Source organism: Protopterus annectens, chromosome 7.part0 (genome assembly GCF_019279795.1).
Source record: "Protopterus annectens isolate FY-2018-M chromosome 7.part0, PAN1.0, whole genome shotgun sequence".
In the NCBI taxonomy this organism is placed as follows: Eukaryota; Metazoa; Chordata; order Ceratodontiformes; family Protopteridae; genus Protopterus; species Protopterus annectens.
In genome coordinates, this window is record NC_056739.1 from 323,613 (window position 1) to 395,701 (window position 72,089).

Consider the following 72,089-nt stretch of genomic DNA (forward strand, 5'->3'; position numbering starts at 1 on the left):
TGCCTGTCGGGCGCTAGAATCCGCCACATAACGCAAGCACTCAGGTCTCTCAACAGCAGGTACAAATATGACTCAGTCATTGTCCACGCTGGTGTAAACGACCTGAGATGTACCTCCTTGGACTACATGAAAAGAGACATTGAGGAGCTCTCTGATTATGTAGCCCAGGCAGGTATGACCCTGACCTTGAGCAGTATCCTACCTTCACCAAGAATGATGCCACAATACAGAGATAAGATGATCAGCTTTAACAATTAGCTTAAACTCTGGTGTCATTCAAAGGGGATCCAATGTCTGTCTGCCTGGGATGACATGCTGGACAAGCCACGCTGCTCAAGGGACGGCTTGCACCTGTCACCCTGGGATTCGGATATTGGCAAAGGCTCTTGCCACCCCATAGTGCCTTTTAGGCAAGGCTCAAATTCTAAACCTACCACCCTAGAACACAAAAAAGGAAAAAATCTAAGGGTAATGCTGCTCAATGCCAGAAGTCTAAATCTCAAAATGCATGCACTCAAGGCCCTTCTCAGTATGGAGAACATCGATGTCTGTGCAGTGACAGAAACCTGGTTCAAGGCTCCTGAGAGCACCCCAGCACTATCAGGTTTTACCTCTTATCATGCGTTCGCCCCAAAATCCGGACAATACCAAGAAAGGAGGGTATCCATATTCATCAAGGACACCCACACCTCAAGACTGGTGGCAACGCACGATGCATCGGAGACCATCCAGGTGCAATTAACCATAGGCAAGACTGCTCTGCAAATTGTAGCATGTTACAGGCCACCCTCACAAACTCAGGAACCTCACATGGCCTTCCTGAAAACACTAGAGGGATAAATGTATCACCAAACACCATCATACTAGGTGACTTCAATTACCCTAATATAGACTGGGAACACTACTCAAGCCCAAACACCCTAGCCCAAAAGTTCCTGGAATTCATAAACTCAAATGCCATGGAACAACTAGTCACCATCCCCACAAGAGGAGAAAACATACTTGATCTCATCATCATGAACATGGGAGCACAATGTTCAACACCGAAGTATACCCCTCACTGGTGAGATCAGATCACAAACTAATCTCGCTGGAGGTCCTCATCCCACCCCCACCTGAAATAAAAAAGACCACAGTAAAGAACTTCTCGAAAGCCGACTTCACACTTCTAAAGACTAGTGTGGTCTCCTTTAAGGCCCCCGAGCCGGCGAAAACAGTACTCAAGCCGCTGAATCACTTACAAATGCCTTCTACCAGCACCTGCAGGACTGCATGGATAAGGCAATCCCAAGCAAAACAAAGACTCTTTGTACCAAAGGCAAGCGTCCAGTCTGGTGGACCCCAGCCATAAACAAACTCTACAACAAAAGGAGGAAGCTACTACAAGATAGAGCAAAATCCTTAAAAGGTAAGACACCCTTGATCACTATAAGTAAAAAACTAAGAGCTCTCATAAAATCATCCAAAGCAAATTTTGAGAGAAAAATAGCTAAAGACTCAAAAGGCAATCATAAGGCCTTCTTTAGCTATGTTAGAAACCTGGGTGGAAACTCCCAGATATGCTCAGAACTAGTTCAAAATGATGTGAAATCTTGACCAATGGATGGGAGATCGCAGATATACCCCAGGGATTACCTCAGTGTCACTGCTCGACAGAGGCACAGCAAAATAATGGGTATAGTTCCCCATACTAAAGGGGTGGCGTAAGCCACAAAACTATGGGCTAGGCTTGTAAATGCCCTCGGGCAGATAGCCTAGTATGAACCTATGAACCTATGAACCTATAAGAAGATACAATAAAGAGGAAAAAGATACAACAGTGTAGTCTGTCACAGTGTTCCAAAATGTAGGGAATAAAGGGAAAAAGATACAACAGCGTACTGTGTCACAGTGTTGCAAAATGTAGGGAATAAAGGGGAAAAAGATACAACAGTGTACTGTGTCACAGTGTTGCAAAATGTAGGGAATAAAGGGGAAAAAGATACAACAGTGTACTGTGTCACAGTGTTGCAAAATGTAGGGAATAAAGGGGAAAAAGATAAAACAGCGTGCCTTGTCACAGTGTTCCAAAATGTAGGGAATAAAGGGGAAAAAGTAAAATAAAGTTTTGTACTCTAGACTTATGTTGCCTTAGGCTACAAAGTTAAAACATTTTTCTTTAAAATTCTAGCTGCCGTCTAATAATTACTTTTACATTAATTAATTATTTTTTCTTCTTTTTCATATTATAAGTCTTAATGTAAAACTGTTCATTTTAAATTTTAACTGCAAAAGACACATCCCAAAATCCAGGAATGTGTCTACTTAAGCAAGGCAAAAAAGAATTCAGCCGTTCTCTTTCTGCATGCAGAATTCTTTAGCAAAAGATGTTTTTTTCTTGGATATTAAGCCACATCAGTGTTCACTCAGATCATTATTATCCTGCAAGGAATTAAGCTATGTCTTCTGGTTTTTCTAGGTAGATTTACTTCTTGTGTGAACTTTCAAACTGTAGTAGCAAAGAAAGGCTCTTATTTCATTTGTGGGTAGGATTTCTGAAGCAGTCTTATTTCAAAGTAAACTCATCCTAGTTGAGGGTTGCAAGGAGGCAGCCTATAACTTATCTGCCAGCTTTGCTTGCACCATTCAACAGAGGGGTTTCTGTCATCACCAGTGAAGCAGGAAGCAACTAGACTGCAAGGTGAGTCACAAACTTTCATTCAGTTTTTAAGAGATGATAAATACGCTTTTCAGTGATATCATGCAGAATTGTTTAAATTAAATCACTAACTTGGTCTCTTCCTGTTTATCTAGCAAGGTTATGAGACAATACTTTATTTCTTGTTATACTAATGAAGAGCCAGATAGTAAGCACAACTTCTCTTTTCAAAAGATAGTAAGTCAAAAGACAGAACCATATATAATATTGTACTGCAGAAAGGGTGCTAATATAACTGATTACTGGGCTGACAATTGAGAAATTGTTGCTGGTTTTCCCTTTCTGGCCCAACATCTATTTACTTACTTCTTAGGGAAAAGTAACAATCTGATTGCCTTTTATGCATTATCCACAAAACAAAGGGATAGCAAGATACTGTATGAAAATCTTCCTTAATAACAATTTATTCTGAGAAAAGCAAATCTGAAAATTATAATTATTTAGGGATCAGATGCATTACAATGCATCAATACCTTGTGCATATAAAACTAAGCTATAACAAGACACAAAATATACTTTGGCACACTATCTGTGCAAGTGACATGTTTTGTTGTGTGTGACACATACACACACAGCCTATATGCACATTTTATTCTGCTTTTACCTCTTAATGTCATATCATCACTAGATATACTGAACCTGACATGTGGAAAGTGCAGCACATGATAATGATTTACATCATTTTCTTTAGGATACAACAGATATTGGAAAAGCTGCAAGCAATTCATAAGGGTATCATGACAAATTTTTTGCAACTCCAAAATGGCATTTCCTTATACTGTCAGCTTTTCTGTTTACTATGAAATATTTTCATAAGATTTAGTCAAAGCTCATAACATGTTTTAGCCAAACAAACGAGTGGATCATTAAGAACATGACTTTCTGAACACAATGATTTGTAGAAAAATAAATTAATACACATTCAACTTTGTAGACTGTTTGTTGAAAGCTAGCAGAATGAGGCTAGGGTTTCAGATCTTTATACCTAACTAAGCAAAAGTACAAACTCCAGGGTCATAGCAAGCCAATGATACATACCTTCCAAAAAAGATGATGGTTAGTGTATATCATTTTCTCATTCAAATAATCTTTTTTGTAAGATTATTTTGAGTTCTTCTGACCCATTTATAACTAGTGTTCTGATACAGCAATAGGAGATATCTGTATCCCATTTTATAATCTGAGTTCCAGTACAGCCCTGGAAGCTGCTTGCATCCTATTTTAGGTCTACAACTACTCTTATGTTATGGTTTTAGAACCTGTCTACATACCGTTATATAATTAATGTTCTGAAAGAGTTACTGGAACTTTCTGTATCCCAGTGCACACTTAAAGTTATACTACAACCATGGCAGTTGTGTGTACCCCAGTACATGGCTGGTGTTCTGATACAGCCATGCCCGTTGTGTGCACCCCAGTACATGGCTGGTGTTCTGATACAGCCATGACAGTTGTGTGCACCCCAGTACATGGCTGATGTTCTGATACTGCCATGCCCATTGTGTGCACCCCAGTACATGGCTGGTGTTCTGATATAGTCATGACAGGTGTGGGTACCCCAGTACATGGCTGGTGTTCTGATACAGCCATGGAAGCTTACACAACTCATGTATTAATGCAGCTATTGCAGTTGTATATACCCCAGTATGACTGGTGTTCTGATATAGCCAAAGGATTTCTCTGTAAGCATTTATGCAGCTGGTACACCCATAGCAGCTGTCTGATTCTCATATATATTCAGTGTTTGATGGATGGCACAACCTTATAGCATAAGGTTCCCTGGTTCAATTCTGGGCTAGGGTGCCTTCTGTGTGGAGTCTGCATGTCCTCCTTATGTCCATGTGGGTTTCTTCCAGGTGCTTTAATTTCCTCCCACATTTCAAAAACATGCAGTAGGTGAATTGGACACCCTCAATTGGCCATAGGTGTGAGTGTGTGTGCAAGTGTGTCTTATAGAAAAACAACTGCATCAGCGCTAGCCACCCAGGGATATGAACCTTGGCTCTAGATGATTGTCATTGTTCAAGTGACAACCCACCATCATGGGTGAAAATAGGAAAAAGAGGTTATGGATGAATGGAAGGATGGATTCAGTGTCCTGATGAACCCATGGCAGCTGTTTGTAGCCATTATACAATCAGCATTCTGATAAGCCCATGGCAGCTGTCAGTCTGTATCCATTACACAACTGGAGCTTGGTAAAACATGAAAGCTATCTTTGTATCCAGCTATACTATCATTGTTCTGCTACAGCTATAGAAACTTCCTGTACCCTGCTATACAACTTATGTTATGATACACTCTTGAGAACAAAGCTGTCTGTATCCCATTCCCATGGTCAAGTGGTACTGTGATACAACCAAATGAACTGGTCGTATGTTTTTGTTATTGATCTGCTACATCTATCTGTATATGCTGTCTCTGCATATAACTTATAGTGACAAATGTAGTTTTGTCAAGGTTTCACTGCAGAACATGTCTACAGAAGAAGCATCAACTGCATTTAGAAAACAGGTTGTTGGTATTAAAAAGATTAATAGAAAAGCCTGAGCCATGGATATCTTTTCAGAATATAGTCATACTTCAAAACATGGACTCAAGCAGAATTCTTACAAATTTAATGTATATCAGAGGCAATATAATTAGTAAGATAATAAGCAAATGATGTGTGTATGTAAATAAAAAATAAGGAAATAAATACAGAAATTGTACTTTCTGGAAACCAGGAACTGACAAGTAGCAGTCTAAACTTTTCAGTTTCATGAACATTCCTGTCATGTATTTCCATTTTACCAAACAAAGAAAAAAAGGATAGCAGAAGAGCTCAGTTAAATTCTCTTCACTTTATTTTCAATGACAGCAAAGCTTTCAGGTTTCTCCTTCTTCAGTGCTAACATAACAAATCAATTATCCATTCAAATAAAGTAGCAGCAATAAAATATGTGACACAGCCCATCCAATGTAAAATAAACTAAAAGCAATAATTAGTTAAAACACAATTAACACAATACAAGTATTTCAGTTATATAGTTAATGCAACTTTTGTTGCTTTTTGCATAGAACTGGTTTAATACTTGTTGCATTATTAATGCCAGGATATATGTCTGCTTGCAGCCTTGTAATCCAAGCATATTCTATATTTTCAAGCATGTTATTAACATCATCCCCTCTTATACTCTTATATACTAACTTAATCACCCTAAATTTAAAAAATATGGTCACTACCTTTCTCATTTACATGCTTAGCCAGGGCATTAGTGGGTATATTTCTTCCGATATCAGATCTATGCTCAATTATACGATCTTTAAACCTTTTAGTACTTTTTCCCACATAAAAACAGGAACATTTTTGGCACATGGCTAAGTATACAATCTGTGCTGTATTACAGTTTGCATAAAATTCAAATTTATAAATGTTTTTTGTGAGTGGATGCACAAATTTAGTTTCAGTAATAATATCAGCACAACAGCTGCAATTTGTACGGGGATAAGTACTTTGTCTATGTGACTCATTCCCAATTTTTCCTAAATGTAGGTCTTTATAGCACAGCCTCTGTTTCAAATTCCTTTCATTTTTATAGGCAAAAAAGGGGGATTCCCCAATAACATGCTTAATTTCTGGCATGGACATTAAAACATTCCAGTTTCTACGTATTATAGCTTCCACTTCCTTAGACTTAGTATTAAAATTCATTATATATCTAAATTTATTAGCACCTCTCCCACTGTCAGTCCTTACATTAGTCCTATTACTAAAATAGGGGGTCAGGCTGGTCTGCCTTTCATCCCTAACTTCATCCGCTATACTATTTAAATCAAAACCATCATAGCCTCTATTAGTAAATTCACTCATCATTACTTGCATCTGATGTTGGAAGGTTCATTCTGTTGTATTTAGTCTGCTGACTCTACTCAGCTGACTTTTGACAATCCACCTAAAAACATGGGGGGCATGCATACTACGCCGATGTGTGTATCTACCCTCCACAGTTATATATATATATATATATATATATATATATATATATATATATATATATATATATATATATATACTGCTCTTCCCACTGATTCAAGACAAGGTTAGCATAAGCATTGGCCATGGGCGTACCCATGGCCACCGCTGATACTTGCAAGTATGGTTTATTATTAGTAATTATACCATGACCCCCCCCCCATATAATATTCCAAAATGTGAACGCTGATTGGTCAGCGTGCATTTTGTAAATCGACTTATATTAATGGAAAAAGGTCCGGTCGCCCGGACTTTTTCCATTGGTATAAGTCTTTTTAAAACATTGTCTCACTATGTTAAAGGAGTTTAACATAGCGAGACAGGTTTAAAAAAAGCAAGGGAGATCACCTTTGTTTTTTTTAAAGCTGTCTCGCTATGTTAAACTCATTTAACATAGCGAGACAGTGTGTAAAAAGCAATGGAGATCTTGCTTTCTCCGTTGCTTTTTTCAAAACTGTCTCGCTATGTTAAATGGGTTTAACATAGCGAGACAGCTTTAAAATAAGCAATGGAGATTCTCCGTTGCTATTTTTAAAGCTGTCTCACTATGTTAAACCCATTTAACATAACGAAACAGTAAAAAGCAACAGAGATCTTGCTTTCTCCATTGCTTTTGCCCACAGCTCTGATGTGCTGCGTAGGCATACGCATGTGCAGTACATCAGAACTGCAGCAGAATACCAGACAGCTGCGGAAGGGCAGCAAGGAGGCTTTATACAATGCTATTATTTAGGAAAAGTAATTATTTTTTTTTCTTAAATGATGTCATTGTATAATAGCAATAACCCATGCCTGGGTGTGGGTAATGCTGGATTTACCCACGGTTGGCTTTGTTTGGCCACTTGGGCTTTGCCCTCGTGACCAAACCACGCCAACCATGGGTAAATACAGCATTACCCACACCCAGGCGTGGGTTATTGCTATAGTACAACATCAATAATTGCACATACATTTTCTATTTGTCTAGCATACATCTCAGTATTAAGATTTAAAAACTGTCTTATTGCTTCCAAACCATATTCGTTCAGTATCATGGTAAACAAGGAGTTTATGTTAAGAGTTACTAAGAGGAAATCAGTCCCATCATGTTGGTTAAACCACATATACAGTTTTTCCAGAAAGTCTCCTGAGTCTTTGATATAACTCTTACATAAATGCAGATATCCACTCAGTATTTCTTGTAAATACATAGACAACGGTTCAGTTATCCATCCCCTCCCTGAGACAATAGGTCTCGGGGGGGGTTCATAGAGTTATGTATTTTAGGCAAGCTGTATATTATAGGCAAGACCAGACAAGGTACAGTGAAAAAATTAAACTGTTCCAAGTTTATATCATTGTGTAACTGTAATCCATACACCATGATATTCACATTAGAAATACATTTCCTCACAGTGTCAAAATCTATCAGTTTAATAGCTTCTTCAGTCTCCAAGAAAGATTTCATTAAATACATATAGTTTGATTTATCAAACAGCACAATGGCACCCCCCTTGTCGTCTTGCTTAGTCACCAAATCCTGATTGTTCTCTAACCTTTTCAGGGCCTCATTTTGAGATCGAGACAAAGACCGGAGACTGTGAAGCGGAAAAACAACAGTCCGCTAATGAAAAACAAGATGGTACATCAGAAATGAGTACTTCTAACATTGTGACTCTATCTAGCTATATGCTAACAGATTTGGATGTTATAGTATTAAATAAAGGCTCGCAATTTATACCTAGTAGGGATGGGGACATTGTGGATGCTTTGACAGATTTAAGACTGTTTGTCCACAGACTGAGTCTGAAAGTTATTTTTAAAGATTCTCAGGTATGTAACAATGTTTCAAAATGCATGAGAAGTAGTACATTTGTTCCACACAATAATCCTGTGGTAACAGCTTTTCAGGAGCTGTGTGAGTGTGATATTCGCAAAGCTTTTTTCAATAAAAATGTACATAAATATTATAATTTAAGTAAAGAGGAAAATGAGGCCCTGAAAAGGTTAGAGAACAATCAGGATTTGGTTATTAAGCAAGCCGACAAGGGGGGTGCCATTGTGCTGTTTGATAAATCACATTATATGTATTTAATGAAATCTTTTTTGGAGACTGAAGAAGATTTTAAAACGGATAGATTTTGACACTGTGAGGAAATGTATTTCTAAAGTGAATATGATGGTGTATGAATTACAGTTAAACAATGATATAATCTTGGAACAGTTTAATTTTTTCACTGTGCCTTGTCCGGTCTTGCCTATAATATACAGCTTGCCAAAATACATAACTCTATGAATCTCCCCCCACCCCGAGACCTATTGTCTCAGGGAGGGGATGGATAACTGAACCATTGTCTATGTATTTACAGGAAATACTGAGTGGATATCTGCATTTATGTAAGAGTTATATTAAAGACTCAGGAGACTTTCTGGAAAAACTGTATGTGTGGTTTAACCAACATGATGGGACTGACTTCCTCTTAGTAACTCTTGACATAAACTCCTTGTTTACCATGATACTGAATGAATATGGTTTGGAAGCAATAAGACAGTTTTTAAATCTTAATACTGAGATGTATGCTAGACAAATAGAAAATGTATGTGCAATTATTGATGTTGTACTTACTAATAATATATTTCTTTTTGAGAATAAACCGTACTTGCAAGTATCAGTGGTGGCCATGGGTACGCCCATGGCCAAAACGTATGCTAACCTTGTCTTGAATCAGTGGGAAGAGCAGTATATATATTTAACTGTGGAGGGTTTATTAATTCTAAATTATGACTGCTTCCTGACTTGGAGAGGGAATGTTAATGAGTTGTTAGCATCCATTGCATATTTCGACAACACCACTAGTTTCTTGAAGTTTAATCTATCTTATTCAAACCAATCAATCACTTATCTAGATATCAACCTGATGAGAGATGAAAATGGCTTACATACAAGTGTCCATAGAAAGGAGGTGCATGCAAATAGATACACACATCGGCGTAGTATGCATTCCCCCCATGTTTTTAGGGGGATTGTGAAAAGTCAGCTGAGTAGAGTCAGCAGACTAAATACAACAGAATGTACCTTCCAACGTCAGATGGAAATAATGATGAGTGAATTTACTGATAGAGGCTATGATGGTTTTGATTTAAATAGTATAGCATATGAAGTTAGGGATGAAAGGCAGACCAGCTTGACCCCCTATTTTAGTAATAGGACTAATGTAAGGACTGACAGTGGAAGAGGTCCTAATAAATTTAGTGTCTATATTACATTATCGCATGATATAAATAGCGAACACTATTTCATTGTACTGATAATGTCTAAATCACAAAATATCGAATATACGGAACAGCAAAATTTTTTCCCAGGGGAAAAAATTTGCTGCTCTGCAAAAAAAAAAAAAAAAAAAAAAAAAAAACTTAAACACAAAGATACCGTCTACTTAAATATACCAACTCCGAGACCGTACCATAGTGGAGGAAATGGCAAAGTCCCAAAGACAGCCTACCGAATATTTTCTCTGGGAAAAATGTTGATGTTCCGTGTCTTCGCTATTTTGTCATTTCAACATTATCGGATCGACTAAATAGCTTTCGCTATTTAGTCCATTCGATACACTAATATAGACCCTACATTTAGATATATAATTAATTTTAATATTAAGTCTAAGGAAGTGGAAGTTATAATCAGTAGAAACTGGAATGTTTTAATGTCCATGCCAGAAATGAAGCATGTTATTGGTGAATCACCCTTTTTTGCCTATAAAAATGAAAGGAATTTGAAATGGAGGCTGTGCTATAAAGACCTACATTTAGGAAAAATCAAATGAGTCACATAGGCAAGGTACTTATCCTTGTACAAATTGCAGCTGTTGTGCTGATATTATTACTGAAGCTAAATTTGTGCATCTACTCACAAAAAACACTTATAAATTTGAATGTTATGCAAATTTGTAATACAGCACAGATTGTATACGTAGTTGTGTGCCAAAAATGTTCCTGTCTTTATGTGGGAAAAAGTACTAGAAGGTTTAAAGATCGTATAATTGAGCATAGATCTGATATCAGAAGAAATATACCCACTAATGCACTGGCTAAGCATGTAAATGAGAAAGGTAGTGACCATATTTTTAAATTTAGGGTGATTAAGTTAATATATAAGAGTATAAGAGGGGGTGATGTTAATAACATGCTTGAAAATATAGAATATGCTTGGATTACATGGCTGCAAGCAGACATATATCCTGGCATTAATAATGCAATAAGTATTAAAGCAGTTCTATGCAAAAAGCAACAAAAGTTGCATTAACTATATAACTGAAATACTGGCATTGTTTTGATTGTGTTTTAACTAATTATTGCTTTTAAGAAATAAATTAGCTTTTCCAACTAAGTGAATACCCCTCGGCTCAAAATTAGTATAAAAGCAATAAGTCCAATTAACACGGCAAAGAGGTAACCAAGGCTGGTCAATAAATCCAGCATAAATTATCCAAAATGCAGACTGAAACGTTTGTTTTCATAAAATAAAATCTGTTTTTTATTGTATACAAAAAGGTAAGCGCTTTCACATAAGCTTCATCAGACTGTTGAAATTTAGAAATCCTTATCCAGCCCTTATATATACATCACATGTCTAAGTCTATTAATCAATCTCATTTTTAAAGTGACATTCAACTCACTTTCCATAAAAATAAAAATAATGAAGCGTTACTTTGTTAAATAAAGAACTAGGAACAAGAACAAGGTATTATCATACTTGTAACTTCTTGTAACATCCTAAACAATTCATAAAAACAAATCTTATTTACTGACTGACTACTAATCCTGCTAGTTGCTAAACTTATTAAAAAACGGTCCTCCTATAAAAACTGAAGAATACATTCATTATAAATATATGTTATTAGATGTCAACAGTCATCTTTTTCAATTGCAAATTATATATCTTATGGCATTCTAATCGTGAGTGCCTAAAATCTATCACATTAGGTCAATAACATAAATATAAATAAAGTATGCTGCTTTCAAGTCTTTACCTGATGTTACCAAACAGGTAATATACATTGGTATCACTGTTATTCAGGGCATTACAGCCACATAAAAAAGATGGATATTTCCATACACTCAACTAGTTCATTTTACATAAAATGGAATGAAATTTACTTCAATCCTAAACTTACCACAGAGACTTTTCATTAACGTAAATTCGCTGTCAAAAGTTTTACATTATTCATTGTTAACGATCCATATTTGATAGACTGAATATATAAATGCACTAGTTATTAATTTTAGATGATTTAGGTGCAGTTTACATATAAACTTTTGAATAGAAACATATATATAAATAAGTAGATACATAGCAGCAATATCACTATTTGCGTATATTATAACAGTGAAGCACTGACAGAATGTAGGCTTAAAATAAGCCCCTTTCACCATTCAAATAATAAACGCAATTCAAGGACCAATATATCCATGCCGATGGGATGCAGCACTCCAAACCACTAAAAGTCACAGGTCCCCTGTGCATATCTTCAAAGCCAATGCACCATCCTATCAGACCACGGGCAACAAGACACTATATACTCCTCACCTTAAGCATATGCATTGACATAATTGTCAACCGCTCCAAACAAATGCACAACTGAGCGATATCAATTGTGGCTCAACCAGCAAACATAATCCTGGCCAACCGACCGTACACTACACTGCCACAGTGACGAGTACAAACTGACTGTACTCCGCAAACATCCTACAAAAGCAACTGTAAAACAGCGGATACAAACTAGGCACCCATCTTAAATATAAGGCTGCCATAAAGCCAGGAATTACCATGGATTATTGCTTCAGATCTGGGCAGAGCTAAATATCTCTGCCAAAGAGGAATTATCACTGTATATTCCTTAATTTCACACCAAGTAACGGCAATAATGCCAATTCAAATGAATACTAAGGAGTGAATGTCATATGAGCCTCGTCCAACTATAGCATATCAACTGGTACAAAAATAATAATATCATCTAATATACTTGGAGGCGAATATGTATAGATGCAAAATAAATCAGCTCTATTAATTACATGTATAGATGTAAAATAAATCAGCTCTATTAATTATATGTATAGATGCAAAATAAATCAGCTCTATTAATTATATGTATAGATGTAAAATAAATCAGCTCTATTAATTATATGTATAAATGTAAAATAAATCAGCTCTATTAATTATATGTATAGATGTAAAATAAATCAGCTCTATTAATTATATGTATAGATGTAAAATAAATCAGCTCTATTAATTATATGTATAGATGTAAAATAAATCAGCTCTATTAATTATATGTATAGATGTAAAATAAATCAGCTCTATTAATTATATGTATAGATGTAAAATAAATCAGCTCTATTAATTATATGTATAGATGTAAAATAAATCAGCTCTATTAATTATATGTATAAATGTAAAATAAATCAGCTCTATTAATTATATGTATAGATGTAAAATAAATCAGCTCTATTAATTATATGTATAGATGTAAAATAAATCAGCTCTATTAATTATATGTATAGATGTAAAATAAATCATCTCTATTAATTATATGTATAGATGTAAAATAAATCATCTCTATTAATTATATGTATAGATGTAAAATAAATCATCTCTATTAATTATATGTATAGATGTAAAATAAATCAGCTCTATTAATTATATGTATAGATGTAAAATAAATCAGCTCTTTTAATTATAGTATAGATGTAAAATAAATCAGCTCTATTAATTATATGTATAGATGTAAAATAAATCATCTCTATTAATTATATGTATAGATGTAAAATAAATCATCTCTATTAATTATATGTATAGATGTAAAATAAATCAGCTCTATTAATTATATGTATAGATGTAAAATAAATCAGCTCTATTAATTATATGTATAGATGTAAAATAAATCAGCTCTATTAATTATATGTATAGATGTAAAATAAATCATCTTTATTAATTATATGTATAGATGTAAAATAAATCATCTCTATTAATTATATGTATAGATGTAAAATAAATCAGCTCTTTTAATTATAGTATAGATGTAAAATAAATCAGCTCTATTAATTATATGTATAGATGTAAAATAAATCACCTCTATTAATTTAATATAAACTAGGCCTATGCTCTTACAAATTATATAACACATCAATTGTATTGACTGGTTGACCAAGTTTATTAACATTTATGTTAATATTTATATGGTGGTTCTCAAATAATTCTAAAGATGTTATAGGGTAATATACGGGGAGCAATAAACCTGTATTTATAAAATGCTTGGTACAGTTAGTCACAGTGTGGTCACTTAATAGCTGGACGTCTGGCTCTAAGTATGGGTTTAATAGAGGCTCTTTCATTCAAGCCCTTACCTTTATCAGCTCTTAATCTTATTATCCAATTGACTTCCTTTTTCTCAATATTGTTACGAATATTACCCTCTTTTATTGTAGGGACTATATAATTTATGACCATAAATTTAAAGATATGTTCTGGTCCTTGTGTTATAACATGTTTGGCAAGGGCATTGATGGTGTAACCTATCCTTATGGCATATAAATGTTCTCTTATTCTAGTCCGAAGCATCTTTTCAGTTTTGCCGACGTAAAATGATTGACATTTCTGCTTATCTGTCACATGTTTTATTGTTGCTACTATTTATTGGATGGATAATTGATGGATAATTGATTTGTTATGTTAGCACTGAAGAAGGGGAAACCTGAAAACTTTGCTGTCGTTGAAAATAAAGTGAAGAGAATTTAACTGAGCGCTTCTGCTATCCTTTTTTTTTCTTTGTTTGGTCTTGTGGTTCGTATCGGATGCAGTTTGCCACAGTGAAGGTATTTTTTGCTGCATGTATTTCCATTGTTCAATAGGATCATAGGAATACTTTATATGTTATTTTTTAAACAAAAATACATAACAGTAGGCAATGCATTTAATAGATTCTTTTTAAACATTACTCTTAAAACTCAATAAACAACGTACCAGTTTTTGAAATAAAATCTCAACTCATATATCTAGTTTTCAACAAAATGTGCTATATCATATTATTTTAATGGTACCAGCTTGAATTCAACATATTGCTTAAGCAAAACTCTTTATAAAGTATATTTAAATACGAGAGGAAAGTTTAAATATAAGCATTAAAAAATAGAACTATAAAATCATACTTAAGTTCTAAATAAAAAAATATAAAATGCATAACTAAGCTAGCTATCAACGGTACAAAGATGAATATTGACTATGAGGAAAGAGCACCTTGGAAATATCGATGGTCATCATACTGATCACTTCTGCAGTAGCCTTAGCTAAATACTTTATATCCTACAAAGGATATGGCAGCCTGACAACTTCCCAAGCTTCAGGGCTCCTGCCACATACCCATACCATTACTCAGCTTTAGCTGAGCTGACTAAAAAGTAAGGTTTGGGCGCTGAGCCCTCTTGAGCTTTCCTGACATCAAAGAATTTGAGGATCAATGGTCAGCTTGTGCTGTTCTTTCACTGAGAAGATAAGCTCCAGTTTGAAATATTTATTGCTTAACAGCACTTTCTTATTCCTAGAACTTATTTTAAAGCATGGACTTTGTGTTTTAATGGACTGTTACAGGTCTGCATTGTTCTTTTAGATAAGAACATTTTTTCCTGTCAGTTTAAAAATTGTTTAAATATTTAAAAACACATTTTCTCTTTGGAAAAATGTACTTTTTACATTTTGGGACTTGCAAATTGTTTTAAATTGATTTCCATTGTGTTTTTGTGCAAAAAAAAGTGACTTTTAAAGGCTTTAAGTTTGTACTAGCTTTTGCTGTTTGATTTCCCTGTGAAAAAGGTACCTACCATTCTTGACTTGACCAGGAACAATCTGATTATCCTTCTTCCAGCTACAAAAAGAAAAAGTTAAGCAAACAGACTTTGCCATCACAGCAGTCTAGCGATTTGTCCCAATCACAGGTGGGAGACTCTGCTGTGGCCATTTTTGTACCTCAGACCACTTATCTTTTACCCCGGGTACCTCTGGTGTAGCACCTACAGCCACTATGGACTGGAGGTGGGCCATATCTTCTTTGGCTTTTTTGGGGTCCCCTCAGTGGACAAGGGAGCGCCACTGTTGTTGATCCTGGGAGAGGGAACAGGGAAGCTTTCCTTGTTGTGTCAGAATGTTGGGCCTATCCCTTGTGAAGCTGCTACTGCCATTAGTAACATGGTTGGCTCCATTTTCTTCTGTCAAAAAGAAACAGAAAACTAAACATGTATCTACTCCTCTTCAAATGTCCTTAGACAGGAGTCATTTAGCGGGTCTGGCTAAGGATTTTATTTAGGCTTTTGATCCTTCTTTATTGCTTTCTTGTAAAAGAGAGGAGAATTTCTTTTTTCCTGAAGAGATTCAAAACTTTGAATCAGGAAAGGAAGATGAAGGGACAGATACAGTTTTTTTCCTCACTTTTCTGATTCTGACTCAGAGGAGAGCTCAGTTCTGACTCTCCCTTTGGAGTACCTCTTTCTTTGATACTATTTACAGAATGTGGCTGTGTTTACAGTGGGAGTACACTGAGATTTCTCAGTCCCTCAGAAAACTCTATGAGCTGCTACAGAAGGAATTTCCTGAACATTCACCAATTCCTCCAGTTGCAATCCAACCCAATTATGTCCATGTAGTATGGGTCCTTATTAGGAGGGTGTGTGTTATTTAGTAAGTTCCTAGTGGTTATGTGTGTGGGGGGGTATGTTAGTTTGGACATCACTGTCTGCCTCTGCCTATCACAGACAGGGTGGCTAAACAAGAAATAAATTTTTGATTTCCCATTCATGGGTCAAGGTTATACTTAAATAGGGTTAGAGATGGTCTCTGCTTCACAAAGATGGGGAGCCTGTTCCAAACCATGAGGATAATCTGAGAGACATCTGTTTCACCAACATGTCCTATTTCTGTGACAAGCAAAATTTAAATCCTTGTATCTAATTGTTCTGATGCTGTTCCTTTTGAGGATGTGGAAAACGTCCACCAGAGCTGGATCTGAGGATACCTTGTATACCAGGCATAGATTGTTTGTTAGTAACCTGTAGAAGACAGAGTATAGAGATAAGGCTTTAAGGTGAGCCATATATAGCTATATAGTTATACCCTGGATTCTACTGTTAAGCAGCCTTTGCAAGAATTCTAACTGTTGCTCGTGTCTGGTAATCTACATGCCGAACGGGACATTATACTCAATAATGGGTCTGATAAGGGCCAAATAAAGTGGCACTATGACTTCCTTGTACCTGGATGCCATGCCTTTACTAAAAAGATGGGCAATAAAGTGGCACTATGACTTCCCTGGACCTATGCGTGTATGTGTCTGCCTGTAATTTTCCCAATAGCCAGTTTGCTGACCCTAAAAGGCAGACAGAATATATAAAGTTCCTCTGTCTTTTTAAGTTTTTATACACTATTCCCAAACCTGACCCAGCAACTATAGCTTTAGTTGATCCCACTGCTGCTAAGCACTTAGTTAATTCCAATCTTAATTTTTCTGTAGGGAAAAAAAGCATATGCTTCTATAACTTTGATTTTCAGAATTTTTAATTGTCAGGCTCAGATGTTAATGTTTATTCTGACTAATTGTGAAAAAATGATGAATGTTTGCCCTGCAGTTTCTTCTTGTGAGAAAAAACTGCTTTAAATTATTTTGTTTCTTCTATTGTACTAATCACTGCTGTCTGTTGACAGTGTGCGTCTGACTCAGTTGATAATTCTTCCAGGCCTCTTTTCTCTGGTACTTGTGTTGAGGAGGTTCGTCTGGCTATATTCTCAGAACCTCCTAAAAGGATGTGAATAATAAGATTTTTCATTCCTTTGCTGAAGAGGTGATCAAGAAGTATGATGAAGGAGGTAAGTTAAATCAGGGAAAAATCACTATGATTTTTCTGCCTTGCTTTTTCAAATTTTCCAAGGGATTCTCTAACCCTTCATCCAATTTTGGCAAAATGGCAAGGGTGCTCCAAAAAGAATTCAGGAATACCCAAAACCAAGGACAATCAAAGTAGAAATGTTTGACTCTTTAAGGGATCTTGTTCCCTCTTCCCACACTGGCAGGGGTCTATAGTTAATGGTTAAATGGACTAACCATAGAATGGCAAATCATCGGACCCTAATCGTTGAATGTCCATCCACTGAGCCAGCATTTCATCAAACCTGTGAGACGGGGTAAGTAACTAGTTGGCCAGCACTTCCCCACCTCACAAATGGCACTATTTCAAACCCATCCATGTGGGGAGCTTTGCCCCCAAAACCTCCTAACTATATATACCAACTATGAGGTCACACTACAGTGGGGAAAAGTGAGACGGGGAAGTGTGGACCAACTAGTTACTTTCCCCATCTCACAGGTTTAATGAAGTGCTGATTTGATTCGATGGATGGATGTTCAATGATCAGGGTTTGATGTGCCATTTAATGGTTAGTCAGTTTGATGACTAACCATGCACCCCACAGGCAGTCCCTTTTCTCTTCCAGAAAGTACGAATCTGCACTTTTGTCTTTGGCAACAGATAGTTTCAAACAAATGGGTTCTGAAGATCATTCATCAAGGTTACAGATGTCAGAGAGGATTTTCCTCCTTGCGAGGGAGTTAAAGCCTCATCCACCAGACCAGACTCTTATGTCTACCTATCCTTCATTAAATACTATTTTAGGGAAAGATTTTTATTCAAGGATGTTTTCAGTACCAAAGCAAAAAGATGCTTAGAGACCTGTCTGGGATTTCGCTTTCTCAGATCTGTTGGTGATTGTGCCTAAGTTCAAAATGATGTCACTTTGCAATGTGTTACTTCTTCTTCCTTATTCAAGTTTCCTGGTAACATCATATTTAAATGATGCTCATCATCACATTAAGTTTCATCCAGATTTCAGGCATTTGTTAAGGTCATGTGTGTCTGGATCACATTATCAGTTTGCCTTTCCCTTTGGACTGTGCACTGCATCAAGAGTGTTGACAAAGTGTCTATTTCCAGTTATAGCTCATTGCAAGCTACAGATTATCCATTTTCTTTTTTCAAATTTAGATGACTAGCTTATCTTTGAGAGTCTTTTTCAAAGTGTTGGGAATCTTTCACTGGGGTTTCCAAGAAAACATTCAAAAGTCCTTTTTGACTCCTTCACACAAGATTATGTTCTTGTGGTGTCAGTAGGACTCCTTAGTTCAAAGACCTTTATTTCTAGATTTATTTCTAAAGTTTTCTCAAACTTTGCTCACTGTGAGGTAATACCTAAGGATTTTGGGTCTTATGGTATCTATGACTCTCATGATAACCCTGGCAAGACTCTACATGAGAAAGATACCATGGCATCTGAAATATTTTTGGTCCCAGGATCAACATCCATCATCATTTCAAATCTCAGTACCGGGGTTTGTCAGTAGAAAAATGTCATGACGGAGACAGCAAATATTGCAAAATTTGGGTCTCCCCTTTTCTTTCGCAGTTCCTAAGTACGGTCATCACAGGCTCCTTGGACTTTGCTTGGGGAGCAGTTTCAGAAGGGATAGATGCAAGCCAACTGATCAAGGCAGTCAACTCTCTGAATCATCTTTGATCCCCAGAACCTCTTCAAGTTGTTTCAGACAATACAACACTCATGTAGTACAGTTACAAGCATGGGGGGACTAGGTTGTACCCTCTTTGTAGTCTAGCCATGTTAGCTTGTGATACAGTTTCACAGCACAGTCTCACACTATGGGCTTCCATCATTCCTTCAGAGTAATATTGTATGGCAGACAAGCTGAGCAGGACAGGTCAGACCATCACATATGCAAACTAGATTAAGAGTTCTTCCAAGATTTGATCCCTCTGTGGGGAGTTACCCTAGTAGACATATTTGACTCCTCTCTAAATAATCACCTGGCAAGATTCTGCAACAGAACTCCATACAAGAAGGCTTGAGTTCAGATGCCTTTTCATTTCCTTGGACAGGAATGCTCCTGTAATCTTTTCCATCCTTTCCACTGATACCAGGGTACTTCTAAAGATTCAGAAGGAATCCCGCAAGATCATTGTGCTGACTCTCTCCTGGCCCAGACAACTGTGGTTCTCCTATCTTTTGGAAATAGCCAGAGGCAATTACCACAAGTTTCCTCACAAACTGGATCTACTCACACAAGATCAGGGGTGTTTGATCCACCCAACTCCAATCAGCTTTAGTTGACTGCCTTGGTGATAGGGTCTTAATTACGTTTAGGTACCTGTTTATTGAAGAAGTGCAGCAGGTACTAATGGAGGCAGGAAAGCTAGAAATCATATATTAGCAAATGGGAAGGTTTTCTAGATGGTGCCAGCAACATAACCAGCACCCACTCAGGGCTATATGGTCTCTGGTTTTACAATATTTGTGGTGAATTAACTTCCTATGGCCTTTCTTACTCCTCCATCAAGAATCTTTTATTGGCCATTTCAGCAAGTTTAACCATGTATCCTCCTCCTTCAAGGCATTGTTATGTCAAATGGTTTTCATAGGTTCATAGGTCTGTACTAGGCTAATGGCCCTGGAGCCTTTACAAACCTAAAATTTAAAATTAAACATCATCTTACAGTTTCTGACCCCACATCACAGTACTTATGTTTATTACCCAAAATACATAAAGATCCTAAGGAACCACCAGGTAGACCTATTTTCTCAGGTAAGGGGTCTCTAACGGAACCATTCTCAGCCTTCCTCACAAAATACTTACGACCATTACTATCACTGGTCAGGTCCAGACTTAAGGACACAAACCAATTCCTGCAAATCATTGGGGATACCCAACTTGAACCAAGTTGGCTACTTTGCACCTTGGATGTGACAGCCCTTTATACGAACATACCCCACTGGGCAGGTTTAGAAGCCATACAATTTTGGTTAGATAAAGCGAACCTCTATCCACCAGGTTTCAGTACTCTAATAACTTGTCTTACGGAACACGTTCTAACTGAAAATGTTTTCTATTTTCGGAACAAATGCTATTAACAAGTCAGAAGCACTGCAATGGGAGCATTTTTTGCCCCCGTTTATGCAGACCTGTTCATGGGATACATAGAGGAACAGCTAATTTATGATACTTCTTATAATTTATTTTTGGATAATATGGGCATCTGGCGTCGCTTTTTAGACAACTGCTGGATGGTGTGGAAAGGGGATGCTTCCTATGTACTAGAATTTGTTGATTACTTAAACGAAAATAAATGGGGCATTCATTTTACTTTGAATTGGGATATGAATAAGATCACATTTTTGGATGTGTTGATAAGTAGGGATTCGGATAATACATTACAGACAGAGACCTTCAGAAAATTTCCCCAATTCAACACTTTGTTCCATACTACTAGCCCCATATTATTTGCAACATACCAAAATCTCAATTTTTGCGTATCAAATACATCTGCTCCACTAATCAAGCTTACAATTCTGGGACAAATTATTTATTTAACAGATTCCTCAGCAGGGGATACCAGGTGGGAACCATACATGGTGCCAGTATGCATTGCAGCTAGATCTGATCATAAGAATATGCTACAATATCAACCAAAACTTGAGAAAAAGGATAAAAACATATCTCAGAATATCCACTTGGTTACTACCTATGGTCGTAACACAAACAGATTTTGAGATATTATAAATAATCATTGGGACATTTTGTTGGCCAATGAGCAATTGGCCAATACCCCCCCCCCCCCATGTTTCTATTCATATCGCAGAGGAAGGAAAATCAACTCATATCTCACTCATTATAAGAAGGGCTCCACCACAAACATCCGTCAGACTACATTATTTGGAGATAGGTTGACAGGCAGCATCCCCTGTGGACATTGTAGTGCATGTGCACACATGGTTAAAACTAAAGAATTTACCAGCAGCAACACATCAAAAATATATACAATTAACATAATGGGCAATTGCAGTAGTGATTTGGTTATTTATCTAGCCAGTTGCTTTTGTTAAGTTTTTTATGTCGGACAAACCTCATGTCCATTAAGATTTAGGATCAATGAGCATTTAAGTGACATGAAGAATAAAAGGCTTACAAATGCTCTTTACAAACATACACTAACCCATCACACTGCCAAATTTCAATTTACCATTATAGATAAAATTTAGGGGAATAGAATGTGCAAGACTGGGTGACATACCAAACTCAATGAAAAAGAATCAGGCTGGATAGCAAGGTTGGGAGCTCTTTTCAAACCTGGCCTGAATGAGCAGAGTTAATGTGGCATGCACCAATAGGATGACACAGGCACTATAAGATGCATTATTTAAACAATGTGTGTGATTATATGGATTAGCACTGAGGAAGGCTATTTTGAGCCAAAAACAGTCTGTTTGTTTTGGGTTAGCCACTTTTTATGAAATAAAAGTCATTTTCTAACCCACTCTATTTGTGCTGGACTTTTTTAGTTGGTCCCTTTACAAACCTAGCCCATAGGATTACCCTCACATTGTGCCACCTGACCTTAGTTCCCAGTGCCTCTGTCGAGTAAAGCCATTAGAGTGATCCCTGGAATGAATTTTCTATTTCCCATCCAGTCATCAAGGTTTCTCTTGAAGAGGGCCAGTGAGGTGCTCTGTTTGACATGTATAGGAAGCCTATTCCATAGCAAGGGCAGCCTCTGGGTTATGAACCTGTCCCTCCAGCATGCTCTGTTGATTGTGGTAATGAGGTAGAGGTCACTGGAGCATGCAGTGCGGAGGGATTGGGATTTCTTTAGCTGTAGCATTTCTAACAGAGCTAGATCAGACATGGCTTTGTATGTCAAGCAGAGATCGCCTCTAAGTAGGTGATATGAGACAGAGAATAGTAGGAGTTTTTTGAGTCTGTCCATATAGGGCAAGTGTTTAAGGCCTAGGATCCTCTTTGTGAGGTACTTTTGTGGCCTTTCCAGCTGTTGCAGGTGTCTAGTGAGGTACATGCCAAATGGGGCATTGTACTTGATGATTGGCCTAATGAGGGAAGAGTAGAGGGAGACAATGACCTCTTTCTTCCGGGATGCAAAACCCTTAGTAATGAGATGTGCACATAAAAGGACTTTCTGACCACAGTATCAATGTGGTGGTCAAAACAGAGGCTGCTGTCAACCTGTGTTCCCAGATCTCTTATAACACTTTCTGTGTTCAGTGGACTACCATCAATGTGGTAATTCATGGGAACCAGGTTTTTCCCAAAGGAGATGGCACATATTTTGGCATTGAGCTTAAGGCCATTGTTCTGACACCAGTCGTTGGTCTCAGTGAGGCCTTTCTGTAGGATGTCAACATCACTTGGGGAGTTAATAATAGCTCCCAACTTGCAATCATCTGCGAACTTTGTCAGCCATAGACCCTTTGGGTTGGCCTGGACTTCAGAAAAGTAGTTATCAAACAGGAGACAACCCAGGACCGAACCTTGGGGGACTCCACTCATGACTGGTTGGCAATCTGACTTGGAGTTCACTACTTTCACACTGTGGGTTCTATCTGTGAGCCAGTTTGCAACCCACCTAATGATATAGGGGTTGAAGCCTATCTTAGTGAGTTTTTCTATGATTCCTGAATGGGGAATGGTATCAAACACCTTAGCCAGATCAAGATAGGCTGTATGAACCACCTTGCCTTCATCCACAGCTCTGGTGACTGACTCAAAGAAGTCAAGCAAGTTGAGCAGGCATAATCTACCCTTCTCAAAACTAAACTGTGTGGGATCCAGAGTATGGAGATTCCTTATATCCTTGCTTATTAGGTCCATGATGATGCGTTCCATAGCTTTGTATATCAGACTCATCAGGCTAATGTGGTGATAGTTCCCAGGGTCTGTAGTCACTCCTCCTTTGTGGAGATGGATGATCATAGCAGTTCACCATTCAGTAGGGACAAAGCCTGAGGTGAGGCTGTGATTGAACAGGGCACACAGGTGAGGTGCCAGTTCACTCTATAGTTCATGTAGAATACAGCCAAGGATATTGTCAGGTCCCATGGAAGCTGTATTTTTGGCCTTGGACAGTGCTGTTTTAACCTGTGCAGCAGTAATACTGGGTGCCTGGCAATCTACTGGTATTGTGATTGGTCCTTTGGGGGGGGGGGTAAAGTTGACACTGAATCTTTTGGTCAGTATATTGGAAATATATGTTAGCTCGGTATAGGAGGTACCATTGTGCAGTAGCTCAGAGCAAGTCTAGGTATTGCCATGGAGATTCTTTACATAACTATAGAAGGCCTTGTGGTTGTCTTTACTATCTGCTGTAATTCTGTTTTCATAGCTAGCTTTAGAGGATTTGATGAGGGATCTCAACTTTTTGTTGAGGCTGATAAGGGAGTTTTTCCAGTCTTGGGACTTCACCTTATTCCGCATCAGTTTCCTCCTTCTATTGTAGAGTTTGTTTATGGCAGGGGACCACCAGATTGGCTTCCTTTTCTTGAAGGAGAGCATCTTGGTTCTATTGGGTATGGTGAGATCCATGCATTTGTGTACGTGTTTGTATAGTGCATTGGTGTATGATTCAGCTGTCATGCAACTATTCTCCATTTGCATGGGTGCCATGAAGTTAGCCACCTCTGTTTTTAGGAGCCCAAAGTTAGCTTTGGAGAAGTTTTTCATGGTGGTTACTTTTGCAGGGGGTGGGGGGTGGGAAGGATGTGCATTTCTAGGGTGATTAGTTTGTGGTCGGATCTAATCACGGAGGAGTTAACTATTGGTATAGAGCAATGGTCGCCCATAATAGTAATGACCAGGTCAAGGATGTTGCTACCTCTAGTGGGGGTAAGAATGAGCTGGTCAAGGTTTTGAAAGGGGTTTTACTTAAGAGGCCTCAAAGAAAGCTGGTGGCTCCTTCTTGGGATCTTAATTTTGTGTTAGAAAAGCTAACACTTGCTCCATTTGGACCAGCTAACCTGACTGACTTGAAGTTTTTAACTTGGAAAACCGTTTTACTGATTTCTCTGACATCTGCAAGAAGAGTACCTGAGTTACAAGCTCTTATGGTGAGTCAACTCTGTCTCATTTTCCACAGAAAGAAGGTTTCTTTGAGAACTGTTGTGGTATCACAGTTTACTTTAAGCCAAATGATCCATTCACCCATTTTCTTTACTGATCCTAAAAATGAGGAGAAAGGATGCTCCATAACCTGGATGTGCACAGACAACTCAAATATTATCTTGACAGACCTAACTTGTCCACATCTTTGGATCAGTTGTTCATTTATTATGAAGGTAAGAAGAAAGGACAGCCTATGTCAATACAGTCTGTTTCTAAATGGTTGTCTAAAGCTATTGCCTTTTGTTATTCTCACATCAACAAAATTATTCCAGGGAGGGTCAAAGCCTACTACACCAGGGTATTGGCTTCATCTATGGCTTTTTGAAAAGGGTTGGATTCTAGACATTTTCTAGAAGCAGCAACTTGGTCTTCTATATATACTTTATAAGCTTTAGTCCTGTTGATCTAAATCAGGATTTGCTAGGACCATTTTCCAGGGACTCATGGACTTCTCCTTCCACCTCCCAAATATAGTTAGCTGTGGTAATCTACCCATAACTTAGGCTGCTGCAGCAGTGATCAATATGATGAACATAGTACATCTGTATAAGTCGAACTAACCATAATAGTAGATGTTGAAATGGTCACTGCTGCAGTAGCTACTCCATTATTCCATTTCCCTTCTTTCTTGGTGTGTTGTTTATGCCAGAATGTGGTTATTTATTTTTTTATTGTTTCTAATATTGTCCTTTCATGGCTCAGACTGCCACTCTCTACTGGCAAGAAAAGTGTGAAAAGCTTGACACCCAAACCTCTGTCTAATGGTTTTGGCATGTGGAAGGTGCCCTGAAGCTTTGGAGGGTGCCTGTCTTGTAAATCTTTGGCAGGATATAACACATACAGCTAAGGCTACTACAGCGTTGACCATTCTAACATCTATTATTGTAACTTTACTACACAGCGCTAGTGTTTGTTTTCTGCATTTTTGAAGATTTCAATTTCCCTTTTAATACGAAATACAACTAATTTTAGCACTTTACTTTGTTACATCAAAATGTTACTGACCAATACTATTACCCCTTATATATTTCAGGGGCTGTGATGTGTATATTTTTTATTTTTTATTTTTATTTATTTTACATTTGTTAACTGGGTTAGTCTGGCTGAGCTTTTGGCTCATTTTCAGCAGAGACCCGGGGAGAAAAGCTCCTCAGGACTAGAAAACAATTTATTAAATTTTAGTAACATAGTAGTAACAATCAGCTATAGGATCTTACAAGCAGAGACCTGGAGAGAAAAAAGCTCCTCAGGCAATTCAATTATACAGAGTATTAACAATTGGCAGACAAGTATATGAGTTGTTACAAACAAGGTTTTAAACAATTAGCAGAAGAAAATGTGACTAGTTACAATATTATTTAAGCTGCTTAGAGCAAAATGAGTTAATAGTTAGGCAGGTGCTTATTTAAAGTGGGTAGGATCTAGTTGTATAGGAGTTTGGAAACAAGAAAGGAAAGTAGGAATGGCTAGTAGGAGATGTAGGGGAGGTAGAGTATAGGAGACAGACTAGACAGGTAGGATGTTTTGAGACTGTAAGAATTAAGAGTGGTTGGAGATAGAGGAAGGGAAGAGGTAGAAGAGGCAGGGGGATAGTGTTAGAGATACATTAAGAGTGAGGTAGTGAAATAGGTGAAAGGATGGTGGTTTCAGGGTGGTTGGCTACAGTGGCAAGACCACTTTGTTTTTAGGCATTTCCTTGTGGCTAATTTGAAACTTTTGCTATGCTGGAGGGATTTTATTTCCAAGGGGAGTTGGTTCCAGGATGTAGCTGGGTTATAGTTATAGAGAAGGCAGCCTATTTTGGTTTTGGGTTTGTAGATGTCTAATAATTCTTGATTTGAGCTGTGTAGTGTCCTAGCAGGGGAATATTTGGATATGATAGTGGAGAAGCTGGGGCAGAAGGAGGGTAGATAGAGGATAAAGTGTATGATTTGTAGTTGGTACAGTTGGAGCAGCTGAGGGAATTCTAGTCAGTCTAGCTGCTGTAGTGCTAAGCAGTGGTGTGACTTGTAGGTTTGGTTAGCTGCAAATCTGGCGATCTTATTATGAGTAGTTTCAAGCTTGGAAATAAGTGTAGAATTTAGGTCTGTGAATATGTGTCAGCTGTACAGGAGTGTTGGGAGTAATAAAGCCTGGGAGAGAGTTATTCGGGCAGTGTTAGTTAAGTATTTCTTGCTACGGAAAAGGTGTTCAAGTTTCTGATGAGTTCTTTTTACTGAGTTAGTAATATGGAGATCAAACTTAAGATGATCATCTATTGTAACACCTAGCAATTTAGTACTAGATTCAGCTGAGATGATAGTGTTGTTGCAGGATAAGAAGGTAAATGTACTTTTGAGTGCGATGATGTTTTTAGGGAGGAAGAGTAGGAGGAAGAGTGGTAAAAAGCATAACATGACATTTTTCATACAAATTAAGACTGCTAACCCAAGCAGTATATATTTAAATTTAAAATTACATATCACACTTTGCTTCAGAGTTGTATATCAAAGATAACATGACAGCAACTGTGTACTATGGATTTACATAAGGCAGGACTATTCTCAGGTGCCACATAGAAAACATATTCAAATGGCCAGTATTATACCAAAAATAATACATGTTCATAAAAACTACCAAGACATCTGTTTCATTACTGTATAAGGAAGTGAAGAGGGTAACAGGAGCACAATAAAAAAAAACTGCCAAGCATTCAAGAGATTTAGTCAAACTTTAAGAACAAATCATCACTGAGAATAATTAAAAAAAACATACATCAGAACAGGGTCACAGTTTAGTGAAAGAAAGGCAAGAGGTCAGGAGGAATTATGAGAACATTTTTTCCTTGCAAGAATATAGATTTTCCATGTGAGACTATATTTTTCCATAGAGATTGATGTTCGCAGGAAAAGACTCGCTGAAATAATTTTGAGATCAGCAGCACTGGAAGAAAAGACAAATACAGAGTTTGTATCTTACTTGGCACAGATGTTTGCAAATGGAAGAACACGGAGTGCAATTTGTCAAATTCTGGCAGCTTAATCAACAGGTACAAAAGGAAAGAGGTACATGGGCCTTGTAGCTCTTAGCAATAGCCTTTCAAAATATCAGAACACAGAATGCTGAGTCCGGTAATATGGAGGCTTAATGACCAAAAATACAGACTCATATATATACTAAGTCCAATATTGCCATTTCTTAGAATATTCCCTTGTCTCTTAGGCATGATGATTTCAGAGTTGGTTCTACATACTGTACATACATACATACATACACACATATATTTATATTTAGATACATATGTGTGTGTCAGTGTCAGTGTGTATATACACACATATATATATATATATATATATATATATATATATATGTGTGTGTGTGTGTGTGTGTGTGTGTATCTATGTATATATACACGGGTCTACTTCTATTCACTGACTCCCATTTCGTCAAACTTTCATTTCACTGAAAGTTCATTACATCGACAAGCATTTGCCCCCTTCCCTAATGTTGTGCGACCCTGGAGTTGATATATATTGTAGGTGTGGGGCACAGCCCCCATTGGTGTGGGGGGTGAAGCCCCCCACCTAAAATGCTTGTCGATTTAATGAACTTTCAGTGAAATGAAAGTTTGACGAAATGGGAGTCAGTGAATAGAAGTAGACCCATATATATATATATATATATATATATATATATATATATATATATATATATATATATATATATATCTATATGTGTATACATACATATACATATATCCATACATACACACACACAAAGTCATGGGAGTGTGGGAGACTTACCCCTTCAACTATGGGGGGCTGCTACTAATTTGATATTGTTGGACTCCTTATCTGCTGCAAATGTAATTACAATTGTAGATACTGTGAAAATTTGGCATCTGAAAAACTCTCTTAAAGCATTTCTTTTACTATCTATATTGATATGTGTACACAGATGTGACTGGAGGAAGTGAGCTGTTTGCAGGGCTTTGGTATTATCATGTTTAAGGAGATGAAGCACTTTTCATCCACTGCTGTTATCCCTGTGACAGAATGACTGGACTTCATTACTTCACAATTAAAGTTCTGTCACAGAAATTCATATTATGACGTATTCATTTTTATATATGTAAATACTTTACAGTCTAATCACTGGTAGAGAGAAATATACAAATAATATTACTGCCAGAGAAAAGTATTGCTAATTACTGACATTATCTTAGACACGTGACACTCTTTAAAACTGCAACCCTGCAGATTTAATAATGTTAATAAGAACTGCAAGGAACTCCAAAACCAAAGTATTCAAAAACATATTATATGTGGGAAAGCTGTAGACAAATATTGTAGCTGACATGAAGTCTTGTGTAAGAGATACAATAATAATGTGTCCTTTCCTGCCCGACTTTGTTATATCCTGGATAAAACGTATTCAAAGGCCTGATTCCAAAAGACTCAGTATAAACAACCTCTTACACTGACAGCAGGCTGAGAGGAGGTTTTTTGGAACTTGCCTTTTTATATACGGGCCTTAAATTAAAGTATGCCATTTACACTGACAGCAAGTCTCAATCTGGAGGAATTAAAGCGAGCAAATCTTTTAGAATCAAAGCAGACATCCACAGAAAGCAACTCTTTTGGACTTCTAGGCCTGTCCTCATGCCATTCATTTCATTTCTCCAATATGCTGATTTATACAAACACATTCCATGTATTTCCTGGCTCCTCCCATGCTTTCCTGTCCATTATCTCCTTCTGTGGCTGTATCAGGGAACAATCCTTCGAAGCCACACCGGCAAAGGTGTACAAATAGATCACATCTCTCCAAGAATTTTGTTTTAATTCTACTACGTTTGCTTATACCACATTTCTCCTTCTCTCTCTCCCCCTCTTTCTGTCATGCAAAAGAAATGCATGTGACCCCACCCCCCCTCTTCCTTTTTCTTTTTCTCTATTTGCTTCTGAGGGTCTATCATGAAAATACCTCACAACTATAGACATAACCAAACTCTTGCCCCAAAGGGTCACACAGTTTCAAGACTGTGAGTTTAGACTTTTTCATTATTAATTCAATTTACTCTCCTGTCCTTTTCACATCTAGCCTGACTTTGCACAAGGAATTCTGCACTAGCATGCCTTCATCTCCTGCTGCCCATCTGGGTGGGATCAGTTTCATGAATAATCCCGCCTTTGCATTTAACCCCTCCCATTCACTTCTTCTACCACTAAACTACATCTCTCATTCCCCTGTCATTTCCCTTGATCATATTCCTGCCATCATCTTTCTTTGGCTTTACGGTTGGTAACCAAGTTTGAAATGGAGTGCATTAGTGATCTAAATCTGCCAAATATTGATAAAAAAGTGCACAGCTGGTGTGATCCAACCCAAAATCCTTCTCAGCTCTGTACAGCATAATATTCCTCCACTTTTCCAATTCTAAAAACTATACTGCTTACTGCTCCACCAACTTCACTTCCGCTGTGCATTATCACACTGGGTTTTCATTCACTCTACATTTCAACGCCTCATCACCTTCTCATTTCATCTACAGAACATCCTTTCATCCAGTTTTACTCCCTTGTAGTAGTGCATCTCACATCTTTCTGACCTCCTTGCAGTGCACTGTTCTCACATCCTTCTCACTTCTTTTGGTTACTACCCTACCTCTTTCTTAGTAATCTGCACTGTACTACCCCATCTTTTTCACCCCACTACAGTGCAATAATGTGTTTCCTTTTTAATTGCTGCACTTCACTAACCTACCTCTTTTCCACACCCCCTGCTGTGTACCCCGTTCTTCTCAATGCCTGCGGTACACAGCTCTACCTCTTTACTATTTATCTGCAGTGCAGTGTTATGTGCGTTTCCCTCCTTTCCAGTACACATTCACACTTCTTTCTGATGTCTCTTCAGTACACTGCCTTATCTTTTTCTTAGTCCCCCACCTCTTTCTTCTAGAGTACCCCTTCCTTCCTCTTCTTATTCTCTTTGCTGTTCTGCTTCACTTTCTTGTTACTGCACTGCAGTGCAATTCCTGCATCCTTCTCACTTCAGTTAAAATTTGTTTTTCTACCTCCTTCTCATTCCCCTACAGTATATTATCTCATCTTCCTCTTAGTCACCTGAAGCACTCTTATCTACTGCTTCCTCATTTCCATAAATGTAGTACCCCACCTCTTTTTCAGCCATCTATATGCAGTACCCCACCTCTTTTTGACACCACTTAGTGCACTGCTGCTTCATCTTCTCAAGACCTTCATTGAACTGATCCATTTCCTTTTCACTCTATTTCAGTGAAATGACCCTCTGCCTTTTCTCTCCCCCCTGGACTGCATTGCTGCACCACCTTCTCAGTACCCTGTATCCCACATCCTTCATACTCCAACTACACTTTGTGGAGTCAACCCACATCCTTCGCACTCCTGTTGCACTTCACTGTTTCACCATCCTTCTCACTCCTATTGCACTTCACTGTTTCACCATCCTTCTCACTCCTATTACACTTCACTGTTTCACCATCCTTCTCACTCCTGTTGCACTTCACTGTTTCACCATCCTTCTCACTCCTATTACACTTCACTGTTTCAGCATCCTCACTTGCATTGCACTTCATTGTTTCACAATCCTTCTCACTTTTGCTACACTTCACTGTTTCACCATCCTTCTCACTCTCATTGCACTTCACTGTTTCACCATCCTTCTCACTCCTTGCTGCACTTTCACCACTCTTCTCACTTGCATTGCACTTCACTGTTTCACTATCCTCATTTGCATTGCACTTTACTGTTTCACAATCCTTCTCACTTTTGCTACACTTCACTGTTTCACCATCCTTCTCACTTCTGCTGCACTTCACTGTTTAATTTTTTTCACATCCCCCATGTAGTCCACTGCCATAGATCCATCAATTTCCTGTGTATCTGTATTAGGTGATGATATCCTCTGTATCAGTATGCATGCACTGTCTGTACATGTCTCTGTAATCCTGATGAATACAAATGTGTGCATACATGCTTACGTTTGTGTGCTTGTGTGTGTTCTCCTACACAGAATTTTTCATCTTCACTTTCTCTAGTTTGTTTATCAGATATGTGTGTGTGTGCATGCATGACTGTACATTTATGCACGCAACTACATCAATTACACTCATTTCCTTGTAGTGTATGTGGCTCTATATGCGCATGCATGTGCATATTTTGCATTTCTGTGTCTCTGTGTACAACAAATCTGTATCATATATATGTAAGATACACTGGCACATCTGTGTATGCTAGTGATATAAAAATACACATATAAACACACACACTGTATATATATATATATATATATATATATATATATATATATATATATATATATATATATGGGTCTACTGTATAAGTTCAAAAATACACTTCTTCAAACTCACACAGTAGACCCTGGGTTACGCAAAAGTGCACTTAATCAAAAGTGCACTTTCGCGAAACCCGCTTCAGTGAATGGGCTACTACTAATGTTTAGTGCAGTAGTTATGGACCTTAGGGTTAAGGCGTGGGTCATGGTAAGGGGATAGGTAGTAGGGCTATCCCTTTACCATGACCTGCACCCTAATCCTAAGGTCCATGACTAGCACACCACAGTGGAGGATAGCCTGTCCTCCACTGTGGTGCGGTAGTCACGGACCTTAGGCTTAGGACACTGGTCATGGTAAGGGGATAACTAGTAGGACTATCCCCTTACCATGATCCGTGCCCTAACCCTAAGGTCTGTAACTACCGCACCACAGTGGAGGACATAGCATGTTTTCCTGATGTCCTCCACTGTGATGCGATCCGTTCATAGAAGCTGAGTTCGTGAAAGTGCACTTTTGAATAAGTGCATTTTCGCATAACTGAGCGGTCTACTGCTCTTTTTTGAATATGTGGTATTCGATGAAAAGCAATAGACCCATATATATATATATATATATATATATATATATATATATATATATATATATATACAGACACACACACACACACACACACACACACACACACACACACACACACACACACGCACACACACACAATGTGCTGGTAGGCATGAACATGTGTATCAGTATGCATGCATCTGTCTGTACATATCTCTGTCAGTAGGCATGCACATGTGCATGGTGGCATGCATGTATATGCATTTTAGTCTGCATGTGTGTGGGTGTGGATGCTTGTACATTGAAGTTGATATGCATGTCTATGTGCATTTAAGTGAGTGTATATAACTGTGTTACTGTGTGTTCTTATGTTTGTGTGACACACACATCTGAAGATCGCACTTTGCAGTGATGAGAGTACATGGCATGTTGCTGTGATGATGATTATGATGATGATAATGTGCAGTGCATATACTCACTGTTGATCACCACTGCTACTTTATAGTTCCACTGATTTGCTGAACAGTTGGCGATTGGTCAGATGAGGCCATATGGTACAGCTTACTCTTAACTTTGCAAAAAACCCTCAAAAAAAACAAAAGCACTCTTCTGTCAGTTGATGAGACAGTGTGTTTGGATAAAAAAATCACACATTATTTTCTTTCTCCCAGAATCATGCTTTTTTCCTTGTCTTTTTACAATGTTTTGCTCTGTTTCTTGGTTTCAGTAAAAGAAAGGTTTGTTACAAAAAACTATCATGAGGACATTCAATTTAAATAGAAGAGATTGCGTCACATAGACAGGCCTGTACTATTTACCATTTTTAACAGTAGCAGTCAGTGCTATTGCTTTCTCTGTGTTTTTACCATTTTAATAGGCTTATATGTTTATTTGTGCCAAACACAATGATGTTGCATGCATTTTCTCTCTATTTAGTATCCTCAGTGTTAGGTATGCAAGTTTTACTAGTTGCTGAGACCTACATATGCTCTGTTATACTCTAATGGAGCAAGAGTGATGTATCAATACTATTAAGAATGAATGAGTGAATGAATAAATAAAAATGCAATGGATTGTTACTGGGCTGTCTTTTAAAACTGCCCCACAAATATTATGATTCCCCTACTGACATTTAAGCTACCATGCTTGATTTTACCACCCCCTCCAATGTAACTAAATATATAAAAGGGACACTGTTAAAGGGACAGGTATGATGGCAAGGTGCAACATCTGTAAAAGAAAGAAGGGCTGGCTAGCATGGTTTCCAAGTTAAACCTCTCCCCAGCCCCTCTTGCTGCCCAGATCTTGGCTAATGGTTTAGTACACTGACCGAAGGTGACTAGTCACAGGAAGGATCACAGCTTCATGTGGCATGCAGTTTGAAAACTGGAAGTATTTGAGGCATGTAAAGGATAGTTGAGGAGGTTTATGTCAGCAGGGTATCTGCATCATACAAGCACAGTCTGAAACTTGTGGGCACCTGAAAAATACTATGTTAGACTAATTAAATCTATTTTAACTTGAGTTTAAAGTGAGAATTACTGTAGTAATTACCTTAGTTTATCTGGTAACTGGCTACAGCAATACAGCCTAGGATGCTAAGAAACTGGTGGGACCCAGTCTGTCTCCTGTGGTGGAAAGAACACTGTGGTGCTCTTAAACGACTGAAGATGTCTAACAGATGCAGATGGTGTACAGGAGTTTTGCTTGAATCTGCGAAAATAAAAGGCACCAATAGAATAAATTAATAACTAAAAAGCATGCTCAAGTAGGACTGGTGACTTTGTAGTAAATAAATTAAGCTGGCTAGATAGACCTACTTATCCAGGAGGCAGTGCTATGTAATACTTAAAACATGGGAATAAGGTTTGAATCCAACAGCCACCATTTCATAATGTGCAAACATTATAAAGTTCACTTTAATTATAATATTTAATTAATTTTGGTAAGTCCACTAGAAGTAACTTGTCATTTTAAGGGGTGACCTAGCAGCACTGTCTACTTATTTGCTCAAAGTCACCACTTGCATTAGAAATTGAGAGGGTCAAATCCAGTATTAGAGGAAGATGCATATTAGCAACCTAAAACCTTAACCCTATAATTATGCTACCAGCCATAAATTATAACAAAAATGTAAAGTAGTATGTTCAAGGTAAGTAATGCTGGTTACACATCTGTCAGCTGTACTACAGTATGAGGAATGCTCCTGATTCTGTCTCTGAAATATTCCATATTGCATCCTGTTCCATACACTGAAGGCATCTGTAACACTTTTATTGCTAAGAATTATTAACACTTATACATTATAAATAATACTGAATCATAGTAATTCTTCCAAAGAACTTACTATAAATACAAAAAAAAAAATCATGTTGTGAGCTTCTTAGTTGAATTTGTTAGAAGGCATTCCATATTTAGCCCATTTTCTCATTTCTTCAAAATTCTGACATATGTGATGTCCAGATAATATTCCACTGAACTGCTGCCAAATAAAGTGATGTCTCACACTATACTGGTTCAGTAACTAAGGAGCTTCAATCTTCACTATTGACTCCAATGTGAGAGCATCACTTAAACAAGAGTAATATTCCACAATTTTTCCCTAAGAGCTCAACAGGAAAACACTCTATAGCATGGGTCTGGACTGTATTCTTCTGTCTACCCCAAATATAACTCCCTATTACACAGTTCAGAGCAATGTGTCCCAGCTTAAGACCTCTGACATCATCATCATCATCATCATCTTCTTTCGGCTGTTCCCATTAGGGGTCACTACAGTGGATCACCTGTTTCCATTTCTTCCTGTCCTCTGCATCTTGCTCTGTCACACCAACCACCTGCATGTCCTCTCTCACCACATCCATAAACCTTATATTAGGCCTTCCTCTTTTCCTGTTACCTCGTAGCTTCATCCTTAGCATCTTTTCCCCAATATACTCAGCATCCCTCCTCAGCACATGTCCAAACCAATGTAATCTTGCCTCTCTGGCTTTGTCTCCAAACTTTCCAACCTGGGCTGACCATCTAATATACTTATTCCTAATCCTGTCCATCCTCATCACACCCAGTGCAAATCTTAACATCTTTAACTCTGCCACATCCAGCTCAAACTCCTGCCTTTTTGTCAATGCCACTGTCTCCAACCCATATAACATAGCTGGTATCACTACCCTCTTGTAGGCCTTCCCTTTCACTCTTACAGGTAGTTGTCTGTCACAAATCACTCCTGACACTCTTCTCCACCCACTCCATCCTGCCTGAACTCTCTTCTTCACCTCTCTTCCACAGTCACTGTTACTCTGAACTATTGACCCCAAGTATTTAAACTCATCCACCTTCACCACTTCTACTCCTTTCATCCTCATCATTCCTCTGTCCTCCCTCTCATTCACACACATATATTCTATCTTAGTCCTGCTGACCTTCATTCCTCTTCTCTCTAGAGCATATCTCCATCTCTCCAGGGTCTCCTCCACCTGTTCCCTACTCTCACTACAGATCACAATGTCATCTGCAAACATCATAGTCCACGGGGACTCCTGTCTGATCTCATCTGTCAACCTGTCCATCACCATTGCAAATAAGAAAGGGCTCAGAGCTTAAACGCATCCATCACTCCCACCGCAGACCTCACCACTGTCACACTACCCTCGAACATATCCTTTACCACTCTTACATACTTCTCGGACACTCCTGACTTTCTCATACAATACCACAACTGCTCTCTAGGCACCCTGTCATATGCTTTCTCTAAGTCTACAAAAACACAATACAACTCCTTCTGACATTCTCTTTACTTCTCCATCAACACTCTCAGAGCAAACATTACCTCTGACATACTCACACTTTAATAGATTAAATCTCACACATCCAAACACTTCTGGGAAAGACTGACACAGATTTCCATCTGTTTCCCTTCCCCAAAATAATACTGAGATGCTGCCACCAATCAGGGTGCCTTCATGTTCTTTAATGGTGCATCCAATTATGAAAATGAAATACTAAAACAACTAGTAGAAAATTACCAAAGCAGCCAGACTTTCAAAGTGGCCTGGTTATCAAGGCAAGTATAAGCACTCTCAAATCATTAAAGAAAATGCTGATTGACCAGCCAGAATGTAAGTTAATAAAAATGCTTACTAATGAGCAAAATGATTAAAAATATAAAACAGTAATTCCCAATAAGCAAACATGTCTCAATCATTAGGAAAATGAAATAAATACTGTAGGATAGAAATCCAACATTCAGAAAAACTCTAACTGATTAGTTATAATTTTCCTTTCTGACTAAAAAATACTGTCCCTGATCTAATTCAAATTACTACAACAGAGCAAAGGCAGGCTTACAGTTCTTGGTGAGTCTTTTAGGGTATCCACTGCACTATACATCTGTTAACAACTTGCAGCTGGCTGTTAACTACCAACTGACTTCTGTAACAGAAAACTGCAACTATAACTTAGTTCAGCTGTCTTCAGCAGATTCTTTTATAGACTAGACTGTCATAACTGTTCCAGTTCTAATTTTCAAACAGCTGTTTACTAAAGTTCCTTCCTGCCTTTCAGCTTCTGACAGTATCACACTACAACTGTCAACATTCCAATGATGTTATCTGCAGATCAGCTGAATCTGAGAAAGTTTGCCTTTAGAATCTTTCTTCAAAAACATGCACAGTTAGAAATGTAAAAGGATACTATTCATGTCTTTAAAACATTCTCTACAAACAGATTATAAATCAACATGTAAGATCGTATTTACAATATCATAGCTAGTCACGCTGGCATATAATACACAGGTCTATCTGAAATTCTATACAAAGCATCAGCCAGACATGCTAGCACAGATGACAGTGTCTATTTTTTTCACAACAGACACTGTTTCTCTTTTTGGAAATTGAAAGTTAAGAGCTATGAATGAACACAATTCTAATTAGAAAATAGTTATAATTTTGGATCATACTGATAAGTTTGTTTAATTGTTTTCTATCTGTAATTCAAATTATTTACTTCAATAGTCTCCAAGTTTGCATACAGTTCTGTCTGAAAAAGGCATCTTTCTTGTGTTGCATTAGGAAATCATAGATTTTTGTACTGAGACACTTACAAATAGGTTGTCTCAGAAATAATATATGGTAGAAAGAGCATTTGGTCCAAACTGATGGACTGAATAACACTTTGGCCAAACTTGAGACATACTTACTTTATTGCATTTTTCTATAAGGCTTTGCAACCCTGTATTTAGAAATAAAAATAATGAGGGGGGCTTCATGGCCCCCTGCATGGGGATGAGAGGAGGGTTTGTAAACTCTAAACGAAGCAGAAGATTTAAAATCTGTACAGCCTCTGCTATGCATGTTTAATTTTACATTGTATCAACATGATTGAGTTAACTTGTTATATAGTTTCATAATTACCATCATCATAAAAAAATAATAAATATAAACAAAAAAGGGGTCTATATTACATAGTCAAAGCTTTAGGTAATTGAATACCTAAAGCGTGACACCAAAACAGTGAAAGCTGTAAACATCGAACGGCCACTTCCATGAATTCTTTCGTAGGGAAAGAATTTGCTTGGCCAAAGAAAAAAAATTTTCAAACCCTAATTGAGTGGGGGACTTTGCCTCCCACACCCCCCAATGTGGGGGGCTGTGCCCCCCACACCCTCTAACTAAATATACCAACTCTAAGATAGCTCTACAGTGGAGATAAGGGCAGATTCCTGATAACGGACAAGCAAGTTCTTTCCCTACGAAAGAATTTGCAGACGTACCCATTCGATGTTTACAGCTTTCACTGTTTAGGTGTCGACCTTTAGGTATTTGATTACCTAAAGTTTCGGTCACCTAATATAGACCAACAAAAAAGTGTTTACACCCATTGGATAGCAAGGGATGTGCTTCATTTGTCTGTTGCTGATGAAGACTAGCCAAAATAACTTCTTATAGACTGTACCTCTGGCATTTGGTCAGTGAACACCCACTTATCAGCAGTGCAGTTGTAATTTATAGATTTATATTTTTTGTTGCTCCTTTGTATTATTTTTTGGGGAAAAGCACCGATATAACACTACAAGCAGTATTTCTAGCATTTTGGTGCACAGCAGATATCTGCTATGCAAAGTGCCTCTGTATTTATTGCGGGTTGGGGATTTCTGACATTGTGTATTATTGCTGGAAGAAGCTGAAATACATAGCTCTATAAAATAAAACTTAGCATACTGACAGTAAGATATGTCTACTTTCTCCACAGCAATTATATTGCATTTTTGTAAATGTGGGGTTATCACTGCTTTCATGTCGTACTAAAAGATAAAGATCAAATGCATTAATATGGACAGTGATTCTTGCACATGGTCAGTCAGACATACCACTCTCTCTCTCTCTGTCGCTCTTTCTCTCTCAGTGCAGGCTTTAAGTATTATTGCTGGAAACAAGAAGAAATATATTGCCATGGGCAATGCATTTCTGGTTACTATAGGGGCTTTTGCCATAGTGTACTCTTAGAAATAAGCTGAATTATATTACTATGGGAATTGTTTCTTGAATTTGGTTAGCCAGCCACTATCAGTGTAGCTTTTGTAGGAGTTGTTGCTGCCTTCATGTGCTATTTTTGGAAAAAAAGAAACAATAAAACAAGTTACTACAGACTACTGTCTTTTTGTGCCACAGGTACACATAGTTTCTATTAGGGCCTGCACTGTAGTCATGCAGACTGTGGTGGATAGAACAGACTCAGTATGATGACTCTGGAGCCAGAAGAGGCTAGAATACTGGGGGTCATGTAGCTAAATGCCTCCCCCCAGCAGAGATCAGGGATACAGAGTGTTTACCTCAGGCAGTAAGACTAATCCTACGAGAGAGCATGTATAAAGGGCTATCAGCAGTTCCTTATTATTGCAGGAGGAATCTCGGTTGATCCTGCCTTGCTGTAGCCCTCACCTCACCCCACTCTGCTTAGTCCTGCCCACTCAGTGGCTACCTGCTGTCCTACCTTGCTTGGAAGTTACAACCTCTTGGTGGTCAAGTAACATCAGGTAAGATTCATTCATGTTTGAGCAAATTAAAAAATAAATAAATAAATAAGTTCATACAATGGGCTGACTGGATGGATAAAGTCCAGTAAAACCAAAAGACAGACTGTACTTGACTGCACCTTTTTCAGCCTTGTATTAAAACAGTACATTATCTCATCTGTTTCATTGCTGTCTCTTTACTTTCTTTCCTCTTACTACACCCTAATGTCAATACAATTTCCGATTAAGACCTTGAGTTTTTTTATTTGCTTTTCATTCTGTTGTATCAGACAGTATATGCAATGCACCTTTCTTCTTTCAGCATCCATTTCTCTAGTAGCTGGCTGAGTCCATCCTCCGGGCCTGAACATCTTCTGACTTTTCTTCCTGCGTATTTCTGTTTGCTTCTCATCTGTCAGTTTATGGATAAACCTATCCCACAGATCTCTTAATAATTATTTACACTTTGTTGAACAATGTTAGTCCCACATGGCTGATCACCTTTTTTCAGGGGAGAGTAGAGGTGATATTCATAGTGACTAAAGAAAATGTGGCTAGGGCACTGATATACTTCCCCTACTTTTTTTTGATAAATGCCATGGGATCTTTTACATCCAACTGATTTAACCCCAGCTCAGGTAGATAGGTTCTCGGTTTAATGTCTCATCCAAAGGATTGCAAACTCTGAAGTGCAGCACTCCCCCTCCCCCCTTATGATGTACTGATGCACTGCAGTGTCAGCACTGGAAAATCCTACTGTCTGGTGTGGGAATAGAACCCACAGTTTTCTGCTCCAAAGGTAAGTGTGCTAATGGCAGCACTTACAGTGAATTATTGGTGGCATGTTTCTAGACCACATTTTTTTTTCTTGTTCATTCCCTTGTTAAAAGCGAAAGTGAGATGACTTAAAACAGGCAATTCTCACCCCACAACCCAATACTTCAAAAATATAAAATATGAATAGGGTAATACAAAAGTATGGTAAGTAACTTATACAATAAGTAACGGAATCTGCACATTTTAGACAACATATAGTAGAATGAAAATACTGCATTCTACAAATACATCTTAATACAGTGGAAAGAACCAACTTATGTTATTGTACAATGATGGGAAAAAGCATACAAGTCTATACAAAGATGATATATACACACACAAAGTACTGGTTCTCATGTAGGCCCTTGTGGAAGTGGCAAAGACTCAGAACAGTGCTTATGGTTACACAGAACAAGACATTCCATGACAACAGTAGGATCCAGTGATGGACAAAGGCCTTACTGCAATGGAAGAGCTAGTGAAGAGAGGTCTGGCAGTGACAGGACAGAGATGATGAGCAGTAGTGCAAAACACCAACATTATTGTAGAATGACAAAAGAACAGTTATTGTTTCTCGCAGGATTTGCATCAGAGATTAAGTTAGACACTATGATTTGTCTTTAATTGGTGACCCTCTGTCTCTACATAGAGACAGATAATGGTGTTCCCACAGTGGGAAAAGTAAAATGAATCTGCAGCTTTTTATTAACTATGTTTGTATCCTGTGCTGTGTTATGGACAAAAGTACTGGTTAAGTATGGCAAACGGAACATTTAATAGTGGAAATAAAACTTTGTCTATAGAGCAGACCTGGTTGCTGTGGTGTGCAAGAAAGTGCTGTAAATGCTTTTAAAATGAGCTTCACATGAGCTTTCTTAGAGTGAGACTGAGAGTGAGTGCAAGCTGCAGTTTGAAGCACCTGAGTAGGGAACTTTCAGTTATCTCCTTAATATGGAGACTTGACCTTGCCTATAGAAAGAGTGAGCAGCAAATAGGCAGAAGTACCAAAGATCATCACTGAAGTGAAGGAATCTATGCTATGAAACATTGCTTAACTTTTGCATATCACCCCAGTTATGCAGTTTTGAACTGATTTATTTATCAAACCTCACTGAATGTGAAATTCAAAGTTCTTCAGTAAATGGATTCCTAGATGATTATACTGAAAAAGGCATTAGTGATGACACACTGTCCTGGTTCAAAAAATCTCTCTCTGGTTGCTGTTTCTCATACTTTTGAATAAAACATTGTATTAAAGTGTACCACCAATTTCTCCAATTGCAAAATTCAGGTTTCTTATTAAACGTGTTATTGCTCAGGTGGTGGTTGACTGTAGGCTTCATATATATCAGCCAAGTGTTTGGTAGGAAACAAAGGGAAAACGTAAGCAATGTTCCTTTCTTTTGCAATGTATACGTTGTTCTGGGTCAGTCCTCCTGTTACGTGACATTCATCCAAATACCTGCCAACAGGTTGTTAACACTACAGTCCTCCTCTTACATGACATTCATCCAAATCCATGCCCATGGGTTATTAACACTACAATCCTCCTCTTAAGTGACATTCACCCCAAATCCATGCCCACAGGTTGTTAACATTACAGTCTTCCTCTTATGTGACACACATCCAAATACCTGCCCACAGATTGTTAACATTACAGTCCTCCTCTTACATGACATTCATCCAAATCCATGCCCACAGGTTGTTAACATTACAGTGTTCCTCTTACCTGACATTCATCCAAATCCATGCCCATGGGTTATTAACATTACAGTCCTCCTCTTATATGACATTCAACCAAATCCATGACTGTGGGTTATTAACATTACAGTCCTTCTCTTATGTGACATTCACCCAAATCCATGCCCACAGGTTAACATTACAGTCCTCCTCTTATGTGACATTTATCCAAATCTCTGCCCACAGGGTGTTAACATTACAGTCCTCCTCTTGCATGACATTCATCCAAATCCATGCCCACAGGTTGTTAACATTACAATCCTCTTCTTGCATGACATTCATCCAAATCCATGCCCACAGGGTGTTAACATTACAGTCCTCGTCTTACGTGACATTCATCCAAATCCATGCCCACAGGTTGTTAACATTACAATGTTCCTCTTACATGACATTCACCCAAATCCATGCCCACAGGTTAACATTACAGTCCTCCTGTTACATGACATTCATCCAAATCCATGCCCATGAGATATTAACATTACAGCCTTCCCCATATGTGACATTCATCCAAATCCATACCTGTGGGTTATTAACATTACAATCCTCCTCTTATATGACATTCATCCAAATCCATGCCCATGGATTATTAACACTACTATCCTCCTCTTACATGACATTCAACCAAATCCATGCACACAGGTTGTTAACATTACAGTCCTCCTCTTACATGGCATTCATCCAAATCCCTGCCTACAGGGTGTTAACATTACAGTCCTCCTATTACATGACATTCATCCAAGTCCCTGCCCATAGGGTGTTAACATTACAGTCCTACTCTTACGTGACATTCATCCAAATCTATGTCTACAGGTAGTTAACATTACAGTCCCCCTCTTATGTGACATTCATCCAAATCTATGTCCACAGCTTGTTAATATTATAGTCCTCCTCTTATGTGACATTCATCCAAATCTATGTCCACAGCTTGTTAATATTATAGTCCTCCTCTTATGTGACATTCATCCAAATCTATGTCCACAGGTTGTTAACATTACAGTCCTCATCTTACGTGACATTCATCCAAATCACTGCCTACAGGGTGTTAACATTACAGTCCTCCTCTTACATGACATTTATCTAAATCCATGCCCGTGGGTTATTAACTCTACAACCCTCCTCTTATGTGACATTCATCTAAATCTATGCCCATGGGATGTTAACATTACAGTCTTCCTCTTACGTGACATTCATCCAAATACCTGCCCACAGATTGTTAACATTACAGTCCTCCTCTTACATGACATTCATCCAAATCCATGCCCATGGGTTATTAACATTACAATCCTCCTCTTACGTGACATTCATCCAAATCCCTGCCCACAGGGTGTTAACATTACAGTCCTCCTCTTACGTGACATTCATCCAAATCAATGCCCACAGGTTGTTAACATTACAGTGTTCCTCTTACATGACATACATCCAAATCCATGCCCATGGGTTATTAACATTACAGTCCTCCTCTTATATGACATTCATCCAAATCCATGCCTGTGGATTATTAACACTACAATCCTCCTCTTACCTGACATTCATCCAAATCCATGCCCACAGGTCGTTAACATTATAGTCCTCCTCTTATGTGACATTCATCCAAATCCATGCCCACAGGTTGTTAACATTACAGTGTTCCTCTTACGTGACATTCATTCAAATCCATGCCCATGGGTTATTAACATTACAGTCCTCCTCTTATATGACATTCAACCAAATCCTGCCTGTGGGTTATTAACATTAATTCTCTTATGTGACATTCAACCAAATCCTGCCTGTGTGTTATTAACATTACAGTCCTTCTCTTATGTGACATTCATCCAAATCTATGTCTACAGGATGTTAACATTACAGTCCTCCTCTTACATGACATTCATCTAAATACCTGCCCACAGATTATTAACATTACAGTCCTCCTCTTACATGACATTCATCCAAATCAATGCCCACAGGTTGTTAACATTACAGTGTTCCTCTTACATGACATACATCCAAATCCATGCCCATGGGTTATTAACATTACAGTCCTCCTCTTATATGACATTCAACCAAATCCATGCCTTTGGGTTATTAACATTACAGTCCATCTCTTACGTGACATTCATCTAAATCCATGCCCACAGGTTAACATTACAGTCCTCCTCTTATGTGACATTCATCCAAATCCCTGCCCAGAGGGTGTTAACATTACAGTCCTCCTCTTACATGACATTCATCCAAATCCATGCCCACAGGTTGTTAACATTACAGTGTTCCTCTTACATGACTTTCATCCAAATCCATGCCCACAGGTGGTTAACATTACAGTGTTCCTCTTACGTAACATTCATCCAAATCCATGCCCATGTTAATAACATTACAGTCCTCCTCTTATATGACATTCAACCAAATCCTGCCTGTGAGTTATTAACATTAATTCTCTTATGTGACATTCAACCAAATTCTGCCTGTGTGTTATTAACATTACAGTCCTTCTCTTATGTGACATTCATCCAAATCTATGTCTACAGGATGTTAACATTACAGTCCTCCTCTTACGTGACATTCATCCAAATTTATGTCTACAGGTTGTTAACATTACAATCTTCCTCTTCTATGAACTTCATCCAAATACCTGCCCACAGGTTGTTAACATTACAGTCCTCGTCTTACATGAAATTCATCCAAATCCATGACCGTGGGTTATTAACATTACAGTCCTCCTCTTATATGACATTCATCCAAATCCCTGCCTACAGGGTGTTAACATTACAGTCCTACTCTTACATGACATTCATCCAAATCCATGACCGTGGTTTATTAACATTACAGTCCTCCTCTTACATGACAGACATCAAAATCCCTGCCTACAGGGTGTTACCATTACAGTCCTCCTCTTACGTGACATTCCTCCAAATCCATGTCTACAGGTTGTTAACATTACAGTCCTCCTCTTACGTGATATTCATCCAAATCCCTGCCCACAGGTTGTTAACATTACAGTCTTCCTCTTACGTGACATTCATCCAAATCCCTGTCCACAGGTTGTTAACATTATTTTCCTCCTCTTACATGACATTCATCCAAATCCCTGCCCACAGGTTGTTAACATTACAGTCCTCTTCTTACGTGACATTCATCCAAATCCATGGCCATGGGTTATTAACATTACAGTCCTCCTCTTACGTGACATTCATCTAAATCCATGCCCAAGGGTTATTAACATTACAGTCCTCCTCTTACGTGACATTCATCCAAATCCCTGCCCACAGGTTGTTAACATTACAGTCCTCCCCTTACATGACATTCATCCAAATCCATGCCCGTGGGTTATTAACACTACAATCCTCCTCTTACGTGACATTCATCCAAATCCATGCCCACAGGTTGTTAACATTACAGTGTTCCTCTTACGTGACATTCATCCAAATCAATGCCCATGGGTTATTAACATTGCAGTCCTCCTCTTATATGACATTCAACCAAATCTTGCCTGTGGGTTATTAACATTAATTCTCTTATGTGACATTCAACCAAATCCTGCCTGTGGCTTATTAACATTACAGTCCTTCTCTTACGTGACATTCATCCAAATCTATGTCTATAGGTTGTTAACATTACAGTCCTCCTCTTACGTGACATTCATCCAAATCCATGCCTGCAGTTTAACATTACAGTCCTCCTCTTACGTGGCATTCATCCAAATCCATGCCCATGGGTTATTAACATTACAGTCCTCCTCTTACATGACATTCATCCAAATCCCTGCCTACAGGGTGTTAACATTACAGTTCTCCTCTTACATGACATTCATCCAAATACCTGCCCCCAGGTTGTTAACATTACAGTCCTCCTCTTACATGACATTCATCCAAATCCATGACCATGGGTTATTAACCTTACAGTCCTCCTCTTACGTGACATTCATCCAAATCCCTGTCCATAGGGTGTTAACATTACAGTCCTCCTCTTACATGACATTCACCCCAAATCCATGCCCACAAGTTGTTAACATTACAGTCCCCCTCTTACGTGACATTCATCCAAATCTATGTTCACAGGTTGTTAACATTACAGTCCTCCTCTTACATGACATTCATCCAAATCCCTGCCCACATGTTGCTAACATTACGGACATCCTCTTATGTGACATTCATCCAAATCCCTGCCCACAGGTTGTTAACATTACAGTCCTCCTCTTACGTGACATTCATCTAAAGCCATGCCCATGGGTTATTAACATTACTCTTGATGCTACTAAAGAGGACTTGATCACAGGCTTATGGACTGAGGATCGCTTATATCAATGTTAAAAGTACTAGAAGTAAAATTTATTGCAGTCACAACTGTCTTTACTGATGCTAGGCGTATATTCTGCTAGACTCAGAATCTTGGCTGAAGCCTACTGACAACGATTCCAAATGAAACCACTCCTACTGGCTATGTGACACGATATGATGTGCTGCATGTATCACACGAGTAATGCCCCATCCAATGTCACCCATGTACGTCTTGTGGTTCAGTTGACCCTGTGAGCTCTAATGCCTAGCCCAGCAATTAGGCCTCATTTTATCTCTTGGTCCCACTTTATTTCCTTCTATGTTTGAGTTCACCTTCATTCTAAACAAACCCCATTCTGCGTGAATCCAATGAATGTGGGTTAATTAGTGGGCAGCTTTTACAAACCTCCATCTTTTTCCAAGAGCTATTTTTACTTTGACGATGAGCTGTATTAAGGGGGGATAAGAGAAGCCTTCTTAATGATGCAAGGACGAGTACAGATTCCTCCACCTATAAAATCCTTTGCAAGAATATAATATTTTAATAGATTTGTTACTGTGAAGTGACATTTGTTTTATTACTACAGATTCATTCAGAAGTATACATAGCAAAATGTGTGTTCTCAAATGAAAACATCATAAATTTAAATGTAACTTTTTTACAGAAGTATTTCCGTACCAAATTTTTGAAATGAATGCTTTTTAATGCAATACGAGAGCTGGGCAAAAAACAATACCACAATCATTTCTCCTTGTCCTAGTTCATGCATTGCTAGAGATGGAGAAATAACCCAGCACTGGCATTATGAGCTGTAGTAAAAAGGATCTGTTTACATTCTGCAGAAATTTGCAATACAAAGATGTTAGCCGCAATGAGGAAAGACCTCATTATTAGCTAATGCGCATGCCTCATAATCTCCCTTAACTACCACAAGTGCAAACCAGCAACTTTCCTGCAGCAAACACTGAAGGCCCATGCCTGGCATTGGAACCCCTCCCTTCATTCTCTTACACACACATACCCACAGCAAGAGAAACCTCTTACCTGTACATGAGTTGACAGAACATCCCTGATGTCTCTTAATTTTGTTTTATCCCTGGCCTCATAAATCACGTAAATAATGCCAGATGTTAGAGTTTCATTCATCTTAATGTGTGTACAACCCACAGCTATGTTAGTTTCATTCATCTTAGTGTGTGTACAACACACAGCTATATTAGACCACTTGTTCTATTAATATAATTAAGTAAAAGTAATAGTTTGAATATTCTCCATCTATTGTTGCTCCTGGCTTTGTACTGAGCCGTACCCTCACATGGCACACTCCTGCTGTTGTCTATTATATGTACCTTTTATCTCATAACTCAGGTAATGTTGCAATCACTGAATTATACCAGACATTAGTGTTTCATGCTTATAATGTAAAGTAGCCCTGACCACACTGACTAGTTAGTTGTCACTGTGAGGTAATCATGTAAAGTAACCCTGACCACACTGACTAGTTAGTTATCACTGTGAGGTAATCATGTAAAGTAACCCTGACCACACTGACTAGTTAGTTATCACTGTGAGGTAATCATGTAAAGTAACCCTGACCACACTGACTAGTTAGTTTTCACTGTGAGTTAATCATGTAAATTAACCCTGACCACACTGGCTAGTTAGTTATCACTGTGAGGTAATCATGAAAAGTAACCCTGACCACACTGACTAGTTATAGTTAGTTATCACTGTGATGTAATCATGTAAAGTAACCCTGACCACACTGACTAGTTAGTTGTCACTATTAGATAATCATGTACAGTAACCCTGACCACACTGACTAGTTAGTTTTCACTGTGAGTTTATCATGTAAAGTAACCCTTACCACACTGACTAGTTAGTTTTCACTGTGAGTTTATCTTGTAAAGTAACCCTGACCACACTGACTAGTTAGTTATCACTGTGAGGTAATGCTGCTGCTTGCTCTATAATAGATGTAGGATTCAAAACATTTTCTCCTTTTTACTTTACATGTTTTTTCATGTGTCTCTGGTATCTAGTGTCCTCCAAACCTAATATTACAGGATTTGCTTGTTAGTCTAGGGGCATGTGGAGGTATCACAACCCCAAAATATATACATATTCAACACACACACGCACAGACACGCACACACGCGCACACACGCGCACACACACACACACACACACACACACACACACACGCACACACGCACACCCACATGCATGCATACCCACACACACCCACACACAACCACACACACCCACACACACACACACACACACACGCATGCACACACAAGCACACACACGCACACACACATGCACACGCATGCACACCGACACACACCCACATGCGCGCACACACACACACACACACACACACACACACACACACACACACACACACACACACACACACACACACGCACACACACGCACGCACACACACACACACACACACACACACACACACACACACACACACACACACACACACACACACACACACACACACACACACACACATGCACACACACACACACACACACACACACACACACACACACACACACACACACACACACACACACATACACACTCACACACACACACACACAAACACACACACACACACACACACACACACACACACACACACACACACACATATACACACGCACATGCACATGCACATGCAGACATGCACACCCCATGCAGACAGCTTCAGCACTACCTGTCCTCTATACTCCCTGGCACTGAACTTCTACCAGGATGGGTAAACACAAGTTTTGGCCATATTCATTAACACAAGTATCAATGAATGGCCATGTTACTTTACCCAGATGAGAAATGCATGAACACCCTCTATGCCTCTCCTCAGGAATGCATTATAAGCATTTAGCATTGCCACAGAGGCAACTCATCCCATTGTGACATATCCCCATGCTAAAAAAACATGGTAGGGATGTTTCTGAACTGGAAATGGGTATAACAAGGCCTAAACCCTTATGGTAACCTTTCTGAATCAGCCTCAATATGCAGTGAACCTTTTTATATATTTCCCCTATTACACTGTACAAAACTAGAGAACCAAACAGCATGTCTACATGTGCATTCATAAGTGTGTGTATATTTATATATATATATATATATATATATATATATATATATATATATATATATATCTATATATATATATATATATATATATATATATATATATATGTGTATACATATATATATATATATATATATATATATATATATATGTATATATATATGTGTGTGACTGTGTGTGTATATGGGTCTACTTTCATTAATTGAATTTACACTTACCTGAACCACTAAAAACATACCTCTCAAGTGTACCTAATTATGAGGAACATACCTCATTTGGGGTCCTAAAAAGTTCATGTCCCTTGAAGTTCCACATTGAAAGAGTCTGTCACACATTCAGTGTTAGGAATTTTTTTAAGTGAAATCAATGGTAAATAGAAATTAATCATGTTAATTCGTTAAATGATATTTTTTATAAGTAAAACCAGCAGATTTTAACCACCCTATGACTTTCCTAGTTGAAGTTGTTAGTAAGCTATTAGTATGTGTTCCACATTTTGCCCATTTGTTCCACATTATGAAGGCGAGTGTTCCTCATTTTGGCGATGGAAGGTAGAGAGCTATGACTAAAAATTGGTCTGATTTCACCGAAGCCTTAGTATTGAAAAGCAATGTATCACTGATATTTTTTCTAAGGGAAACAAACCACTTGGCCACCGGGGGAAAAAAAAAAAAAACATGGAAACCAATTAAACCCACTAAAGTGGGGAAGTGGGGGGCTTTACCCCCACAACCCCCAAACTAAATAAACCAACTCTGAGATCGTACTACAATGGTAAAAAGAGCAAAGTTCAGCCTGGTGGCCAAGTGGTTCATTTCCCTTAGAAAAAATACTGGTGATCAGTTGATTCGCAATAGGAAGGTTTTGGCGAAGTTGTCTTGTGTTTTTCAAATTCGGGTAAGCATAATTTGGAGTAAGCAAGGTAGATCCATAGATATATATATATATATATATATATATATATATGTATATCTCATTTCAATCAATTTATTTATTTAACATTTGTTGACCGGGAAAGTCGGACTAGGTTCCACAGAGCCTATTTTCAGTGGAGGTCCAGGGAAAATTGCTCCAGATGCATGTCTTTGGAATGTGGGAGGAAACTGGAGTACCCGGAGGAAACCCACACGAACACAGGGAAAACATGCAAACTCCACACAGAACCGGAGAACCTCTTGCTGTGAGGCGACATGTTAACTGTTGCGCCACTGCGCCACTCAATTAAGCAATGTTTCAATGAACCATAATTTTGCGACCTCTTTTTCCCGAAAGTGCATGTTTCTGAAAATGCATTTTAGTGAAAAAACAAGTAAATGAAAAGTAATAGAGGTTGTTGATGTAGATCGCTGCACAGCGGGTATGAGGGAATATTCCAGTCTCCCTACTGTAGTGTGATCTTGGAGTTAGAATATATAAGTAGCAGAGGTGTGGGTGTGCAGGGAGGTTTGACCCCTGCATACATGTGTTTAGTCTTGTCATGTTTTTTTTTTCTCTGTTTTTGTGCTTTTCACTTACTTAGTTTTTCACAAAAGTGCATTTTCGAATAAATGCATTTTCAGAAAAATGGGTCAAGTAATTACAGTTCGTTAGGACGTCATTTCCTTGATTGAAATTAGACCCATGTTTATATATATATATATATATATATATATATATATATATATATATATATATATATATAGATAGAGAGATAGATATACATATGTTGGGGGAGATCATTTGACACAAAAGTTTTGCAGCATGTTAAAATGTATTCATTTTCAAAGTTTAGAAATAAACCTGCAGTTCTTTAAAAGTAAGCTGGCTTTAAATCCTTCAGGTTTGTTCTCTCTGTAACATTAAATTTTAGCTGGCCATGTGCTATCCAGACTGCAAAAAAATGGTTTATGTCAGTTTACCTAATCTGCTGCAACAAGTAAATTTGCACAATTTGGTACATTTGTCCAGAGGATAAAGTCCTGTAGTCCTGAGTTTGATTCCTTCAGTCTCCATTTACCTACAGACTGGGATTCAGACAACTTCCGGTGCTTACATAAGCTGTTACTGTGGCCAAAAGATGCAGTTTATGATAATGTGGGAAATGATTAGCCACAATAAAGAAAGACTTCATTTAATCTGAATGACTAATTTGCATTTTTCTGAATTGTGTGGCATTACCATTACTGTTAATCAGCACAAGCACCCCTCTCATTCAGTGTCTTCCACACATGCACACATTGTCATGGACACACACACACACACACACACACACACACACACACACACACACACACACACACACACACACACACACACACACACACACACATATCTAGACCCACACCTTTCAACTGTTCCTAATTTTACAGAATATCCCTGATTTGGCCTCTTGTATCGGCCCTACACTCATAAATCATAGATGATTACAGCCAGTCAGTAGTGGCACTCATGAGAGTTTCTTACTTCTTATTGTTCAGAAAATGCTTCATGCTGCAAAACTCTTGCTCTATTGACATTTCAGAATACATCTCTGGTGTCTAGAGACTCAAGTCGCCTTATTTTTACAGACTTTTCTTGTTAGTCTTAGGGAGCTGAGAGGTATGGCACCCACTCCCACCACACACACACACACACACACACACACACACACACACACACACACACACACACACACACACACACACACACACACACATTCAGACAGTCATGCACACACTTGCATATAGTCCCTCCCCCCACCCCATACACTCAGAGGCATTGACCTTAAATGAGTTGCCCCTCCACCTGATTGCACCCAGGTACACACTTACCCATGCTCTACTCTACCAAGTATATACCGAGTGTCGCATATCACACAGCACCTATCACTCTACATACAGCAACCACATGCACATCTAATAATCAAAATATAATTATCAGCAAAACACAGTCTAACCATAAGAACAGAACACTATCACACCCTACTAATAAAAACAAACTAACCACAAGCACACAGCACCCTCACATTTTACTAATAAAAAATATCCTTTACCACATAACACTTCCAACCAATGATATACTCAAAAGTAGCATTAGTTTTGGAAGTTCAACACAGATGTTCATAATATGCACTGTTAGGCCTAGTTGCTGCAAATAGTCCTGGGTTTCAATCTCACTGTGCAACTCTCAAGTCATTTAATCAAACATTGCTTTTGCGTCACCCCTGAAAAGTGGCAGGTGTTGTCCAATGGGCTTACTCAGCATTGTTTTTCTTGTAAAAATGTCAATGTTACTCCACTGCATGTGGTGAAAGCCAAAGAACTTAAAGTCTGAAAATACTAAGCTTGAAAATCAAAAGTGCATATGATCAAACAGCCCAAAAGCCAAAACAAAAGTAATTGAAACTGCAAGTAAGATAAGTAACTGGTCAGATGTTTTTGCAATAAACACAGTAGGTCCCATCTCCAAGATGCAGCAATTTTGTTGTTAGATTATTTAAATAAGTGGGTTTGGGATGTGCAGCACCCCCACATGGAGACTGTAGACTACTTTGAAAAAAATACTTTATTTTTTTATAGGTTCATAGATGGAAAGGTTACAGCCAGGGAGACCACTGAGAAAGCTAAACCACATTACCCAGTACTGGTGGAAAACTGATAATGTCCCCAATTAAGTAGGTTCTCCTCACATAAATCTTGTTAGTGAAGTAGTCAGTTTTATATGATAGAACATCCTATGCTGCAAATGGTAAATACACTAGACTAGGTACCTGTCGTGACATTTGGTAGTATTCATGTGGTAGTACCAATTTTTATCTTTAGAATGGGTGTTTGCTTCATCCCTGACTTGTTTTAGGTGATGAAGTCCAAAGAGTGCAGGATCATTCATAGTACAGAAGGCTAGACAGAGATCACTGCTAAGGACACTATATAACCCTGAGTACAGGATGGGACTTTTAATCTAGCAGAGTAGCTAAGGGTACTGAGACCTCAGATCCTTTTGGTGAGGAAATGCTGAGGTGTCTCAAGCAGCTTTAAGTGCTTAACAAGGTACATGGTAAAAAGGCACAGTATTCAGTGATGGGCATAAGAATAGAGGATTGAAGTGGACGATAACTTCTTTAGATTTATTTATTTATTTTGCATTTGTAAACCGGGTTGGTCCAGCTGGGTAAGAATTACCCTTTTTCAGTAGAGACCTGAGGGGAAAAGCCCAAAAATAGACATACAAATACATACAAATAGAGACAATGAGACACCACAAAAGATAAGTTGTGCAAGGTAGAAAGATTTTGCGACCACCACAGAGAAAGGGTCCTCAGATGGTAGTCTGTTATTAACAAAGGTAGTCAGGTCCCTGATGATTGTCAAATTTAAGTGAAACACTATCTATGTGGTAAGGGGAAGTAATTCTACAGTTAACAAATAAGCCTACACTGAATTTGTTTGATTTAGGGTAAGTCCATGGTTAACATACCAATCATCTGTTGGGTCTAGATAGAGAATCTGAATATCAGAAGGGAATTTGATAACTGCACCTACAGTTTGCAATCATCAGCAAACTTGGTTAGCAGTAGTCCATTGATATCACTTTGCATGCCAGAGAAGTATATACTGACTTGAAAAGGGCCCAGAACACAGCCCAACACCATTGATGACTAGAGCTAACACCACAGACCTAAAGTTCTGTCAGATAGCCAGTAACCTATCCAGTAAATTATGCATGGGTTAGGACTGCATTGGGACAAGTATGTCCATAATCCCAGTATGGGGAGAGTGTCAAATGCTTTGGCAAGGTCCATGTGGGCAGCATGGACTGTATGCCCCTAAACAATGGCCTTAGTATTGTTTAAAAAAAAAAGTCAACAAAGTTAGGCAGACATGATTGTATTTTACAAAAACCAAACTGGTGGATCCAGGCATATATGCTCACTAGGGCTTTTTTTGAGAAGGTACACAATGGTACTGCATACGAGCACCTCAGCAATGAAAACTGGTTGTTCCATCCACCACATATTTTATATATATATATATATATATATATATATATATATATATATATATATATATATATATATATATATAAAACGAGCACCTCAGCCATGAAAACTGGTTGTGCCATCCACCACATATTTTATATATATATATATATATATATATATATATATATATATATATATAGATATAGATATATATATATATATAAAACCACGAACTGGGAGGGGGTCCACTGGCTGGGAGATTAATTTTCTTTTAATTAAAAAAAAAGATATTTTTTTTATCGCACAGATGCAGAAAATGAAAACAGTTCGCAAACACCTGTTGCATCTGTGTGACCAATTGTTTACATCTTCATCTTCCGCATTATTGGAATTTGAATTCCAGAAGACGTTTGGACTACTGACCATGAACAGATAAGTGATAGGTGTGTGTGTGTGTGTGTGTGTGTGTGTGTGTGTGTGTGTGTGTGTGTGTGTGTGTGTGTGTGTGTGTGTGTGTGTGTGTGTGTGTGTGTGTGCGTGTGTGCGTGTGTGCAAGAAGTAGTTAGGTAGAGGTGTCTGTGTGTGTGTGTGTGTGTGTGTGTGTGTGTGTGTGTGTGTGTGTGTGTGTGTGTGTGTGTGTGTGTGTGTTTGTGTGTACAAGAGGGATGTATGGGTGTGTGTGTACTAAGGAGGTATGGATGTGTGCGTATGTGTGTTTAAGAGTGATGTGGCAGGATCATACCTCTCAATTGTCCAGCTTTTCACAGAATTTTTGCCTAATATTTTTGGTCTGTTTCTCATAAAATTGTGTTTTATTTGCAAATCATTGAGGACTGAAGTCAGAAAATAATGGCAGACATTTGAGCTTTAGACTTCATATCCTTCAGAAAATTCATACTAATGTAAAACTTGTTGTTCTATCAACTTTCTTTTTTGTAAAACATCAATATTTAAAAGGTTTCCCTATTTTTGAGCCTTTGTGCCTTCATTATTTGTGCCTTTGTCCAGATTTCTTGCTGTAAGAGACTGAGAGGTATGGAGGAGTGTAAGAGGTAGGTAGGGGGGTGTATGCGTGTGACTCATACCTCTCAACTGTACAGATTTTCACAGAATGTCCAGATTTTTGCCTTATATTTTTGGTCTGTTCCTCATAAAAATTGTCTTTTTTTTGACAAATCACCGGGATGATCTAAGGATTAAAGTTACTAACTAATGGTATGTATTTCAGTTTCAAACTTGATACCCTTCAAAAAATGCATTCTAACACAATTCCTGTTATTCTAGCAACTTTCTAAGTTTATAAGAGCAATATTTAAAATGGGTCCCTAGTTTTGAACTTCATCCCCCTTTATGACAGGCTTTGTCCAGATTTCTTGCCTAAGAGGTTGAAAGGTATGGTGTATGTGTGTATGTGTGTGTGTGTGTGTGTGTGTGTGTGTGTGTGTGTGTGTGTGTGTGTGTGTGTGTGTGTGTGTGTAAGAGTGAGGTAGGTGTGTGTACGAAATTTAGAACAGTGTTACTAGCACAACAGGTAACATACTTGTGTTTTAATGCAGAAGGCTGTGGGTTGTACACCTACTGTATGTAGATGGATTGCTAATACTGTATTATATTTTAAGGGGGTGGGATTCTGCAGTCCTGAGTATGTCCTCCTTTGAATGAGATGCCAAGTAACTATGAATCTGTTTTCAGTTTGCCATCATTTCCCTATTGCAATATTATCAGCTTACCAGTTTTTTAATGTAACATAGGCAATTTATTCTTCAAGGGCAGCAGGCACTGAATTTGTAGGTGAAACATTGAAATATAAAGTTTTTTTTGCTAGCAGCAACCTTTTGATTAGTTAAAGATCTTTTTAATGTGGAATTATTCAGATGATGTTTACTTCTGCAGAAATTGTGTATATTGACTGATACTGGTGGATTGTAATGAAATAAGATTGTGTGGCCCTATAAGGTTGAAATGTTCTGAACTGGGCAGTTTTGTCATTATTGGTTCCTATGTTTTGTTTCATTGCTTACTGCAAACATGTTCAAAACTATAAATTTAAAACATGCTCTAACAATTGGTGCTATATTATACAAGGGATATAACTTAATTATTACATATTATAATTTTAATACAATCAGGAAGATATATCAAAGAACATTTGCATAGTCCTAAAAATGTGTGCAAGGGGCCCATAATTTGACAACAGCCAAAAGGTAAACTTAATCCACCACTGGCTAGATGCATTTTCTTTGAATGTAGATTTCAATGTTGTTTCAGTGAATGTGGGCTTCAAAGACAGAGAAGTTTTAATGCTAAGTCTGTTTTCATTGTAAGACTGAGTTGCTTTGTTTAGTAAATGTCTATCAGTATTTGTGATATAAAATTTGAAATAAAAGTTTTAAATTAAATCCAAATATCTGTAATCATTGTAGAAGTAAAGCATAAAACAGTTTACCCAATGAGAGTTTGAACAGTATTTTTGGCAAATGGGGAGAAATAACCAAGTAATGGGACACTCAAATGGTTGCGTGGGGCTGAGTGGGGACGGTTGACCCAAATGCAACGTATGTGTGCCGCTGGGTTCACTACATAATCTCGAAATTTTGAAATATCGAATTTCAAAATCTCAAGACTACATAGCCGAAACCCCTAAATGCCGAAATACCAGAAGCGTGAAATTCAAAATCCTGCACGTACAACACACATACAGCACACACATATACACAACTTCCCCCCACAATCAAACATATAATCCTAAACTACAGATAAGCAGGGGAGCAACCCCCTCTGCACCCCCATGTGGGGGCTGCACCCCCCACACCCCCCAACTTAAATATACTAACTCTGAGATTGCACAAACAGACACACAAAGGAAACTCAACATCCACACATTTTACAGTCCCTCACACACACACACACATCACAGTCACAACACACACTAACACACTAAAGCCTCTAACCAACACACTTACACATAGATACTTACCTGAACTTCCACCTATCCATCAACAAATTGCAACACTAGAAGCACTACTTCAATATCTCTGAACATGCTTCGGTCTTTCAGTATTTAGGGGTTTCGGCTATATAATCTCAAGATTTTGGAATTCGATATTCCAAAATTTTGAGATTATACAGTGAACCTGTGCCATCACCTCTTTGTTTTCAAAAAAAGCAGTGATGGTCACCAATATCTTTGCTTGCTAGTTCAGCAATAATGCATTCTTTGGCCTTGCAAATAATACTAGTGAAACTAATAGGGCTATAATTCAACAGCAATATTTCCTCATTCACCCCCTACTTCTTGTTTAGTTATTTATTTGCCTTTTATTGTATTTATCTGTTAGCTGCGTAAACACACCGGACACTAGTGCTCTTTTCCGTGGATGAGCTGGCAGCACTGTCCAGTTAAATAACTTGCTCATAGTTGCACATTAAGCAAATAGAGGCCAATGGATTCAAAACACCATGGTGAGGCAGTCTTCAGCTCCTCAGACCTACAGTCCCACCCTGGCTGACCCTTCAATTTTGCAGAATGCTAGCCAAATGACAGTAAAATGGAATCCTGCATATGCATCACTGGACCACACAAACTCAACTTATTATAATACAGTGCAATATGAATGAAAAAAGAAGCTCAACACCTCCTAAATCTTTTCATAGTCAATAAAAATTAAACTTAACTAAAAACTAATGGAAGCCTTAGTACTCAGCAATATAAAACAGCCTAGCAAAGGGTAGTAAATAAATACATAAGTATCCAAATATGTCAATTTTGTGATCAACAGAAAGGGATAATTCAAATACAAATAAGAACAAAAATTGTGAGATATGGCTAAGAAATAATAGTAACTGCTTAGAGAGGCTGCCAAAAGCTACAGTATTACACAGTAAGGGGAATCTCACATAACAAGAAAAGGCACAAATGCAGAGTGGTAAAGAGAAAACAAGGCAGTATCTGAATAACATGCATGAGTTTAGAAATATTGCTGTTAAGCAACTGTTTTGTGATGATATTGCCAAAGCACAAAATCTTTTAGCACAGCTGCTTAGGCAACAGAAAGTAGAAAGCATTGTTACCAAATTTAGGGAGCCTATGACAAGAAAAACAAAACATGATAATTTGTCTGTAGACATGACTGGGCAAAATACCTCCCTTTTGACTTGAATGCTCTTAAAGGAATCGAAGTTCTTATGATAATCTTTTAATTTTTTTTCCTAGTAGAATATTAAAACTGTGAAGCACAGCTGGACATTACAACATTTAAGTTAAAAAAATATTGCAACAGATAAGACAACTCAGCCTTAAAATTTGCACACGTCTTCTGGGTCAGTTTTACTCACATGTGGCTCAGATAAAGGCATAATTCCATCTGTTTAATGGCCTGGGTCCAACTGTGGAGACATTCTCTTTTTTGTTAAACTAGAGTTGCGTCCAACCTCACAGGCCATTTCATGTTTTTCTGTTCATCACTGTAATATTCACATTTTGAAATCTTAATATGTCTGCCATATTTGCACTATTTTTATTAATCATTTTTAAATGTCTTGAGTACTCAAAGAGAGTATTTCTGTAAAATGGATTTTGCTCCATGGTATTAGTAATGCAGTTTTACTACCCTTGAACAGCTTTTCATAGTATTCAGTATTCCTGAAAAAAATTGGCTTTTTACGATTTGTTTAATTTGAATTTGACTGCTCACCTATATAAGTGGAGCTTGTGGGATGGTGGGTGTGGACAACAAAGCTTCCAAAGATACAGGATAGATACAGAAACATAAGGAGGAGGTTTTAGGGAAAGCGGTAATCAGTGGACCCAGTTTCATAGGGCCCAAATATAACCATCATGATCATGATGACAGTAATATAGTTCATCTCACCAGTGATGGGAGATGATTACTCTTCTGTTACTTACACCTTCCTGGACTGCCTTGGCATGAAACAGGCCCCATTTTCAAGAAAATGAAGTTACCCTTTAGCATCTAGGTCACTTTGTTGGTGCTGGTGATGGTGAGGGTGGTTTGGCAGGAGGTCTGGCTCAGGGTACAACATTAGAAAACCACAGAGATAGCTGATCAGTGTGCAATGACATAGGACAGCCTTAGGGAAAAAAACTCAACTATTATTGATGAGGGTCCACAGAGCACAATGGTTTTAAATGTTGTAATACAAAGAATCACACAGTCTCTGCCTTCTGCAGTAATCTGCACTTACCCTATCCCTTATAGCCCACATCTCCACTATTGGCTAGGCATCATCACTGGCAGGGCTATACTTCACCTGAGACACACAAGGCAGACTCAGGCAACCAGATATCATTATTTTGGTCCTGGCCATCTGACAGCCAGATTTATTCCTCAAATGAAGCCTCAGCAGTGCAAACAGAAAATGACCTTCTCAGCCACCAAGTCAGTACATGTCAAGCATTGTAGCATACATTACATAGTTAATTTTCAAGCATTGAAGCATACGTTACCTGGTTACTTTTAATTACTCTGTCCCTGAATCTGTTTGCTGCAGTATTGAGCAGTCAATATAATCTTATCACTGCACATCAATGCTCTACAGAAAAGTGTGTGCTAATTCTCTGCAGTCCTTGCATTCTCCTTAGCATGAAGAGCTGGAGTAAAACTTTTAACACTGATGACTACAGTGTGATGGGTGACAGCCATGACTGTCATTAGATAAGCTACTTAACAAGGAAAGGCAGCAAATTTACCAGAGGTAGTATTAGTATTAGTAGTAATGGTGAGAGTAACAGTAGCATTAATGACGGAAGTAGATAAGTATCACTGGCAGAAATGCTATGACAGTGGTAATAACTTCAACAGTAACACTTGCTATAACAGAGACAGTAATGAAGGCAGTAACAATGGCAGTGGGCATTGCAAGCTATAGATCAGCATCAGTGGTCATTACAATTGTAGTAATATTGACAGTAATGTGACAGTAACAGCAGAAGTAATAGTAACAACAGTGGTGACAGTAACTATGACTTTATGATTGATCATAATTGTATGAGTAATGGGGCAGTAATAACATCAGTGGGCATTGCAAGCTATAGTATCAGTAACAGTAGTAGTTACAACTGTAGTAATATTGGCAGCAATGGTGACAGTAACAGCAGAAGTAATAGAAACAACAATGGTGATATTAATTATGACATAATCATTGATTATAATTGCATGAGTAATGGGTAATAATGGTAGACATGACATTGGGAATTATATCCGTAGCAGTAAACATGGCAGGAATGATACTAACAGTTGATGTAATAGAGGAATGACTATGACATATAGCATTACCAGTTATAGTGGTAGAAACAATCACAGTAATTGTGGCAGAAATACTGCAAGTAACTATGACAGAAATTACATTTTATGAATATAACTACAGGGCCATTTTGGCTAACTGGGGTAAAACACTTGATCCACATTAACTTTTTTATAAACTCAGTCTGTGAGCACTGCATTAGATGACCTGCTCAGAGTCACACAGTGGGCACATGGAAACCTAGACAACCAAACCATGGGCTGGAAGATGAAGTCTGTTCACAGCTCATAGCCTTAATCCTGTATGTTATCATGCTATAAAACATCTGAAACAACCTACTGTCTCTGTGTTGTACATCAGTTGCCATGATCTAACATGTGAAGGAAGAGATAGGAAATGCAACAGACCTAGGTGTCTCAAGAGGAATGTTATAGATTTGACTTGAATTCCTTAGAATAATGGTGGTAGGGTGAAACTAGGTTTATGCTCATTAAAATAATTGGATTCTATCATCATCATCAAACAGTAAGAAAACAAAACTAACAACATGTGAAAGCAACTCTATAATGCTTCAAGGAATACATTTTGTGCACATAGTGCACGTACCTGGCTAATCATCAGATTAATGACATAGTGCACGTACCCGGCTAATCATCAGATTAATGACATAATGCAAGTAGCTGGCTAATCATCAGATTAATGACATAGTGCACGTACCTGGCTAATCATCAGATTAATGACATAGTGCACATACCTGGCTAATCATCAGATTAATGACATAGTGCACGTACCTGGCTAATCATCAGATTAATGACATAGTGCACGTACCTGGCTAATCATCAGATTAATGTTAGAAAGAAATGAAGATTTAAATGGCTGTGGCCACATGTAAGGATATACTCTAAAGCCAAGCATAACTCAGTAAACGTCCGCATTTCCTCATCATGCTGTCATATCATTTAGCATTACTATTACTGTGTGTGTTTGACAAGTTATAAGTCACTAAACTTTGTCAGTGGAATTCTGTCTTTTCAACCTGGAGCTAGGCTTCCTGGGTTACTCTTGAGAAAGAGGTCTGATACAGTGAATTCTTACTTATTCAGCATATATACATATATAGAATTAATAAGATATAGGGTTATGTCAGTAGTGATGAGTAATGCCGAAATAACAAAGAAGGTATGAAGGCTGGAAGATATTGCGACATTCTCTTGATGGGACATGATACCAATAGGAATAACTTGTGACTCATGAGCTGTTTCGACACATACAGATTTTATTACCACATAATATCCTACTGACCCTTATGTGACCTCATCTGTTTCCTCCATCTCCATGTTTAGATCTTTGCACAAGTTTGGAACTACTCTGACAGAATTAGTCACATGACAGATATTCGCAATGATCAAAAGACAGGACAATATATATCTGTAATATGGGTTTCCTAAGTGCATAAGCAAATATATAATGGGGACTCATTGCAGATCCCATAAGGCTACTTGTCTTTCACAAGCTCTTACTCTATTGGATGCCACCACCATGAAACACACAAACTATTAGAAAAACTTCTGGACACAGCGGATAGATGCTCACAGCCTGACTGCAGTCTAAACCAAGGTATGTTTATTTCGTAATGTAAAACTCCACTGCCAATCATGAGCAGACAAGGTGATCCGCTGTGGCGACCCCTAACCGGGAAAAGCCAAAAGAAGAAGAAAAAGTCATGAAAGACACCGCACAAGGAACAGGAAGTTACCAGGGTTGCCAGATACATTTTAAAAAAACAGCCCAGTCAACTCCAGAAAACAACCCAAAACCAGTACAATGTATGTTGTTATATTCCCAAGAGTAAATAAGAACCAAATGCCATAAGTCAGCTATAATTAAAGTGATAATAAGCCCTATTGTAACACGAGACTGCACGTGCTGATGACGTGATAAAACTAATTCTAAAATATATCTTGAATTATTAATAATTAATCTTAATTACCTGATACTTATTTACCTGTATCTGCAAAATATTCGTTGGGTAGAACATCATTGTCATCAGGATCATTGTTCGAATAAATGTTCGAATTGAATGTACTCAGCATTGCTGCTGTTGGGATAAGTCCATTGTAACAGATCCCTTTGTGCTTCATGTAGCTTCAAATGCATAACAAAGTTTCTAGGATGCCTTGCTGCATTCTGTTTCTCAGTTTCGTTTCAATCAGATTCATTTCAGAGAAAGATTTTCTACAGCTGCATTAATGAAAGGCATCGTCAATACACTCAAGGCAAAATGTCCCAGCTGTAGAAAGTCAAAATCTCCTGAACCATCCATGTGATTTGCTACAGTTATCCAAAACTGCTCAACATCATTTTCTCTGAAGTTTGGCCATGACATTGTGCCGATTCACATCCATGACTGCTCCAGATCTCTCAAATTCTTTGTACAAAGGTAAAAATGCCAACTTTGACAGGTTTAGTTTCTGTGCTCCAAGGACAACAGAAGCTTAGAGATCACCCAGAGACTCTAGCTGCTGCACATTTGCCGGCAATCACTAACGCAGTTTCCTGAGGAGTTCCAACAGAAAATCATGATAGCACTGTTTTATTTGATCTGCTTAAGAGCACTCAATGTTAGACTCGTGCAACAGTAAGTGGAATTCAGTGCTATAGTTAATAGCTGCTGGGGACAGATGGTTAGTTGTGTTTTTCTGATCAAAAGCCATTGTTGCTCCCCAAGATGTAACAAAATTAACAGTTCGGTCAGCAACTTTACAGGACTCACTTTGTCCAACTGGAATAATTTGTTCACTCTGTTCAGTTCCTGTAATATGGGCTGCAAAAATATCAAGTAAAGTTGATTCTCTGGTAAACTAAGGCATGTTGAGTGGAGCGCACACTGAATCAGCTGAAAGTACTTATGTTTTCCTTCTCCATTCCCCAAGCAAGCTGCAATTCACCCTCTCAAAGCTGACACCTAAAGTCAAACTTCTATACAATAAATACTAATGGTCATGAACTATTGGCTGTATAACCTAGTCTGAGTTGTAACTGATAGTTTTCTATCCATACCTGCCTCATGGCTCAACCCACTCCATTTGCCCTTGCTCTGCTCGGGGTCACTCCGCTTCACTACCATACCCCCATTCCCACCCACCTCCACTTCAATTTCCTTTATACACACCTTGCACCTCCCCACACCTCCCAACAGCCAATCACATACCAGCCCCTTCCCACTCCTCTAATTAACCAATCCCATACTGGTACAACCTCCTCATTAACTATATCCTCCTTTACTCAAACTACACTCACACAGCACCTCACACCAGACCGACATTCAACCTCACTCCTACTCCCACACATTGTAACAATGTTACTTTTATATATAATCTCAGCTACCTCTCTAATAGCCACTTATCTAATTACTTCATACCATGGAATACACATTGCAATCATCTCTTCAACACTAGTCAACCCTAGTCAGACAACAAGCACTCACCCAGCCACCATAATATCACCATATCTCCACAATTACTCCCTAACAGATTTCTTCTCAATTAGATATCCTCCCTTACAGTCAAGTTTTAAATGATTCCATAATTACTTGAAATTACTCACAAAACTTGCCAACCTATTTCATTCCAACTTATCTTTACTTATCCTAGCAGGTGACATACATCCTAATCTTGGTCCACAATCAGGCATCCAACCTATTTTAACACACAAAAACCCTATCCAACAAAACTTACAATACACACCCACAATAGCTCTGACTCATTAATCTTAAATATTAACTTAAGGAGTATCCTAAATAAAGTTGACCAATTCCATGTAACCCTCAGTCTATATAACCCAGATGTAGCTATACTAACAGAAACCTGGTTAAAACCAGACATCAAAGATAGTAAAATATTAACCCATGGTTACAATATTCATAGACTAGACCGTATTACCAAGTGAGGTGGAGGCATAGCAATTATCTATAGGGACACACTTAACCTAGAATAATTAGACAACCATCCCCCTGACACAGATAGCACAGAAATACTTATAACTAGCTTACAACTAAACAATGACAAATGCATCATCATTTTTGCAGTATAGATCCCCCCAGGCAACAATTTTAATACAATCGAAAGTCTCCTGAATTGGGCAGCAACCTCCTATAACCAAGAACCAACCATTGCAAGAGATTTCAACCTTGACTGGTCCTGCTGTTCCTCTGAAGACCCATCAAACTTCATTAACCTCTTTGGTGTTACTCAAATAATCACCGCACCAACTAGGATAGATACGCATAGCAAAAACAATCAACCCTTGATTGGATTCTCACTAATAGACCCTCACTATGGGTGCCTCCCTGACACCCTCAGTGACCACAGACCCAACTACCTTCTGAGACAAAAAGTAAACCCTAAAAACTCCATTATATACAAGCACATCCGTAATACAAAACATTTCTCCCCAAATATTTTCAACACCCTCCTGAAACAATGTAATTGGTCCCCACTAAAATATCTCCAGTTGGATGAAGCAACTCAATACTTTAACATGACTTTCCTAGAAATCCTGGACAAAGTAGCCCCCATCAGGAAAATTTGTGTAAAATCTAAACCAACCTCATGCCTAACAAAACATACTAAACACCTCATGAAGCAAAGAGACAGAGCATGGTCCCACTATTTGTCCACCAAAGACCAAATTACCCTCGCGAACTACCAACTAAGAAACACAGTCAAAAGGCAAATAAAAAAAGACAAAAAAACTTACTACTCTACAGCCCAGCAGAAACCTCAAAATAATCCTCACAAATTCTGGGCCTATATAAATCAAATTATCAAGCCCAAACACCCCTCAACTCCTAACCCCTTCACCCAAATACCACTGAAAGCATAGCCAGTCAATACAATTATCACTTTACAAACTCCATACTGTCCCTACTAAATCATAACACCATCAGTCCATTGGCAGTACCTATCATTCCTCTCAGAAATCATGCAACATTTAGCCTCAAACCAATTCCTACAAGCAACATTAACAAACTTCTGCATCAACTGAAACCCTCAACTCCAGGAGCTGACCAAGCTTCCCAATGAGTTTTTAGAATTGGCAGCCGATGCCATTACCTACCCAGTCTCCCTACTAATAAATAGGTCCAACTCCGAGCAATATTTCTCCAAACTATGAAAGATATCCCATATCATTCCCTTACACAAGGGTAGCACCTCAACTCTTCTATCAAACTACAGACCCATTGCAATACTATCTCTCCTTGCAAAATATCTCAAGGAATGTGTACACTCACAAACCCTTCCCTAAAATGTATTCACTCACAAATCCTTCCATATAATGTATACACTCACCAATCTTTACCTATAATGTATGCATTCACAAACCCTTCCCTATAATGTATACACTCACAAATCCTTTCCTATAATGTATGCACTCACAAACCCTTCCCTATAATGCATGCACTCATAAACCCTTCCCTATAATGTATGCACTCACAAACTCTTCCCTACAATGTAGACGCTCACAAATCCTTCCATATAATGTATGCACTCGCAAACCCTTCCCTATAATGTATGCACTCACAAACCCTTCCCTACAATGTAGACACTCACAAATCCTTCCATATAATGTATGCACTCGCAAACCCTTCCCTATAATGTATGCACTCACAAACCCTCCATATAATGTATGCACTCACAAACCCTTCCCTATAATGTGTGCACTCACAAACCCTTCCCTATAATGTATGCACTCACAAACCCTTCCCTGTAATGTTTACACTCACAAACCCTTCCCTATAACGTATACATGCACAAACCCTTCCTTATAATGTGTACTCTCACAAACCCTTCCCCATAATGTATGCACTCACAAACCCTTCCTTACAATGTAGACACTCACAAACCCTCCCTGTAATGTATACACTCACAAACCTATCCCTATAATGTATGCACTCACAAACCCTTCCCTATAATGTATGCACTCACAAACCCTTCCCTATAATGTATACACTCACAAACCCATCCCTATAATGTATGCACTCACAAATCCTTCCATATAATGTATGCACTCACAAAACCTTCCCTATAATGTATGCACTCACAAACCCTTCCCTATACTATATACACTCACCAACCCTTCCCTATAATGTATACACTCACAAATCCTTCCCTATAATGTATGCACTCACAAACCCTCCCCTATAATGTATACACTCATAAACCCTTCCCTAAAATGTATGCACTCAAAGACCCTCCCCTATAATGTATACACTCACAAACCCTTCCCTATAATGTATGCACTCACAAACCCTTCCCTATAATGTATACACTCACAAACCCTTCCCTATAATGTATACACTCACAAACCCTTCCCTATAATGTATACACTCACAAATCCTTCCCTATAATGTATGCACTCACAAACCCTCCCCTATAATGTATACACTCATAAACCCTTCCCTATAATGTATGCGCTCAAAGACCCTCATCTATAATGTATGCACTCACAAACCCTTCCCTACAATGTAGACACTCACAAACCCTCCCTGTAATGTATACACTCACAAACCTATCCCTATAATGTATGCACTCACAAATCCTTCCCTATAATGTATACACTCACAAACCCTTCCCTATAATGTATACACTCACAAACCCTTCCCTATAATGTATACACTCACAAACCCTTCTCTATAATGTATACACTCACAAATCCTTCCCTATAATGTATGCACTCACAAACCCTCCCCTATAATGTATACACTCATAAACCCTTCCCTATAATGTATGCACTCAAAGACCCTCCCCTATAATGTATGCACTCACAAACCCTCCCTATAATGTATGCACTCACAAACCCTTCCCTACAATGTAGACACTCACAAACACTTCCCTATAATGTATGCACTCACAAACTCTTCCCTACAATGTAGACACTCACAAATCCTTCCATATAATGTATGCACTCGCAAACCCTTCCCTATAATGTATGCACTCACAAACCCTCCATATAATGTATGCACTCACAAACCCTTCCCTATAATGTGTGCACTCACAAACCCTTCCCTATAATGTGTGCACTCACAAACCCTTCCCTATAACGTATACATGCACAAACCCTTCCCTATAATGTGTACTCTCACAAACCCTTCGCTATAATGTATGCACTCACCAACCCTTACCTATAATGTATACACTCACAAACCCTTCGCAATAATGTATACACTCACAAACCCTTCCCTATAATGTGTGCACTCACAAACCCTTCCCTATAACGTAGACACTCACACTATAATGTATACACTCACAAACCCTTCCCTATAATGTATGCACTCACAAACCCTTCCCTGTAATGTTTACACTCACAAACCCTTCCCTATAACGTATACATGCACAAACCCTTCCTTATAATGTGTACTCTCACAAACCCTTCCCCATAATGTGTGCACTCACAAACCCTTCCCTATAACGTAGACACTCACACTATAATGTATGCACTCACAAACCCTTCCCTGTAATGTTTACACTCACAAACCCTTCCCTGTAATGTTTACACTCACAAGCCCTTCCCTATAACGTATACATGCACAAACCCTTCCCTATAATGTGTACTCTCACAAACCCTTCCCTATAATGTATGCACTCACAAACCCTTCCCTGTAATGTTTACACTCACAAACCCGTCCCTGTAATGTTTACACTCACAAACCCTTCCCTGTAATGTTTACACTCACAAACCCTTCCCTATAACGTATACATGCACAAACCCTTCCCTATAATGTGTACTCTCACAAACCCTTCCCTATATTGTATGCACTCACAAACCCTTCCCTACAATGTAGACACTCACAAACCCTCCCTGTAATGTATACACTCACAAACCTATCCCTATAATGTATGCACTCACAAATCCTTCCATATAATGTATGCACTCACAAACCCTTCCCTATAATGTGTGCACTCATAAACCCTTCCCTATAATGTGTGCAATCACAAACCCTTCCCTATACTATATACACTCACCAACCCTTCCCTATAATGTATACACTCACAAATCCTTCCCTATAATGTATGCACTCACAAACCCTCCCCTATAATGAATACACTCATAAACCCTTCCCTATAATGTATGCACTCAAAGACCCTCCCCTATAATGTATGCAGTCACAAACCCTTCTCTATAACGTATGCACTCACAAATCCTTCCCTATAATGTATACACTCACAAACCTTTTCCTATAATGTATACACTCACAAACCCTTCCTTTTAATACATGCACTCACAAACCCTTCCCTGTAATGTATACACTCACAAACCCTTCCCTTTAATACATACACTCACAAACCCTTCCCTATAATATATGCACTCATAAAACCCTGCCCTATCTCCTGAGCAATAACCTCCTCTCAGAATCACAACATGGCTTTAGACCCAAACATAGCACCACTTCCACCCTAATTAACTTCACAGACATAGTTAACCAATCCAGAAACTATGGCATTTACATCTCATCAGTTTTCCTAGACATGTCATAAGCATTTGACACAGTCTCACACCAAAAACATCTATACCAACTAACCACCTTAAATTTCTCTCAACCCACCTTATCATGGTTCCATAGCTACTTGTCTAACAGACAGCAAGCTGTCAAGTGACTAGACAACATACCTTCACTCCTATCAGTCTCTATAGGGGTGCCCCAAGGTTCTATACTTGGTCTCCTTCTCTTTACAATTTTTGCCAATGACCTCAAAGCAGCCACTATCTCAGCTGACATCATACAATACGCAGATATTTCTACTCCCATCTGCTCAGCCCCCTCAATTCCCAAACACCTGCAAAAACACAAAAAGCTTTCACAGATGTTGAAAGCTACCTTCCCACAAATTTACTATCTTTAAATCCTAACAAGACCAAACTAATATCATTCACCAGCAATAAAACATGCCCAACCCCCATCCCATTCATTATCTTCTCCACCAACAACACCAAAATAGAGCCAGTAGACCATACCAAGCTGCTGGGTGTCACCATTGACAAATCCCTCACTTACAGCCTACATATATCTATATCTCAAACAATTAAAAAGGTCAACATAAAACTCAGGGCACTCTACAGGGCCAAACCATTCCTCACCCAAACCACCAGAACAGCCATTGGCCAAACCCATCTATTATCCAGTCTGTTATATGCCTCCCCAATCTTCACAAACTTAAAGAAAACAAATCAAAATAAACTGGAAGCCTGCTACAACAAGATAATCAAATTTGCCACCAATCTGTCATATAGAAAACATCACTACACTGCCCTTTACAAACAAGACTGGCTGGAACTCCAAAACCTTTTATGCCTCAAACAACTTGCAATTTGCCATTCCATCATCTACCTTCCAAACAATTGTCCAACCCTGACAAAACTAGTAAAACCCTATATCAGCAATCAAACCCTCCGCTCTTCCAGCAAACATCTTCTAGAAGTCTCTAAAAGCAAAAATAGCTTTGGAGATGCCTTATTCTCTTATCACATCTCCAAAATCTGGAACTCACTTTCTCATCCCATTCTTTCCACAGCTATCCCCTGCAAATTCAAACTTCTCATCAAAGCCCACCGGGCCAAAAACGGGTTATGCTCCAGCTCAACACCAGGCTGACCACTAGGTAAATGAAGCTTCAATTTGTTATATTGATAAAGGGCCCACTGAATGCAGGAGGTGATAGACAGGTAACAAGTGTCTGACAACCTCAAAATCATAAGTAGTTTTTCGCCAATATTAATGCATTCAAATAATTGCTTATATTTCAGCTGGTGAATGGAACCGTGGGCAAACCAGTTATAGGACTTGGATATCATGAATTCAACATTTCCTGGTATCACCTTCAGTGCATGAGATGAACTTACTTGAATTGAATGACATATATACTTCATGTGTACAATATCTGGGAAAACTTTGCAAAACCAAGATATAAGTGAATTATTTCTTCCACACATAGTAGTATACCCATCAGTTGCTAAGCCCAAGCATTTGTTAATTTGTAATTTATTTGACTCAAAAAACTTATAATTGCACTGAATATTCCTTCTTCTGTTCTCATTTCAAGCGATATTATTCCAAGAAATGTTCTGACAATAGAGCCTAGTGAAGCACTGTAGTATTGCACCATCACACAGAGCTGTTTTTCCAGGCCAATGTCAATGCTTTCATCAATTATTAACAAGTAGGCCACCTTCTTACTGTTGAACTGGACTAAGTCCGAGATTAATTCTTCATGCATTGCTGGGCTGAGAACATTCTTGATGAGTGTGGAGCATTTTGTTCAGTGGAGAGTATGTCTTTATTGGAAATGTCTTTTAACAATCTGTCCTATGTAATCTACTGTTGCAATACTGGAATAGCATGCAACATATGCTGCCAAATTCAACTCATCTACCTTGACAGTGTTGTCTATAGGTTTTACATGACAGCCAGCATCATGTAATGTCCGTGCATGTGAACATAATGTGGTGTTCTGTTTATGTTTAGTCATTCCAGCATGATTCACTATATCAGCATGATGGGCATGAATGTGACATCTGCAATACCGACAGAAAGCAATAGTGTTGTTACAAGGCACACTGCATATGCAGTCATTTAATGCGGCATCTTTTTCCCCAGATTCTGCTGTATCGCTTCTCATACTGTGACTACTTACCCATAACTATGGCCAAAAGTGGTGTACTTTGCTCTTAAAAAGGCAGTCTCACTGCCTTCCCATGGCTTCCAATAATTTTAAATATACAGACGACAGTTAGTTTTTTGGTTCCTAACAAAACACTGTGGAAGTTATTAAAGCGTAAAGGTTTAGCTTCTTGATGTGACATTCAGAATGATTTACACTTGGACTTAAAGTTTACACCCTAAAAAAAAAATCAAAAGAAATGCAAACGCAATTTAATGCAGTGCTTACCCAGACAGCCATGAAATTACATTTTTAATCATGTGCAGCCTCTTGTTACAATAGGGTTTAGTATGATTTTAATTATAGCTGATTTATGGCATTTTGTTCTTATTTACTGTTGGAGATATGAAGAGATACTGTGTTCCACACATTATAGATTGCCCTGCACCATAAATAAATTACTGACTGTAAAAGCGGCACAAAGCTTCTATCAAGTTTGTTATAGAACTAGCTCTTAGGAGTCTGTAGTATACCTAGTACAGTAATAGGGCTATGAGTTGTTCAATACAGGACAGGCTGTTTAGACCTTTTATCTTTTCGGTAAGGTATCTCTGATGGTGTTTCAGCTGTTCTATGTATTTGGACAGATATATGCCAAAGGGGCACT